Source organism: Lepisosteus oculatus, unplaced genomic scaffold, assembly GCF_040954835.1.
Source record: "Lepisosteus oculatus isolate fLepOcu1 unplaced genomic scaffold, fLepOcu1.hap2 HAP2_SCAFFOLD_63, whole genome shotgun sequence".
NCBI lineage: Eukaryota > Metazoa > Chordata > Actinopteri > Semionotiformes > Lepisosteidae > Lepisosteus > Lepisosteus oculatus.
The window spans coordinates 1,042,761-1,114,012 of NW_027168182.1; the positions used below are offsets into that span (position 1 = coordinate 1,042,761).

The window sequence follows — 71,252 nt, forward strand, 5'->3', positions numbered from 1 at the left end:
CTTCAGGTGATTCATCATGTCCTCCCTCGCCTGTTGAGAGGCCATCCTGATCTCTTCTGCCGTGGCGTGCTTCATACATGCCCTCTTCAAGTGAGCAGGAAGCTGATCAAAAGTATTCAGGCACATCTTGCACACCAGGGGAATCCTCGCGGGTTTCCTTTGAAAATAAATAATACCATCTTTGTATAGAAACAAGCTTAGACTGATTTCTTAAATTATCCTTAAAATTCTCTCTCATAGTTTGAGCATAATGATTTTATTGCATTTATATAAGAATTGCTCATTGCTCCAAAATAAATAATGGTTTCATAAAAAAGTGAACACTTACTTGGTCTCAGTCACAGACTTTCCAATAGAAGCCATTGTGGAGTTCAGCAACTGCATGTCCTAGAAGTGGGGAAGGAATTTTAAAAGAGAAATTGAATTACAATACAGAAGCAATGGCTGAGGGATCACTGAAATATATATATATACAAATTCCAAAGACTGAGTCCATATAGAAACAACTACCTTTCATTTTCAGCATAAGAAAAAAAAACATTATCTTCCAAACCATCATAAAATTGTCCCTTCTTCCAGACTCTACTTCTCTCTTGTAGTAGTACAGCACACCTTTCCAGGTGAGCAGATCACAGAGTCCGAAATGAGCTTCCTCCATCAAGCAAAGTACCTGAACATGACTCTGTCTTCATAAAAGCGCCCCTGTAATAAAGAAATTCAATCCGAAATAAAGAGGGCAGTTGCCTACTGAAATACAAGAAGTCATCAATTTTAACCTAGCAACACATTAAAGGCTGCATCTATACAAGTACGATTCTAGAAATGCTCACCAGATTATGTTTTAAGAAGGAACTGCGCCTCAGGTTCCGCCGAGATCTTAACTCGGATGGCAGGATTCAGAGTCCGGAGTGTGGACTGATGGCGCACGGAGGGTCCACATACTGTGGATCCCTCAGTGATCTTCCGCGTATTCAAAACGCCAGCGTGTGACTCCCCTGTCCCCGTGACCTCATTGCTCTGCTCTCTCCTCTGTGCAGCAGAGCCCGACTCATGGTAAAGTGAAACAAAATATGCCCTCAACGTAAGATTTACTCTGGAGCGAGGATAGATGTTACCTTTTTATCATTGAACAGGATGTATGTGATGTGGCGACTAGGTTCAATTTTGTATCCTCTTTAAAAGATTAAGGACTGGGGTGAGCGTGATTTACCAACCTTTCAGCTAAGAACCCGACGTGCGCACCGTTTAAGCTGCATAGACTCGGTCGTTTAACTCTTCTCCATTAGCAGGGTTAAGGTTAAAGAAAAAAAACATTGCTGACTTCTTTTTTTTTTGCCTGCCGCTAGCGCTGATTAGCAAGGTTTGTATTTCATGTTTTGCAAGTTGCATCCATTTTAAGAAAAACAAGTCGCTTTAAAGACAGGAAATGAATACTTGTATTTAATTAAGTCCAGCCATAGGCGGTTGTCCGTAAGGACCAGTTCTGTTCGAGAAGACAGAACAAAGAAGGCACCGCTGGGATTCGGACCCAGGATCTCCTGTTTACTAGACAGGAGCGCATTACCCATCAAGTTTCGACGAGGTGGCCGAGTGGCCAAGTCGATGGACTACTAATCCATTGTGCTCTGCACGCATGGGTTCGAATCCCGTCCTCGTCGCTTTCCATGTCTGATATGTGTGCCTGTTCGACGTTGGTCCTCCTGTTGTTTGCTCCGGTACTAGAGCCGTACATTTTCTAGCGGTGGCTGAACATGGTATAGTAGGCTAACGTCGGTATCGAGCAGTGGCAGTAACAGTATTTACGTGCCGCTGCTGCCAAGTGGCTCTGGGTTGAGACCGCGTTTTCACTTACTTGCACGGAGAAACGGAGAAAGCGATTTTTGACAGTCTCTCGAGAGACTGCGCTAGGTGTTTAGGGATAGACTTTGTCAGTTCCCCCTGGGATGATGGCCTCTCAAATAGTTTGTGATTCCTCTAGACGTTTATACACCAGAAGCCTGCTTCGTGGCTTAAATCCAAGCTAAGGAAACGAGTTAGAGGTCTGATGCAGAACTGCGAATTCAATGAACGGGAACACTACAGTACATTGCACTGTATGTGTGAGGAAAGCTGCCCCCTTCTGTCCCTTGTCGACCGAACAGAGGACTGTAAAGGGTACCGCCAAGAAACTTTAGGATGCTGGTTGGAATCCAGCTCCAAAGAAGCCCCTTTGGGTGTTATGTCATCAAAAAGTAAGAACAGCGAATCTCCCTTTGATCAAAAGCGCAACAGAACTGTTTTCCGTGGAGCAGGTTTCAGACCCGTAGACCTGTTTTATTTGTAGGGCAGGGAGCATTCCCAAACGCGAATCTCCTGTGTTAGAAATGCTTTGGGCGGCGTGAAGTGAAAATAAGAAATGGGCTCCTGATGCACATGGAAGCAATCAAGTGTTTCATCCGAGCTGTTTCAAAGACTGCTCAACAGCTTTCCTTTCACAGAGGCGCAACGATTAATGATGGGGGTGCACCCTTCAATGCGCCTTACGACTCTAGGGAGTGATTGAGACGATTCGTAGCGTGTGCTCATTTCCCTCTATTCCCCGTGTTGCAGTGGTGGGATGACGTAAATTACTGCTTCGACACGTAACGGCATTAGAATCAAGTGCAGGAGCTGAGGGCTTTAGTTTTGTTTCGTTTTCCATGGCGTTCGTAAGCGCGCAAATCAAAGGCAATTCCTGCGTCTAACACGATTGTAAATGCTTTTGAAAGTGCAGTGTGGTGCAGCTTGTAAAATCCTTGTCCACATTTGTGGTTTGTTGATGTTTTTCTGTCTGCCAAAGTTGCATTTTGACATCCGGACGGGGAGACTTTATCATTTGAACGTGAAGCCAGCCTTAAACCCTCTGAGGCGTGTCTGTCTGCCGGCACGTATTTTGTGAAAGGTATTTTTTTTTTAACGGAGAGCGACTTAGAAAAAGTTTCCGCAGCCACCTCGCACTCCGTGTTAGATTAAAGGAGGAATGCGGCAGCGGCGAGCTCTCTGTAGTCATCAGAAGAATCAGTTCTTCAGATAACCACACACTTTGTGTTCGCACCTCTGGTGCTCTACTTATGCCTTTGAAAACCTAATGAATAAAGCTGAAAGAACCGACACGATATGTAGGTGCTGGTAAAGCACGCAGTAAAGAACTGTTAACAGCAAGGGTTTCAGTGGGTTAACTGAGGAGAAGGCGTGATCGCTAATTGTTGACTTTGTATTTGGTGTTAGAAACACTCTTACTGTGCATGACGTGCAACAAATGTAGCCACAGAAATTGCATCACGCTTTCATGTATGCTATTGCAGACACCAACGTTGCCTAGATAGAAAACCGAAATAGCCGTGGGTTTGCTTGCTGGTCTGAAGGATCTCTCTTCGAATATCTATCATTTGTCAATGGAAGTAAAAGGCGCTGCAATCTCATACGTTCAGAATCAAACTCGCAGCTGTTGTTCGACTTTATTTCTTGACTAATTACAACTGAGTGTTGCATGAGCAGTTACGTAAACTTGTCTGGTATATTTGAACACAGATGCCGTTCTTCAATTAAAACTAACAGTACATTGTCAGGGACATTCAGTTCTATAAAAACAAGAGACAGACAAGAGAATATTTCTACCGTTCATGTGGACTACGTGTTGACTTACTGATCGGAATAATTGAAAGGTTCGGGCTCATAGCCGATGCAGTGCGTGCTAATTAGAACAACAGCAACGCTGAGCTCTCAGCACCGTACTGAGCCCAGGTGTTTTTCTAAAGCTGTCAGGTGCAGTTCATTTACAGTACGCCCCGTGTCTCAACGGTAGGACGAAGTCAAATACTGCCTCGACACGCAACAGCATTATAATAAACCGCAGGACTTGAGGGCTGTTCTCTTTGAATGTTCCAAGGCATTCGTAAGAGCGTAGGTCAAGGGCCATTCGTGCATCTCCTGTAACTCGAGTAAAAATGCTATTCAAAGTGCAGTGACTGAAATCGTCGTCCACATGTCTCCGTTGTTGATTTCTTTCTGTCTAAGAAAGTTCTATTTTCATGTCCGAACGGGGAGACTTTATCATTCCAACTTGAAGCCACCCTTAAGTCCTCTGAGGTGTGTGTGTCTGCTTACACGTATGGCGTAAAAGGTTTCTTAAACGGAGAGCGAACTTGAAAAAAGTTGCCGCCGCCGCCGCCTCGCACTCCCTGTTCGATTGTAGCAAGACGCCAACAGCTGCAGTATTCGCTGTAATCGTGGCCGAGTGGTTAAGGCAACAAACTTGAAATCTGTTTGGGTCTCCCTGCGCAGGTTCAAATCCTGCCGACTACGGTGTCCTTTGCATTTGCGTGCGTGTAAAAGGACCAGCGCTGTTTTGTTTTCGCTGGGACCTTTAACACTCTAAATCGCCTGGACCCGCAGCCTGTGAAATCGATTCTTCAGCACCCACTAGTGACGCTTTGCAGCTGGACGCAGATAACGATGCTTTTCTGCAACGAGCTTTCCAGCTGAATTTTCTCGGCAGCTCCATACTGAACCTGTTCTCCATTGCAACATAGCGGAGGCTCGTCACGTCTATAGCAAGGCTGTGTAGGACCGCATACGCCACAGTGACTTGTACACAGACCACATGAAAGGCAAGCAAAATACACTTTTAAAATTCCAAAGACTCACAAGGTCAGAGGAACAGCGATGACCTGAACAGATCTGTTACAGAAGTCTAGGTTGACCTTTTTAGAGCTGTAATTGCATTTTTGTTTAATAGAAGATCAAATCTACTCGCATGTACCAGCACCTTACAGTTTATTGATGTTAATTCTGTTTAAGTAATAAGATTGCTAACGATGTTGGACTTTAGCCGGTGTTTTTTAGAACAAATTGCTTACACTTCTGTGAGGAATACGCAGTACGTGCCATTGTCAGTCATTGCTCACCATACCTGTAACTTCCTCAAATGGTGAAGGTCCACAAACATAAATGAAAAAAACCCTTGTTGTAGATGAGGTGCACAAAAAAGCAGCCCCTGATAGTGTATAACACATTTATACTATTGCAGAGACACATGTAACATATATATATATACTGTATATATATATGAAACAGAAATAGAAACAGAAACAGGAATCGCTTACTCACCTGGAGAATCTCTGTAGGAATATCTAGCATTTATCAATGGAAATAAAAGCTGCTTTAATACAGTGCATGTTCAAACTCAAACCCTCAGCTGCTTTTCTTGTTTGTTTTGGGACAAATTGCAACTGAGCATGGCATGAGCCGTTACGTACCCTTATCTGTTAGGGAATTTCAAGGGAGGAGTTAGGTCAGAATGGGTAGGCTGCAAAACAACAAGTAAAGATTTATTCCAAGATGAAACGTTGTGGCGATTTTCTTATCTTTTCAGCATGGACTAAACGTTTATGTGTTCCTTATATGCTATATATGTATATATTAGCACCAATGTCGTTCTTAAAAACTAACATGAAATTGTCAGGGACATTCAGCTATATACAAAGACGAGACAGACAAAGTAATAATTCTGTATTAACGTGGCCTACATATTGACGCAATGATCGAACTAACTGACATGTTCTGATTCAGATCCCCTGCAGTTCATGCCAATTAGAACAATAGCAATGCTGAGTCCTCCCCACCCTACTGAGCACAAATTCAGCTGCTCTCCAGTTCTGTTCTGCATGTTTTTTCATTGCAATTGAGCTCGGAGCTGGAGATGATCTCCATACAGTTCTGTGTTAACTAGCCCGCACTTGCGTGCTAATTTATGGGTTGTGGCAAATGCTTTTCTATAGTTCATATACATGACGGCAACCTGTTACCGAGGAACCTGAGAGGTTTAAAAGCCTTACGAGCCAGGCAGGACTCAGACCTACAATCTTCTGATCCAAAGTCAGGCGCGTTATTCATTACGCCACTGGCCCATAGAACATGCGCTTGGACTCCACCACAGAGAGCTCTACACTGCTACTAGTAGTACACTTCCCCATCTAAATTTTCACAGCAAGAAACTTGTGTTTCCTACTATTTTTATCAGGTTTAAAATATCATCTCCTTAAAACAGAAAAAGTGTTGTGTCGTGCTGAAATTCCGATTGATTTTGAATTCAAAGAAAAAAGGTTTTCTTCCAAAACACCATGAAATTGTCACATCTTGCAGACAATAGGTGTATTCCATGTTGAAAAGAGAAGAAAGAAAACCATGGAGCCTTTTACAGGTGTGAGGCTTCTTCAGGTGTGAGAAGACCTCACAGCTGAAACGCTGTGTTTCCGTTCTTCTCTTTTCAGCATGCAATAAACCTATTACTTGTTCCTTTGCAGCCGAGGCATGCTGACATAGCTACCCAGCTGAACATCTTGCAGACTCTACAGTACTTCTCTCCTGTAGAAGTAAAGCAGGGCTTGCTGGGTGAGCTTTTGCTCCGGTAAATTAGGTCACGTGTCATGTTAAATCACTTCTTCTAAACACAACATTTTCTGGTGCTAGCTTTCCCCATGAAAAGAGACATTTACCTTACAGTACATGACATATCGTTTTTATTCTACCAATAAGTATAGAAATTAAACAAAAGAAAAAATGGTGTCGCCAAAGAATGCACAGCTCCGTCGCCTTGGGGAGGTGTCAAGGGCATTGAGCTCCTTGGACATGAAAAGTGCCCGATAAATGCCATTTCTCATCATTTCTCTTGGCGTCAGTTCTGCTATTAAACGGGAAAGAGGCAACGGGCTCAGAGATTATGTTAAGTGCACACCGAGCGCAGATGTGTCCAAGTGTCTGTAAAAGTGCGGTGCTCCCTAGTGGCTTAAAGTGCCTGCCTAGTAAGCAGGCGATCCTGGGTCTGAATACCAGCGGTGCCTCTCTCCGTGTCTTGTTGTGCCAAATGTATCATTTCAGACAAACATGTACAGCTTTGTTCAGTTTAATGCAAGAATTCATTTCCTTTCTGGAATAACTTGTTTTTGAAGAAATCCATACATTTTGTGAAAGATGAAATCAATTTCTTGGTTGTCAGTGAAAAAATATTGCTGGCTACAAGAAGCGCAAACGATTGTTTTCTTTGACCATAAACCTGCAAATGTAGGGAGCACAAAAGTCCGTCAGACTCTGTGGTGCAATCGGTTAGTACATTTGGCTGTTAACTGAAAAGTTGGTGGTTCAAGCCCCTCCAGTATGCGTGTCTCAGTTTTTCCAATGTAAACATCATCACCATCGCTAAAGAAGATGGAGCAGAAGGCTCCACAGCCGAAACGTTGTGCTTCTTTTCTTCTCTTTTCAGCATGGAGTAAACCTTTGCTTTATCCTTTGCAGCCTAAGCATGCTGACGCAGCTACCTTTCTCTTAACGCGCCTCAATCATTATTCACCAAAACGATCAGCAGAATAAGTCGCCTTTGTGGTGATGTCACTCCTCTGCTTCACAAATGTCCTTAGTGACGGACCATTTCTTTCTGCCATTTTTCCGGAGCGGTTATTGATTGCTCCATCATTTCCCTCTTACTTTCCATCACTAGATTGAAAAAAAAAACAGAAACAGGCTGACAGGACGACAATCAAATTGCAAAAACTCATCAAAGCACTCGATAGAGTATTTGAATCCACAAGTAGCTACGAGCAACTTTGTCCTGGCTTGCATGAAAGTCGGAAAATGTCAAAAAGAAAAAGATGGTGGCTTTTTCATATTCGTTCTTTTATTTTTAGTTCGTTGCTGCTTCTGTCCATTGTCCTCCTGCCTGGCTCTTGACCTGTTTGAACGCACACAGTAGACTTTCATGCAGGGGATTTGTCCTGAGCCTCTGTGAAAGACCCACCCACCCCCATAAATAACTGCTCTAGAAACACATGAATGCAAAACTAAACCACAGCTTAAAGAGGAGCTTGTCATGACCGCCAGGCAGTTAAGACCAACTCTTAAGCGATCTAATCAGCACCAGCAGTGGGTGATTATTAACAAACGCCGCCGCACGAGTTAACCCACCTGCACACACTCCACCGTGCGGTACGCAGTGCTATTTTTACCATCTTTACCTGCTTCCCGCTGGTATTGAGTCTACTCCTTGAGAGCTCTACCTGGCGTTTTTTCCATTACCTCGTTTATTCTGGATATTGGACTCCCCTTCTGCCTTTTCGACTTTGGACCTCGCCTCTCACCTCGGACTGTTTGCCACCAGTGTTCTCCCTGGATTACGACTTACCTTACGCCTCTTGACCATGAAACAAAGCAAAGCAGAGCAAAACAAAACGAACAAACGAAAACCCTCACGTCCCGCACTTGCATATAACGCCGTTACGTGCCCAAGCGGTATTGTACGTCATCCTAGCACTGCACCCCGGGGCGTATGGTATATGGGAACGAGCACACGCCACGAATCGTCTCGAATCACTCCCTACAGCTGTAAGGCACCTTGAAGCGTGCACCCCCAACATTCTTCTTTGCGCATCTGTGAAAGGTAAACTCTTGAGCAAACTCTGAACCAGCTCTAAGGAAACTAATCCGATTAGACGTTACTTTGACTCATCCTTTAAGGGACCCTTGTTAATTGGAGAATCCAATGATTTCGAATGAATTCTGTATGCGTTAAAAGACAGCTATACACAGAAAACATGCAGGACACTTCTCATGATGTTTCCCGAGCCGAAACACAGTGCGTTTTTCCAAGCCATCTGACAAAGCCCTCCCACTGAAAACTGCAGCAGATCATGTAAAGACGTTCAACTTTGTAACTACTGCACGCACGCACAGGAAGCAGAATAAATTCCTCTTTTCAAACTTTCAAAGGTTTGCTTTGCGAACACTGCAGGACATCGCACAATCGCTTTTGAACGGGGACAAACGATTTCTTATGGGGCGCAGTAAGTACAGACGTTTAAAAAGCTCCACTCATGCCGACGATGCAGCATGAAGAAGCGCAACCTAACGTTTGCATTCCTAGCAAATTCCTTTTATTTTTTTATAAATAAAGACAGTCTTGTTTAACAAACAACACACACAACATTTTACATTGTCAATTCAGTTCAAATCAATGTATTTCTATATAGCGCCTTTCACAACAAGGGCTTCCCAAGGCACTTAACAATGCAAGTTGTTAAGAACCTTGTGTCTAATATGCCGCCTAGGTAACGTGCTGTCTCTTTGAGGCAAATGTTTAAATCCTCTGAGTTAAGTGCTGAAGTTATAGTAGTCCTATCAGTATTGTTGCCTCCGATCAACAGATCCTCAGTTTTCTCAGAGTTGAGTAACAAAAAGTTTTCACACATCCAAGTATTTCCTTCATTAATGCATTTAACTAAAGTGATAATAGAAGAGCTGTCGTTTGGTGTAAACAAAATGTTTATTTGAGTGCAATCAGCATATGAATGAAAGTTCATATTATTTTTTCGGATTATCCTACCTAGCAGCAGCATGTAGAGAGAGAGAGCAATATTGGTCCCAGCACTGATCTTCTGGTACCCCAAATTGAACTGGTGACATTGATGAAGCAGTACAATTATTAGATATTTGAACATAATGAAAACGATGAGTAAAATGTGAAGTAAACCACTGAAGGACGGTTCCAGATAAGCCAACCTCAAACTCAAGCCTGTGTAACAAAACAGAGAGGTCAACCGTGTCAAAGGCAGCTCTAAGATCTAGAAGCACAAGCACTGTTGCATTCCCCGCATCAGTAGCTAAGAGAATATCATTTACGACTCTTGTTAATGCAGTTTCAGAAACCAGACTGAAATTTCTCAAGTATATTATTTGAATCCAGATACGATTGACGTTGGGCAACAACTATTCTCCCAAGACTTTTAGATTGAAATGGGACCTTTGAGACAGGCCTGTAGTTGTTAAGAACTTGTGGATCCAAATTTGACTTCTTAAGGAGCGGTCTAACAACCGCTACCTTAAATTGATCAGGTACAACGCCTGACGCAAGCGATGCATTCATCATACTAATTATAGGTCCTGCCAGTCCTTCGAGGGAATCTTTGACTAGCTGAGTGGGGATGGGATCTAGCGAACAGGTGGTTGACTTTGTCTTACGTCTGTGTTTATGAGTCCACCATAAGAAGAAATCTGAACAGGAGTGGTGATCATGCGAGGTCACCATGGAGGAAACCACTGCTCTCCCCCCCAAAAAAACCACCACTGCCCCTCTCAAGTTTGCTAAAGACCACATGGATGTTCCACAGCAACTCCTGGAACAATGTTCTGTGGACAGACGTGACAAAAGTTGAACTTGTTGGTAAATGTGCACAGCGTTATGTTTGGAGATAACAAAACACTGCATACCAACTCCAAAACCTCATCCCACCTGGGAAGCATGGCGGAGGCTGTACGGCTTGCAATCATCGAGGGACCGATGAATTCCAAGATGTATCAGGAAAATCTACAGCAGAATGTCAGGGTGTCTGCCTGTGATCTAAAACTCGAAAGACGCTGGGTCATGCAGCATGACAAAAACAAAGGAGTACATCAACAACAGAGTGGCTGAAACAGAAGAAATTCCGTATTTTGGGATGGCCAAGTAAGAGTCCTGACCCCAATCCCATTGAAGTACTGTGGCGTGATCTGAAGCAGGCCGTTCAGCGCAAGACATCCCAAAAATATACATGACTGAAACAGTTTTTCATAGAGGAATAGGCCAAAATACCTCCTAACCGCTGCTCAGGTCTGACCAGCCGCTACAGAAAGTAGGGGTTGAGGTTTTTGTCATAAAGGAGGTTCCACTAGCTCCTTAATATAAGGGTTCACGTACTTTTTCCATCAATGACCTTGATTGTTTAAACCATTTGGTCAATAAAGAAACAGCAATGTCAAATGTTGGGCGTGTGTTGTTTGTTAAATCAGACTCTCTTTATTAATTATTATGACTTAGATAAAGATAAGATCACATGTTAGGAGCCATTCATGCAGAAATCCACATCATTCCGAAGGGCTGTTTACAAAAGTTTTTCTCCCAACTGTATGTGAGAGAAAAGCAGAGACGCTCACTGAGTAAGGTGGGGTTGCAGCTTTGCAAATCACAAGGACATTTGTACGCTCAAAATGGGACAGGAGCACCCCAGATGGGACTCGAACCCACAATTCCTGGCTTAGGAAGCCAGTGCCTTATCCATTAGGCCACTGGGGCACACTGGGGAAAGTTAGGCAGCAGAAGGTTTACTGTGACCTGAGAAGGACCGGCATCCAATCACGGTGGTACACACACACACACGCTCTCACTCATCTGAGCTACACAGCTACCAAGATGATCTCAGGTGCGCCGAGTTGGTACGGAACATATTGAACTGATCGACGGCGAATTGTCTCTCAGACAGGCTTTTCACCTCTGAGCTCCCTGACTGACAGTAATCAGCTAGGTAGTGAAACAGTCAGCTGCTTCTAAGCCTTAAACAGCTGCATCGCGGCGCTTCCACAGAGAGATGATTTGAAAGCCAAACATCGCCCATTGGGAACACCTTACTATCACTAGTTTAAGAGACTCTTAAGGTCTTGCAGAGGTGCCTGTCTAATAGCATGCGCTTTGCAAGCTATAGGTGTTTAGGCTGAGGCAGAATGCCTGTTAACAAAATGTTTTTCTAAAGGGGCCTCGCACTCTTTTCCAAGCAATGGTCACCATCCCCACCGAGTGTCACAATGTAGTCATGTCCTAGGACATCACCTGTTAGTCTCCATTTGTCTGCCACCAACACTTTAGGTTACGGGGTCACAACCGCACCCCGGAGACCAGAGGAGCCGTTGGCGTTCTGGCGGCGCAGATTGGGCTGAAGGTGGGGCGCTTGAATCTCGCTGTTGGAGGCCGTCTGAAACTGACCCAAGCCTTTCCCTTGAATTAAATGTAAATAAGAAATGAACCCCAGATGCACATGGAATCAATCACGTGTTTCCTTTGAGCCGTTTCAGAGACTGCTCCAGAGTTTACCTTGCACAGATGCGCAAAGATTAATGATGGGGGTGCACGCTTCCAGGCGTCTTACAACTGTAGGGACTGATTAGAGACAATTCGTAGCTTGTGCTCATTTCCCTCTATTCCCCGTGTTGCAGTGGTAGGATGACGTAAATTCCTGCTTCGACACGTAACGGGATTATAATCAAGTGCAGGAGCTGAGGGCTTTAGTTTTGTTTCGTTTTCCATGGCGTTCGTAAGCGCGCAAATCAAAGGCAATTCCTGCGTCTAACACGAATGTAAATGCTTTTGAAAGTGCAGTGTGGTGCAGCTTGTAAAATCCTTGTCCACATTTTTGGTTTGTTGATGTTTTTTCTGTCTGCCAAAGTTGCATTTTGACATCCGGACTGGGGGACTTTACCATTTGAACGTGAAGCCAGCCTTAAACCCTCTGAGGCGTGTCTGTCTGCCGGCACGAATCTTGGAAAGGTATTTTTTTTAACGAAGACCAACTTTAAAAAGGTTTCCGCAGCCACCTCGCAGTCCGTGTTTGATTATAGGAGGAATGCGGCGGCATTGAGCTCGCATTTGTCGTGCTCGAGTGGTTAAGGTGATGGGCTCGAAATGCGTTGGGGCTTCCCCGCGCAGGTTTGAAACCTGCCGACTCCGGCGTCTGCCGCACGTCGCCTTGTGCCTGCGCGGCAGAGGCGAAGTGCCGCTTCTCCTTTCCTGGTACTATAAAAACGCGAAATCGTTTGGACCCGCTGCCGTGAAAATCAATTCTTCAGATAACCACGCATTTTGCGTTCGCACCTCTGGTGCTCTACTTATGCCTTTGAAAACCTAATGAATAAAGCTGAAAGAACCGACACGATATGTAGGTGCTGGTAAAGCACGCAGTAAAGAACTGTTAACAGCAAGGGTTTCAGTGGGTTAACTGAGGAGAAGGCGTGATCGCTAATTGTTGACTTTTTATTTGGTGTTAGAAACACTCTTACTGTGCATGACGTGCAACAAATGTAGCCACAGAAATTGCATCACGCTTTCATGTATGCTATTGCAGACACCAACGTTGCCTAGATAGAAAACCGAGATAGCCGTGGGTTTGCTTGCTGGTCTGAAGGATCTCCCTTCGAATCTTTATCATTTGTCAATGAAAGTAAAAGGCGCTGCAATCTCATACGTTCAGAATCAAACCCGCAGCTGTTGTTCGACTTTATTTCTTGACTAATTACAACTGAGTGTCGCATGAGCAGTTACGTAAACTTGTCTGGTATATTTGAACACAAATGCCGTTCTTCAATTAAAACTAACAGTACATTGTCAGGGACATTCAGTTCTATACAAACAAGAGACAGACAAGAGAATATTTCTACCGTTCATGTGGACTACGTGTTGACTTACTGATCGGAATAATTGAAAGTTTCGGGCTCATAGCCGATGCAGTGCGTGCTAATTAGAACAGCAACGCTGAGCTCTCAGCACCGTACTGAGCCCAGGTGTTTTTCTAAAGCTGTCAGGTGCAGTTCATTTACATGAAGGAAATCTCTTACTGGGTACGATTACAATGCAGTAAGTAGCACAGACTACTTAGGGAGTAGCCCGATGCGTTTAAAAACGACCCGAGCCAGGCAGGAGTCGAACCTGCAATCTCCTGATCCGTAGTCAGACGCGTTATCCATTGCGCCACTGGCCCTGGTGTAACACTGCAGGACTGTAACCCAGTGAGATCAGCACTGCAACTAGTAAAATATTACCCCCGGTCCATTCTTTTCCAAAAGTGAGAAACACCTGTTTTCTACATCTTGTCTGTTTTAAAACCATATCTCTTTAAACCAAACCAAGAGTTTGTCTTTTGCACTGATATTCTGATTCATTTCGATTTCAAAGAAAAAAAAAACATTATCTTCCAAAGCATCATAAAATTGTCCATTCTTCCAGACTCTACTTCTCTCTTGTAGTAGTACAGCAGACCTTTCCAGGTGAGCAGATCACAGAGTCCGAAATATGCTTCCTCCATCAAGCAAAGTACCTGAACATGACTCTGTCTTCATAAAAGCGCCCCTGTAATAAAGAAATTAAATCCGAAATCAAGAGGGCAGTTGCCTACTAAAGTTCAAGAAGTCATCAATTTTAACCTAGCAACACATTAAAGGCTGCATCTATACAAGTACGATTCTAGAAATGCTCACCAGATTACGTTTTAAGAAGGAACTGCGCCTCAGGTTCCGCCGAGATCTTAACTTGGATGGCAGGATTCAGAGTCCAGAGTGTGGACTGATGGCGCACGGAGGGTCCACATACTGTGGATCCCTCAGTTTTCTTCCGCGTGTTTAAACCGCCAGCGTGTGACTCCCCTGTCCCCGTGACCTCATTGCTCTGCTCTCTCCTCTGTGCAGCCGAGCCCGATTCACGGTAAAGTGAAAAAAAAGATGCCCTCAACGTGGGATTTCCTCTGGATCGAGGATAGATGTCACCTTTTTATCGTTGAACAGGATGTATGTGATGTGGCGACTAGGTTCAATTTTGTATCCTCTTTAAAAGATTAAGGACTGGGGTGAGCGTGATTTACCACCCTTTCAGCTAAGAACCCGACATGAGCACCGTTTAAGCTGCATAGACTCGGTCGTTTAACTCTTCTCCATTAGCAGGGTTAAGGTTAAAGAAAAAAAACATTGCTGACTTCTTTTTTTTTGCCAGCCGCTAGCGCTGATTAGCAATGTTTGTATTTCATGTTTTGCAAATTCCATCAATTTTAAGAAAAACAAGTCGCGTTAAAGACAGGAAATGAATACTTGCATTTAATTAAGTCTAGCCGTAGGCGGTTATCCACTGGGATTCAGACCCAGGGCCTCCTGTTTACTAGACAGGCGCTTTAACCAACTAAGCCACAGCGCCCCGGGAGTGCTGTCCTTTTGCAGCCACTTGGACACACCACTCAGACACATCTGCATTCGGTGTGTGCTCCGCCTGCTCGCTGAGCAAGTTGCCACCTTTACATACAATAGCAACATCGACACCAAGAGAAAGGATGACAAATGGCTTTTATCTGGAACTTTTCATGTCCAAGGAGCTCAATGTGCTTTCTGTGTACAACAGGGCCACTGAACTCCACGCTGGCCACTGAACCACAGCAGTGGCTTGCTGGCTTGACATCTCCCAAGGAAAATGTTGAAATCGCGTGTGGAACAGGAAATTGACCCTCGAGTACGAGGGAAAAAAAAGAAAAAGATCATCTGGAGCATCAAAGGTGCATCATTTGGACACTTTGTGGGCTTGAAATACAAAGAAAATCATGTTCTATGGTACAAGATAAATACAAAACTTAAGCTTTTATTATAATTAGATTTGTTTATAAAGCATAAGCAATCATTTATTACATTAATATATGTAAAAATAACATTTTAGCATCATACGTTTAGTATATTTAGTCCCTAATGCTGAAAGAAATGATCATAGAACATGACTTCTAACCTTACCTGCGGTGTTTTTGATCCCTATTGCTCAATGCACAGTGAAAGCATTGCATACATGTGTCTGACAATGAGAAATGGGCCCCTGAGACAGTCATTTGCCTGTTTCACAAATGATCGTATTTTACTAGAGATTCTGTTTGGGATTCAGATGTGCATTCGGACAGCAATCCTTTTCAAGAAATGATACGTTCTGGATGAGGTCAAAGGTGCAGGAACACTGTATTTAGGATGTGTTTGCACTTATTCTGTGTCTCTAGCTTCAACACAGCGATATATGTATATGCTCACTGATTTTTTGGTACATGCCCAGGGCAATAATCATTATGAGGATTTATTTCCATATGTGCTAGAGGTAGTGTTGTGAAATTCTTCAACACACTGGATCGCAGGTTTAAACCTGCACTCTTACTCCTTAAATACCAACAAATGCAGATATGTAGCAATCATATTGTAGCTGACACTCATTTGCCTGTTTCACAAATGATCATATTTTACTAGAGATTCTGTTTGGGATACGGATGTGCATTCTGACAACAATCTCTTTCAAAAAATGATTTTACCTTATCGCAGCTTTGCCCCTCTTGCCTCTTTGGAAAATATCTCCATCTTGTGGTCGTTGTTGGTAATGTCTTCTTATGCCCTTTTTTATTTCAATTCTTTATTAGTTGATTCTAGAATCTCTACAATAGAGCTGAAAATATCAGTTTTGTAGCAGACAATATGACATTAGTTATAGTCCAATTAAGACTTTATTACCCTGTTTGTAACATAACAAATTAAAATTGATTAAAACTAAGTTTGGAACACCAGGGAACATAAAAAATGATTTTTAGGAAAACCATGAGGTTCTCTGTGTCCGATGCCTGCAAGGGGAGAAAGCTAGAATCCTTTGCTTTTTCAAAATTTGAAAATAAACATCATATAACAACAGCTTTCATTCCTAGGAGTGAAAAATAACAATTTTTGAAGACATATTAGTTTCTAAAACACTACAATAAAGTTAAAAACATCCGTTTTATATTACTTTTAGTATTTTTAGTGAAATTAGTCATTTATTGCACTATTTTTAATATAATCTCTAATTAAAAGTGAATAGAATTAAGTTTGGAGCAACAAGGAACACAAAAAAAAAAGATTTTAAGGAAAAAAATGATGTCTTCTGTGCCAGGTGCCTGCAAGGGGAGAAAGCTAGAATCCTACCCAGGCTCCTGGAGCTCTGTCCTGGCTAAAGGAGGGTGAATCCATCCCCTTCAAAGCTCCATGAAAAAATGATCATTTAAAATTTGAAAAAAAAAACATCATATAACAACAGTTTTCATTCATAGGAGTGAAAAACAACCATTTTTGAAGACATATTAGTTTCTAAAACACTACATTAAAGTTGAAAACATCCGTTTTATATTACATTACTTTTTGTGAAATTAGTCATTTATTGCACTATTTTTAATAAAATCTCTAATTAAAAGTGATTAAAATTAAGTTTGGAACAACAAGGAACACAAAAAAAAAGATTTTAAGGAAAAAAATATTGTCTTCTGTGCCAGGTGCCTGCAAGGGGAGAAAGCTAGAATCCTACCCAGGCTCCTGGAGCTCTGTCCTAGCTAAAGGAGGGTGAATCCATCCCATTCAAAGCTCCATGAAAAAATGATATTTTTAAATTTGAAAAAAAAAAAAACATTATAGAACAACATCTCTTGGTCCACAGAGTGCAAAAATCCAACTTTGAAGAAAATCCATTGACTGATCCCCGAATCCTGAAGTTTCTTCGCATGATATCGGGCTTGCAACCACTTTCTGGAAAATGATGAAAAATGCCAACAATGAAAAAAAAGTTATCAATTCTAGAGCCTAAGAGGAAACTAAGACAAATGTATATCTCCAAATAATTTTATGTGCTTCAGAAGAGCCCAGGAAAGTTTTTTGCATACATGAAACCACGCCCGTTTGCATGTAAGCAGACATGGTTGCACACACGACTGCATGAAAGCACGCGTGCATGCAAAATCATCCTGTTAAGCATTTGAAAAGCCGCACCACGGCGCACTTGAAATAGCTCTTACATTAGTGGTCGACACAGGAATCGCCTTTTTATTTACGCTCTTACCAACGCGATGGAAAGCAAAACAAAGCAAAGCAGAGCAAAACAAAACGAACAAACGCAAAACCCTCACGTCCCGCACTTGCATATAACGCCGTTACGTGCCCAAGCGGTATTGTACGTCATCCTAGCACTGCACCCCGGGGCGTACGGTATATGGGAATGAGCACACGCCACGAATCGTCTGAAATCACTCCCTACAGCTGTAAGGCGCCTTGAAGCGTGCACCCCCAACATTTTTCTTTGCGCATCTGTGAAAGGTAAACTCTTGAGCAAACTCTGAACCAGCTCTAAGGAAACTAATCCGATTAGACGTTACTTTGACTCATCCTTTAACAGTTTTCAGTCTCTGTCTTTAAACACCTTGCTCAGTCACATTCAAGCCACAAGTACTCTTCTCGGATGTTGCAAAAACAAATCCTAATGTCTTGAAAGCATTGCAGCATGTTTGTGTCCCACTTCCCGTGGCTGCAGGACGACTGACACGATCGGACAAACACAATCTGTGGCGTTTAGCGTGACATAGTCTTGCAGGCATCGTGCTGTCTTACTGCAATACTATACCACTTGAGGAAACAGTTCATCTGGCCATGAAACTCATTTGAACGTCTAGCTACAGCAACTAACAATAACATGATTTATTCAGGATGTGTGGAACCAGCACGTCCCGGAGACAGCTTCTGAAATCGTGAGCATTCTCTGGTGGTGTCCTGGAGGGCTCCCCCGGGCATGTGTTGGTGGTATAGTGGTGAGCATAGCTACCTTCCAAGCAATTGACCCGGGTTCGATTCCCGGCCAACGCAGTGGCAAGTGTTTTCAAATGCTGTCACAAGCCTTGGATTGTGACTAGCAAAGCAAAGCCTTTTGAAAGAGCTAAAGCACTGCAAAACGGAATTGAAGGAGAATCTTACAGGGGATTCTGAGCGGTGTCTAAATAAATAAATTCACAGCGTCCGCGGATGGCATTTTGCAGCTGGAAGTAGATGTCGACGCTTTTTGCACACAGCACCAAAAAAGCGTCTTTTTTGAAGGTACAGGCATTGAGCATTGGTGGTTCATTGTTAGAACTCTCGCCTGCCACGCAGGAGGCTTGGTTTCGATTCCTGGCCAATGCAGTGGCTTTTGCAGCGAACGGCTCCATCACTTGCATCCCAACTTTTGCAACTCGCAACTGAAAACCCACTGAAGCTAAGCAGGTGTGAGCCAGGTCAGTACCTGGATGAGGGTGAGCTACAGGGAAAAACAAAGCTTCCAGCTGGAAGTGGTGTTAATGGGGCCAGCGGGGAGGCGCTCACCCTGAGGTCTGTGCGGGTCCCAATCTCCCAATATAGTGACGGAGAAGCTGTGTTGTAAAAGGGCGCTGTCTTTTGGATGAGATGTAAAACCGAGGTCATAGTGCTCTGTGGTCATTAAAAATGACCACCAAAACCTTTGACAAAAGCTCTTGGTAATTGATGGTCTTCAATAATGTTTCTCCTTTAGGTACATTTAAAATCAGCTGAATAATGCTGTGAAACCATGAAACTGCATGAGAAAGCCCGTACACTGAATTACACGGCTTTCTATTCAAAGGAGGACAAAAGAAATTCCCTGAGTTCGATTTTTTGCAGCACAGAGAGGGGCACTGTCACGAGGCCGGTTAGCTCAGTTGGTTAGAGCGTGGTGCTAATAACGCCAAGGTCGCGGGTTCGAGCCCCGTACGGGCCATGTCCTTTTCTCCTCTCTTACCAAAGCTGTTAGGTTCCTTTCCGTGGTGAGATGGGTTGTCCTGCAACGCTGCCACACAGTGCCGACAGACAAGAGTGTTGCGGGAGAAGAGAACAGTGTTTGAAGATTTAAGAGTGTCTTAGGTGGAGCCAAAATCAAGTGTCACAAATGCAAGTGGGAAGATTTCCAATGTTTAATATGGTCAAAATAAGCGGAACTTACCAGCTGGTCCGGCACAGTCTGCCATGCTTTTGTCATATACTGTAAAGTGGTGTCGAACTGGGTGTCGAACTGGAGCCTCACCATTTGCATATGTGAGGCTCCAGTTATACATCGATTGTCACATTAAATGACAAAAATGAAGAGAGTTAAAGCAGCTGGAGAGGTTTTCTTACAACTTTTGAGCTGACACAGTTTTGGAAAATGTTTCCTTCACGCTGCACTGTACAACATAGGCAGCCAAGAGTCTCCAAAACAAAACAGAATGGACAGATAGGAGAAAATTCCCACTCGTCCTGAAGTTCCCAAAATCCAGCACTGAGCGTAAACAAAGTGTCTAAGTAGCGTGGGAATGTTAAACCTAACCCTAGCTGGAGTTTGAGCAATCCAGCACTGAGAGTAAAAAGATGAGTCAAAGTAACGTCTAATCAGATTAGTTTCCTTAGAGCTGGTTCAGAGTTTGCTCAAGAGTTTACCTTTCACAGATGCGCAAAGAAGAATGTTGGGGGTGCACGCTTCAAGGCGCCTTACAGCTGTAGGGAGTGATTCGAGACGATTCGTGGCGTGTGCTCGTTCCCATATACCTTACGCCCCGGGGTGCAGTGCTAGGATGACGTACAATACCGCTTGGGCACGTAACGGCGTTATATGCAAGTGCAGGACGTGAGGGTTTTCGTTTGTTCGTTTTGTTTTGCTCTGCTTTGCTTTGTTTTGCTTTCCATCGCGTTGGTAAGAGCGTAAATAAAAAGGCGATTCCTGCGTCTACCACTAATGTAAGAGCTATTTCAAGTGCGGCGTGGTGCGGCTTTTCAAATGCTCAACAGGATGACTTCGCATGCACGTGTGCTTTCATGCAGTCGTGTGTGCAACCATGTCTGCTTATGTGCAAACGGGCGTGGTTTCATGTATGCAAAAAACTTTCCTGGGCTCTTCTGAAGCACATAAAATTATTTGGAGATATACATTTGTCTTGTTTTCCTCTTAGGCTCTAGAATTGATAACTTTTTTTTAGGATTCTAGCTTTCTCCCCTTGCAGGCATCGGGCACAGAGGACCTCATGGTTTTCCTAAAAATCTTTTTTTTTGTGTTCCTTGTTGTTCCAAACTTAATTTTAATCACTTTTAATTAGATATTTTATTAAAAATAGTGCAAAAAATGACTAATTTCACTAAAAATAATGTAATATAAAACTGATGTTTTTAACTTTATTGTAGTGTTTTAGAAACTACTATGTCTTCAAAAATGGTTATTTTTCACTCCTAGGAATGAAAGCTGTTGTTATATGATGTTTATTTTCAAATTTTGAAAAAATCTAAGGATTCTAGCTTTCTCCCCTTGCAGGCATTGGACACAGAGAACTTCATGGTTTTCCTAAAAATCATTTGTTATGTTCCCTGGTGTTCCAAACTTAGTTTTAATCAATTTTAATTTGTTATTATGTTAAAAACAGGGTAATAAGTTTCTAATTGGACTATAAATAATGTCATATTGTCTGCTATAAAACTGATGTTTTCATCTCCATTGTAGAGATTCTAGAATCAACTAATAGAGAATTAAAATAAAAAAGGGCATAAGAAGACATTACCAACAACGACCACAAGATGGAGATGTTGTCTAGACATTACCAATAACGACCACAAGATGGAGATATTGTCCAAAGAGGCAAGAAGGGCAAAGCCGCGATAAGGAGATTGCTGTCAGAATGCACATCCGGATCCCAAACAGAATCTCTAGTAAAATATGATCATTTGTGAAACAGGCAAATGAGTGTCAGCTACAATATGATTGCTACATATCTGCATTTGTTGGTTTTTAAGGAGTAAGAGTGCAGGCGGTTTAAACCTGCGATCCAGTGTGTTGAAGTATTTCACAACACTACCCCTAGCACATCAGGAAATAAATCCTCATAATGATTATTGCCCTGGGCATGTACCAAAAAATCAGTGAGCATATACATATATCGCTGTGTTGAAGCTAGAGACACAGAATAAGTGCAAACACATCCTAAATACAGTGTTCCTGCACCTTGACCTCATCCAGAATGTATCGTTTTTTGAAAGCGATTGCTGTCAGAATGCACAACTGAATCCCAAACAGAATCTCTAGTCAAATATGATCATTTGTGAAACAGGCAAATGAGTCTCTCAGGTGCCCATTGCTCATTTTCAGACACATTTATGCAATACTTTCACCATGCGTTGAGCAATAGGGATTAAAGGTTTAAAAGTGATTCTGAGGTGCAACACATCAGCGAAACAGCTAGGCATCTGAAATGCGGGGTTTGAGAGCCCTTCAGGGAACACCGTACCCTAAAGGTACCAGAAGTCCACTAGTATAAGCATTAAGTCACTGTCAGCCCTGTTGCAATGTGATTGCTACATATCTTCATTTCTTTGGTTTTTAAGGAGTAAGAGTGCAGGGGGTCTAAATCTGCGATCCAGTGTGTTGAAGTATTTCACAACACTACCTGTAGCCCGTCTGGAAATAAATCCTCATTCTGATTATTGACCTGGGCATGTACCAATAAATCACTGAGTATATATATATATCACTGTGTTGAAGCTAGAGACCTGTATGTAATAATATGATGCTAAAATGTTATTTTCACATGTAAGAAAACCGGCTCAGGGACGCCAAATATGTAATGTTGCCATAGCAAAATTAAATGTATTGGCTCTCTGAAGGCACCAGTTCTGTAGGGTTTGGGCATTTACTGAGACAATTATTAATTGTAGCAGTAAATCACAAAGTTGATTCTTTTGATGGCTTTAGAATCCAACCATGTGACATAACTCAAACAACGCGCACACACAGGTACTAATACACGAGGATACATTTATTAATACATAAAATATGCATGTAAACCTAACAGATCTTATCGAGAGGGTTATCAGAATACAAAAGATATATATTCAGTCAGTTACGAAGTGTTACACATATCAAGAGGACATACGTTCAGTATATCATTCATTAAGACCGTTTCGTTAATGAACTTGGTTATAACTTCTACATTAGATACTCAAACAAGTACATAACTCTTAGGAATTAAATTGATATCAACTGGTTGGGATAACAATTGAATTCTCGAGCTGTAATGCATTGAAGTTGAATACTCATCCAATCTTTGGGGATTCAGATCTTCCTGCGGGCACAAAGAAACAGTTGCAGGCTGTTGCTGTCCAATCCGCGCTCTCTGGCTCCGTGCCAGGCTGTGCTGTGCGGCTTGCGACGCTGCGCTGCTGATGCTCACTGTGGGCTTTAACTAGCAAAGTTTGTGCACAGGAGAAAAGATGACTGTGGGTCCCAGCAAGTCAGGAAGAGGACCGGTTCGTTTCTGATGAAGAGCTAGTTCTGAATAGTGATTCAGCTGTCCACAGTTCCGACCTGTTCACGAGGCCTGCTGCTGGTGCTAACCTCGGGTGGATCCTCTGGTTATTCTCTGGCAACCTCCGCTCTAGACTCTTAGAACAAAGGAAAGTTCTGGCACTCGGACACACTGGCCGTTCCATGGTTGTCCGGGCTGAGTCTCAGGATGGTCAGGAGGCGCGCTGCGAGAATGTCCTGCCCTTGGGAGCCTTCTGCTCCTGGGCCACCCTGCCCTGGAATTCTCCTTTGAATTCCCTTTAGAATTGTCCACAGAATCCTCTGAATCCTCCCTTCTGAATCTTACTGAATCTCACAGGCTCTCTGTGTTGCCTGTTTTTACCTGGAGGAACTTCAGCTCATTGATTGGCTGAAAGTTCCATGGGCATCAGAGTCCCACGTGGGTTACTCGGCCCTACCAGTCCCTGATTGATTGATCAAGGTGAGATATGAGTCACTTAGTCCTGACACTTAGTAATGCAGTCCAGATGTCCAACTGGCACTCCCTAGACAGATAGGCGCCAATGGATGACCATTGATCATGATAGCCAGGCTTAGCTAAGTGCATCCCCCTTTGGGATCTGTCCTAGGACCTTAAATCACCCTGCATGAATAGTCTCTCTATGGCTGCACCACAGAGATGAACAGAGAAATGGGGCCTCATTTGGGAAGGCTCAGAACACTTAATTCTGCCTTATTAATAAGCCTCGCCGCTACACACATATATTAATATAATAAATGATTGCTTATGCTTTATAAACAAATCTAATTAAAATAAAAGCTTAAGTTTTGTATTTATCTTGTACCATAGAACATGATTTTCTTTGTATTTCAATCCCACAAAGTGTCCAAATGACGCACTACATGATATAAGGAAGATTATCACATGCATATCGGTATTATCTTTCTTACGAAAATGCATTCCTTTCATTACCTTTTACTTTTTAAAATGAACTCAAATTGTGTATAATGTAATAATTTAAGTAGAATAGATTCTAATAATATAATGATCCAGTGTGTTGCACTACTTCACTGCTTCACTGCTCTATGCCGTCTGGAAATAAATCCTCAGACTGCTTACTGCCCTGGGCATGTACCAATGAATTACAGGAGCACATCTATTTCTCACTGCGTTGAAGCAGGAGACACACAGTCTCTGCAAACACATCCTAAATACAGTGTTCCAGCACCTTTGACCTCATCCAGAACGTATCATTTCTTGAAAGGGATTGCTGTCCGAATGCACATCTGAATCCCAAACAGAATCTCTAGTAAAATACGATCATTTGTGAAACAGGCAAATGACTGTCTCAGGGGCCCATTCCTCATTGTCAGACATATGTATGCAATGCTTTCACCGTGCATTGAGCAATAGGGATTAAAAACACAGCAGGTAAGGTTAGATGTCATGTTCTATGATCATTTCTTTCAGCATTAGGGACTAAATATACTAAACGTATGATACTAAAATGTTATTTTCACATATATTAATGTAATAAATGATTGCTTATGCTTTATAAATAAATCTAATTAAAATAAAAGCTTAAGTTTTGTATTTATCTTGTCCCATAGAACATGATTTTCTTTGTATTTCAAGCCCACAAAGTGTCCTTTGATCTCTATTCTGTGGTAATCCACGATGACCCCGTTCTTCAGGTGATTCATCATGTCCTCCCTCGCCTGTTGAGAGGCCACCTGATCTCTTCTGCCGTGGCGTGCTTCATACACGCCCTCTTGAAGTGAGCAGGAAGCTGATCAAAAGTATTCAGGCACATCTTGCACACCAGGGGAATAAGACTGATTTCTTAAATTATCCTTAAAATTCTCTCTCATAGTTTGAGCATAATTATTTTATTGCATTTATATAAGAATTGCTCATTGCTCCTAAATAAATAATGGTCTCAGTCACAGACTTTCCAATAGAAGCCATTGTGGAGTTCAGCAACTGCAGGTCCTAGAAGTGGGGAAGGAATTTTAGAAGAGAAATTGAATTACAATACAGAAGGAATGGCTGAGGGTTCACTGAAATGTATAAATATACAAATTCCAAAGACTGAGTCCATATAAAAACAACTACTTTTCATTTTCAGTATAAGAAAAAAAAAACTATCTTCCAAAGCATCATAAAATTGTCCCTTCTTCCAGACCCTACTTCTCTCTTGTAGTAGTACAGCAGACCTTTCCAGGTGAGCAGATCACAGAGTCCGAAATGAGCTTCCTCCATCAAGCAAAGTACCTGAACATGACTCTGTCTTCATAAAAGCGCCCCTGTAATAAAGAAATTAAATCCAAAATCAAGAGGGCAGTTGCCTACTGAAATACAAGAAGTCATCAATTTTAACCTAGCAACACATTAAAGGCTGCATCTATACAAGTGCGATTCTAGAAATGCTCACCAGATTACGTTTTAAGAAGGAACTGCGCCTCAGGTTCCGCCGAGATCTTAACTCGGATGGCAGGATTCAGAGTCCGGAGTGTGGACTGATGGTGAACGGAGGGTCCACATACTGTGGATCCCTCAGTGATCTTCCGCGTATTCAAACCGCCAGCGTGTGACTCCCCTGTCCCTGTGACCTCATTGCTCTGCTCTCTCCTCTGTGCAGCCGAGCCCGACTCACGGTAAAGTGAAAAAAAAGATGCCCTCAACGTGAGATTTACTCTGGAGCGAGGATAGATGTTACCTTTTTATCATTTAACAGGATGTATGTGATGTGGCGACTAGGTTCAATTTTGTATCCTCTTTAAAAGATTAAGGACTGGGGTGAGCGTGATTTACCACCCTTTCAGCTAAGAACCCGACTTGCGCACCGTTTAAGCTGCATAGACTCGGTCGTTTAACTCTTCTCCGTTAGCAGGGTTAAGGTTAAAGAAAAAAAAATAGCTGACTCCTTTTTTTTACCAGCCGCTAGCGCTGATTAGCAAGGCTTGTATTTCATGTTTTGCAAGTTGCATCCATTTTAAGAAAAACAAGTCGCGTTAAAGACAGGAAATGAATACTTGCATTTAATTAAGTCTAGCCGTAGGCTGGGATCTCCTGTTTACTAGACAGGCGCTTTAACCAACTAAGCCACGGCGCCCCGGGAGTGTTGTCCTTTTGCAGCCACTTGGACACACCACTCAGACACATCTGCATTCGGTGTGTGCTCCGCCTGCTCGCTGAGCAAGTTGCCACCTTTACATACAATAGCAACATCGACACCAAGAGAAAGGATGACAAATGGCTTTTATCTGGAACTTTTCATGTCCAAGGAGCTCAATGTGCTTTCTGTGTACAACAGGGCCACTGAACTCCACACTGGCCACTGAACCACAGCAGTGGCTTGCTGGCTTGACATCTCCCAAGGAAAATGTTGAAATCACATGTGGAACAGGAAAATGACCCTCGAGTACGTGGGGAAAAAAAGAAAAAGATCATCTGGAGCGCGCCAACCCATGTCCGGACAGCCCAGTTTCATCGACAAGGTGGCTGAGTGGTTAAGGTGATGGACTGCTAATCAATTGTGCTCTGCAGGCATGGGTTCGAATCCCATTCTCATTGCTCTCCATGTCTGACACGTGTGCCTGTTCGACATCGGCCCTCCTGTTGTTTGCTCCGGTGCTAGAGCCGTACATTTTCTAGCAGTGGCTGAACATGGTATAGTAGGCCAACGTCGGTATCGAGCAGTGACAGTAACAGTACTTACTGCGCCCCATAAGAAATCGTTTGTCCCTGTTCAAAAGAGATTGTGCAATGTCCTGCGGCGTTCGTAAAGCAAACCTTTGACAGTTTGAAAAGAGGAATTTATTCTGCTTCCTGTGCGTGCAGTAGTTACAAAGTTGAACGTCTTTACACGATCTGCTGCAGTTTTCAGTGGGCGGGCTTTGTCAGATGGCTTGAAAAAACGCACTGTGTTTCGGCTCGGGAAACATCATGAGCAGTGTCCTGCATGTTTTCTGTGTATAGCTGTCTTTTAACGCATACAGAATTCATTCGAAATCATTGATTTCTCCAATTAACAAGGGTCCCTTTTTGAACCTGCCAGAAGCATTCTTTCAATGTAACAGATTTACTCCGGGGAAAGGCAGCATGACATTGAGAGTAGCTCAAGCTTTCAGCACCCGTATCGGACTGCGTGTATGCAGACACCGCTCAGAATCCCCTGTAAGATTCTCCCTCAATTCCGTTTTTCAGTGCTTTAGCTCTTTCAAAAGGCTTCGCTTTGCTAGTCACAATCCAAGGCTCATGACAGCATTTGAAAACATTCGCCACTGCGTTGGCCGGGAATCGAACCCGGGTTAACTGCTTGGAAGGCAGCTATGCTCACCACTGTACCACCAACGCACACCCACAGGAAGCCTGCAGGACACCACCAGAGAATGCTTTTTTTAATTTTTTTTTTATTAAACAGAATTTACAAATACAAATACAACAAGAGGATCAGAGTCATGTACAAGAGAAAAAAAACGCAGCAGAAAAAAGCATTTAACTACCAGAGGTAATTAAGTAATTATGTGATCAAATTGTATATTTTACACGTATCATATTTTCCTTGCTTTAATATTTCTCAATTATTTATAAACTTTAGTTTCAACATGCATGCGTTTCCTGTAAAAAATAAAACTCAGCACACAGTTTTTCTTTTAACAACATTTCGAGTACCTCTGGCATTCATGAAAAAGACATACACAAAAGCAAATAACTAACTCTAAGACTGTCTAAACTATTGAGTTTTTCAAAGAACCAGAACTATAACAGTCCTTAACACTTAACTACACCATTCCAAACTAACACTAAAGAAACACTAGTATATACTGGTATAACAAATATAACCAAACATAATCATTAACTGAGCAGTCACTGGGAGCAAATCTCCTTCCCGTCCACAAAGGCCCTCGCTCCCACAAAGTAGGCTCTCCTCCCCTCTCTTCTGGCAGCTTCAACCTGGGGCCACAGCTGGTTCCTGGTGCTCCTGTCCGCGGCAGACAGGTCCTCTGCAAACCTCAGTTTGTTCCCATTCAAATACTCATTCCCCCTCGCCGCTCGCCACAGCATGTCCCTCGCCGTCCTCTTGGTGAACTGTATTATAATCGATCTGGGGCGCACTTGCCCAGACATGTTCGCTCTCCCGAGCCTGTGAACAAAGTCAATGGCCGATATTACGTCCTCCTGGTCCGGCAGGGTCCTTTTACAGATACCCTTCACTGTTGCAACAAGGTCCTTATCACGTTCCTCTTTAACTCCAAATAATTTTAAATTCCATCATCGACGGTATCTATCTACATCGTTCACTTTCAATTCAAGTTCTTTAATATGCTTTTCTTGTTTGGTATTTACTTGTTTAAGAACTTTTACTTCACTCTTTAAGTCTTCAACCTCTTTAAACACACAGTCCATGGACTTTTTAAGACTTTCGATTGCGACTGTATTAGATCGAATCATTTCCTTCAGCTCACCCAAGCTCTGTGCCATCATGTTGAAGATGTTGGTCTGGAGCTCCTCCAGCGTCAGGTCGCCCCTTCCTCTCTTGGCTGCCGGGGTTTTCACAGGTGTGCTGGGCAGGGACTCCGGCTCTTCCTCTGGCAGCTGAGTCTCACTTGGGCTGCGAACGCTCGCGTACGAGCGCATCTCCAGCACTCTTTCCACGTCCCCTCCAGCTGCTTCACTTTTCCCTTTAGTTGCCATCAATTTTCTTGTAGTGCTATACATATACGATTGAGGTTTCTTAGACTTCTCCTTCGAAGACCCAGCACTCTCTTTTCTTTTCCCAGTGTTACTCATATCGAAATTCTTAAACCTAAAAAAAATCGTTTTTTTTTCTTTCAATTATAACTGAAGTTTAAACAAGTAGTGTTAAGTCCTTATTTTTCTGTAGTCAAAAAAAGCAAAAATTAACATTCAGGTCATGAAAAACTCAAAAAAAAATCCTCAACCACTAAACTTTACCTCCCACCTGAGCGCCATCTTGAACGCCCCTACCACCAGAGAATGCTCACGATTTCGGAAGCTGTCTCCGGGACGTGCTGATTCCACACATCCTGAATAAATCATGATATTGTTAGTTGCTGTAGCTAGACGTTCAAATGAGTTTCATGGCCAGATGGACTGTTTCCTCCAGCGGTATAGTATTGCAGTGAGACAGCACGATGCCTGCAAGACTATGTCACGCTAAACGCCACAGATTGTGTTTGTCCGTTCATGTCAGTCATCCTGCAGCCACGGGAAGTGGGACACAAACATGCCGCAATGCTTTCAAGACGTTAGGATTTGTTTGTGCAACATCCGAGAAGAGTACTTGTGGCTTGAATGTGAACTGTACGTGCCCGCCCCCTTTCCTCTGTAGTGCATGAGTTCCTCCCAGCATGCCCTTCGTCATTGTTCTGTCATCTTGTATTTAAAGGGTTGTATTTCTGCTGCTGAAAAGAATCAACGGCTTTCTTTGTTCCCAACGGAGCCCTTGTCTGTCATGAAATTCTTCAAAACCTCAAGCTAGAAGAAGACGACAAATATGAAGCGTTACAGCAACGACATGCCATGAGACAATTGATAACGATTTCCATAGGATCCCCGCGGTTGCCTGGCAACCGTCAGCTTTGCGCAGTGGCAGTATCGTAGCCTGTGAGGTTTAGCCGAGGCGGGATTATTGCTAGTTGAAAACTTTTCCCAATACCCCGCTTCCGCCGGTTTGCAATACAATCGGCGAAAGCAATTTTTGACAGTCTCGTTAGAGACTGAGCAAGGTGTTTAAAGACAGATTTGGTCATGGTGACATCATGGTAGAAAGAAGCGAGCTTGTTCCCAGTGGGCATTGATTCGTCGAATATACGTATATTTACGGTGAAATTACGGCTATACGTATATATACGTCGCCTCGAAGTATAATCAACGTCGAATTGCAACCGTAAAATTGACGACATTAACAAACGCATATATAACGTCGAAAACACATCTAACACAGTGCCTGAGGCTTTTTACTGTATGTATCGTGTGTGCCGCAACTAGGAGTATACGGCACTCTGCACAGTGTACGAAGTAAATTATTTTCGCAGCAATTAATTTACACGTGTATAATAAATATAGTAAATATAATAAATTAATTACTGCGAAAATAATTTACTTCGTACACTGTGCAGAGTGCCGTATACTCCTAGTTGCGGCACACACGATACATACAGTAAAAAGCCTCAGGCACTGTGTTAGATGTTTTTTCGACGTTATATATGCGTTTATTCATGTCGTCGATTTTACGGTTGCAATTCGACGTTGATTATACGTCGAGGCGACGTATATATACGTATAGCCGTAATTTCGCCGTAAATATACGTATATTCGACGAATCAATGCCCACAGCTTGGCATACAAGGGTTTTGCTGAGGGGGTCTTGCCACCTGCCTGAAAAAAAACAGTAAAATGTTTGAGTGCCTATAGAGTTTCTATTTTTATTTTCTTGACAAAAGTCCCCCATCAGTGCGCGGTGCCCGAGGAAAAATCTGTAGGGGGGCGTCTGAAATTCTGAGGGGGGAGTGATATTTCGGTTGAAACGGAGCTGTACGGTGCAGCTACCCAAATGAAATCTCGCAGCTATGCCATTGATTAGTGCTTCATGATAGAAGATAACGACTAGCAATCTGGTATTTGCGATGAAGTTCAGTTTCACATTTTTCGTCACTCTCAAGGTTTGTATTGCCTGGAGCGAAAAGTACCATAAGCGTTCATTTTTGCAGCTACATGGACGTTCTGAATCGTTAAGAAAAAAATGTTGTAAAACCAACAGAAAGCACAGACTGCTATAACTAGTCCTAGTTATATAACGATTTTAAGTATAATGATAAACTACTGCAAGGAATCGGTCCACCTGAGCAAACAGGATCGTAATGTTGACACTCAATAATATGTGCAGTTCCTGGACGGATAGCCCTCCTGCCCATCAAACAGACTGAGTGACTGTTCGTGTCATTTAGTGTTGTCTGACCATTGACAAAGTACAACTATTTTTTTAGGGTGCAAATTAAGTTAGGTAAAACTTTTTGCCCAAAACTGAAGGGGCGACATTCCCCCCTCCCCCCGTGATGCCAGGCCTGTCCCCATCCTATTCCATAATGTCATTATATATAATACCATACAACAGTGACCGATCCTTACTTATTGCATGCGTTAAAATTGCACATCAGCTCATAGCAGCGATGTATTATCAATGTTAAATTTCAACCATAATATCGACAACATTAATAAACGCATACATTGAGAAAATATCGAACCCAGCATATTTTCCGGTTATATACCACAATGCATTGCTAGTATTCGTTGGTCACCATTTTGGACACGTTTTTCAAACGTAGAAGTATATCCGAAAATATCTCAGCAATCCTCTTTTGACGAGTAAGTATGAACAATAATAATACTATCTGAATACATACAGATCTTTCTTAATATTATTTTGATTAAAATAGTATGTGAATAAGCAAAAAAATGGCACATAAAATAGTGTGAATGGGGAAGATGACACAAAATCGTTTTGCCGTTTCTCTTATTCTTATTCTATGTTGTACTTTCAAACTTTGGGTACTCTTTAATTAGGACAGACTTTATTGCTCAACTGCTATGATGCAAGCCAAATTTTATACATTTATTTCAGCTTTGAGCTTAGTAAACCGTTCATTTTTTAGATTATACTAAAGAAGATATTAATCATTAATTATTTGGGAAGTAATATTATATAATTTTCTCCTAGCTGCGGTGCTGAAGTCCCACCCTACATCAACAGAAAAAGAAATAAAGGAGCACGCAATGTGTTACTTGAAGAATGCATATGCAAGGCAGGGGGCCAAGAGATCTGGACTCTGAAAATAATAGGTTTTTGGTTCTAACTGTTAGGACAATTAGACAGGGTTTGCAAATAGTGGACAAAAATCGTCTTAACTTCCATTGTAATATTTTATATTTTATGTAATATTTTTTTCTTGGAAATATAGAAGTTGTACATTTTAAAATGTATATTTGAATCAAAATGTGGTTTTGAGTTAGTGTGTTAATGTAATTAGTTTTGTGTTTGTCATTACTATACTGTATATTGCCATGTTACCAGAATTTGAAGCTGAAGTTTAAGACTAGTTGTGTTTTTTATGATTATTGCCCATATGTTGATTGTTGATTGATTGTATACAATGTATAATTTGAAATACATATGTTTCAGGTGTGAATGTGTATTTTCAGAATACATTTCTAAACCTAATCATTGGCTTGTTTTACTTGTTTCTACACCTATAAAATCTATCTTTGATGTATAATAGACCTCTACCCATATACGTATAATAGACCTCTAATGTTATCCCTATAATAGACCTCTAACCATATACGTATAATAGACCTCTAAAGTTATCCGGAACTCCAACCATATATGTATAATAGTCCTCTAAATTTATCCGTATAATAGAACTCCAACCATTTATGTATAATGAACGTCTAAATATAGACGTATAATTGACGTTTAACTTTAGACGTATATTAGAATTTCATTCTAGACGAATTGTAGACCACATTTAGACGTCTAAGATATGCGTTTAATAGACGTATATTATACGTCTTTTGCCCAATGGGTTACGTCTCAACAGAAACGCTCTTTAGCTCTTTCAGCGTTATGCAGAGAACATCGTCTGTCGAGATCATTTTTAGTCAGCGCGAAACGCCGTGTGCTGTCAGTTTGATTTCATATTGCTCGTAGCGGCGCCTGGCTTTTGTCTGTCAAACGTTAGGTTGCGCTTCTTCATGCTGCAATGAGTGGAGCTTTATAAACGTCTGTACTTACTGCGCCCCATAAGAAATCGTTTGTCCCCGTTCAAAAGAGATTGTGCGATGTCCTGCAGCAAACCTTTGACAGTTTGAAAAGAGGAATTTATTCTGCTTCCTGTGCGTGCAGTAGTTACAAAGTTGAACGCCTTTACACGATCTGCTGCAGTTTTCAGTGGGCGGGCTTTGTCAAATGGTTTGGAAAAACGCACTGTGTTTCGGCTCGGGAAACATCATGAGCAGTGTCCTGCATGTTTTCTGTGTATAGCTGTCTTTTAACGCATACAGAATTAATTCGAAATCATTGATTTCTCCAATTAACAAGGGTCCCTTAAAGGATGAGTCAAAGTAACGTCTAATCGGATTAGTTTCCTTAGAGCTGGTTCAGAGTTTGCTCAAGAGTTTACCTTTCACAGATGCGCAAAGAAGAATGTTGGGGGTGCACGCTTCAAGGCGCCTTACAGCTGTAGGGATTGATTCGAGACGATTCGTGGCGTGTGCTCGTTCCCATATACCGTACGACCTGGGGTGCAGTGCTAGGATGACGTACAATACCGCTTGGGCACGTAACAGCGTTATATGCAAGTGCGGGACGTGAGGGTTTTCGTTTGTTCGTTTTGTTTTGCTCTGCTTTGCTTTGTTTTGCTTTCCATCGCGTTGGTAAGAGCGTAAATAAAAAGACGATTCCTGTGTCTACCACTAATGTAAGAGCTATTTCAAGTGCGACGTGGTGCGGCTTTTCAAATGCTTGTGGGCATTTCTCTGTTGTTGATTCTTTTTTTGTGTGTAACAAAGTGGCATGTCCGGACGGGGAGACTTTATCATTCCGACATGAAGCCACCCTTAAGTCCTCTGAGGCGTGTCTGTCTGCAAGGCTTGTATTTTGGAAATGTTTTTTTGAAACGGAGAACGACTTTGAAATAGGCTTCCGCCGGCGCCTCGCGATCCAGGTAAGATTGTAGCAAGAACGCAGCGGCGGTGGGGCTTGCTGTAGTCGTGGCTGAGTGGTTAAGGCAATGGACTAGAAATCCATTGGGGTCTCCCCGCACAGGTTCCAATCCTGTCGACTACGTTGTCCGCCTTCAGTCGGTGTGTTTCGGCACAAGCAAAGAAGCGCGCCTCCTTGCTGTTCCTGGTGGTTTTAAAACGCCCAATCGCTTGTACCTGCTGCCTTGGAAATAAGTTCTTCAGCGTCCGCAAATGGCATTTTGCAGCTGGAAGCAGATGTCGACGCGTTTTGCACAGAGCACCAAAAAAGCGTCTTTTTTGAAGGCCCAGGCACTGAGCATTGGTGGTTCAGTGGTAGAATTCTCGCCTGCCACGCGGGAGGCTTGGGTTCAATTCCCGGCCAATGCAGTGGCTTTTGCAGCGAGCGGCTCCATCACTTGCATCCCCTTGCAACTTGCAACTAAAAACCCACTGAAGCTAAGCAGGTGTGAGCCAGGTCAGTACCTGGATAAGGATGAGCTACAGGGAAAAACAAAGCTTCCAGCTGGAAGCGGTGTTAATGGTGCCGGCGGGGGGGCGCTCACCCTGAGGTCTGTGCGGGTCCCAATGCCCCAGTATAGTGACGGAGATGCTGTGTTGTAAAAGGGCGCTGACTTTTGGATGAGATGTAAAACCGAGGTCACAGCGCTCTGTGGTCATTCAAAATGACCACCAAAACCTTTGACAAAAGCTCTTGGTAATTGATGGTCTTCAATAATGCTTCTCCTTTAGGTACATTTTAAATCAGCTGAAAAATGCTGTGAAATGGGGGGGCACTTCAGGCCAGTGTAGGATTTGGGTTACAAGAACCATGAAACTGCACGAGAAAGCCCGTACACTGAATTACACGGCTTTCTATTCAAAGGAGGACAAAAGAAATTCCCTGAGTTTGATTTTTTGCAGCACAGAGAGGAGCACTGTCGTGAGGCCGGTTAGCTCAGTTGGTTAGAGCGTGGTGCTAATAACGCCAAGGTCTAGGTCTAGGTCCAGGTCCCTGTTTGTGAAACAGGCAAATGACTGTCTCAGGGGCCCATTCCTCATTCTCAAGACACATGTATGCAGTATGTACACCATGCATTGAGCAATAGGGACTGAATACACCACAGGTAAGGTTAGAAGTCATTCTGAGGTGCCACATGTGAGGGATACAGCTAGGCATCCGAAATGTAGGGTTTGAGACCCTTCAGGAGTATTGCATCCTTTGAGACAGACCCGTGCATGTTAAACAAATAAAAATAAAAGCTTAAGTTTTGTATTTATCTTGTACCATAGAACATGATTTTCTTTGTATTTCAAGCCCACAAAGCGTCCAAATGACGCACTACATGATATAAGGAAGATTATCACATGCATATCGGTATTATCTTTCTTATGAAAATGCATTCCTTTCATTACCTTTTACTTTTTAAAATGAACTCAAATTGAGTATAATGTAATAATTTAAGTAGAATAGATTCTAATAATATAATGATCCAGTGTTTTGCACTACTTCACTGCTTCACTGCTCTATGCCATCTGGAAATAAATCCTCAGACTGCTTACTGCCCTGGGCATGTACCAATAAATTAAAGGAGCACATCTGTTTATCACTGCGTTGAAGCAGGAGACACACAGTCTCTGCAAACACATCCTAAATACAGTGTTCCAGCACCTTTGACCTCATCCAGAACGTATCAATCCTTGAAAGGGATTGCTGTCCGAATGCACATCTGAATCCCAAACAGAATCTCTAGTAAAATACGATCATTTGTGAAACAGGCAAATGACTGTCTCAGGGGCCCATTCCTCATTGTCAGACACATGTATGGAATGCTTTCACCGTGCATTGAGCAATAGGGATTAAAAACACCGCAGGTAAGGTTAGATGTCATGTTCTATGATCATTTCTTTCAGCATTAGGGACTAAATATACTAAACGTATGATGCTAAAATGTTATTTTCACATATATTAATGTAATAAATGATTGCTTATGCTTTATAAACAAATCTAATTAAAATAAAAGCTTAAGTTTTGTATTTATCTTGTACCATAGAACATGATTTGCTTTGTATTTCAAGCCCACAAAGTGTCCAAATGTTCTATGATCATTTCTTTCAGCATTAGGGACTAAATATACCAAACGTATGATGCTAAAATCCTGAAAAAAGGATGTGCTCCATCTCGTCAGTAGATTGGATTCCAAAACTGATTTGGGTCAATATACATTACCTTTGAAATTAAAGTACAGTCTACTGTTGGGAACCATCAACTTAGAAAGCATTGGCCTTCCCTGGGGGTCAGGTAGGTGCAAAAGATAAACCTTTATCCTATCTTTATCTTAAGATAAGTGGCCAAGCAGTATTTTTCCAAGTTTCACCAAGCACATCATGTTGCCATAGTAGACAAAGTTTTATAAAATGTTAAATAACTTTTAAAAAAAGTATCTTGGTCTTACAGTACTGTACAAGGTGAATTAAACTGTCCCTGGTAATAAAAAGTAATTAGAAGCATCTCAGAAACTTTATCTCTAGAAACATTAGCTGTTTTATATCATGTAATTTAGTGTGATGTTGTCAGAATTCAAGGACATTATCACACACAGAAATTGGTTCAGTTAAATCTAAAAAACACAGCTAAACATGGGTTTAAATGTAACAGAAGTCTTACCTCTTGTCAAAAGATTTAATTCAAGAAGCGATGTAATAAATGATTGCTTATGCTTTATAAAGAAGCTTAAGTTTTGTATTTATCTTGTACCATAGAACATGATTTTCTTTGTATTTGAAGCCCACAAAGCGTCCAAATGATGCACTACATGATATAAGGAAGATTATCACATGCATATCGGTATTATCTTTCTTATGAAAATGCATTCCTTTCATTACCTTTTACTTTTTAAAATGAACTCAAATTGTGTATAATGTAATAATTTAAGTAGAATAGATTCAGGTAGGAAATATAGAGTCATGATGTTTATGGCTGACATCATTTCACATGTGTGAATTTTAAGCTAAGAAATAAAAACATTTACAATGAAGATACCATTGCTTAATTTTAAATGCCTTTAAAAAATAAATACCTCCTGAGAATAATTTGCCACTCCCAGATCCTTGGTAAGGTACTGTTTGAATCCAATCAGGAGAGGAGCATCCAGGGAGTGCTTTCTATAGAGTCCAGCTTGGGCCACTCTCTTCCGGCCTGCTGATACTTTTTAACTACTCAGGGCCTGTAAGGATATAAAACACCGGTTTAAACATTTTATACCTATAAGACAAATTAGAATTTTAGTAAAAAATAGATACATCTGAAAAATAAAAAAGTCTTACTGCTGATAGAGTTCTTCAGAGCTCACATCTTCCCCTTCCTTATCCGCTTCTGTTTCAGTTTCTAGAGCAGCCTCTGGCATCTCTTCCTCCTGGACAGCGGCCTCTTGCTCAGGGCCGCTGGAATGCAGGTAGATTCTTTTCAACATGCTTTTACATAATATGTTGTAACAATGATTTCAAAAAGAAACTACAGAAGCCTTACAGATTAAAAATATCTCACCTTGCCAATGTGTCTTCAGGCTTCCCATGTACAAAAAGGCCCAAGGACTCTAGCAGTCTTACAACCACTATCCTGTTTGCCTCACCAGACACGATCTCTATTCTGTGGTAATCCACGATGACCCCGTTCTTCAGGTGATTCATCATGTCCTCCCTCGCCTGTTGAGAGGCCATCATGATCTTTTCTGCCGTGGCGTGCTTCATACACGCCCTCTTCAAGTGAGCAGGAAGCTGATCAAGAGTATTCAGGTACATCTTGCACACCAGGGGAATCCGCGCGGGTTTCCTTTGAAAATAAATAATACCATCTGTGTATAGAAACAAGCTAAGACTGATTTCTTAAATTATCCTTAAAATTCTCTCTCATAGTTTGAGCATAATGATTTTATTGCATTTATATAAGAATTGCTCATTGCTCCTAAATAAATAATGGTCTCAGTCACAGACTTTCCAATAGAAGCCATTGTGGAGTTCAGCAACTGCAGGTCCTAGAAGTGGGGAAGGAATTTTAAAAGAGAAATTGAATTACAATACAGAAGGAATGGCTGAGGGTTCACTGAAATATATAAATATACAAATTCCAAAGACTGAGTCCATATAGAAACAACTACCTTTCATTTTCAGTATAAGAAAAAAAAACATTATCTTCCAAAGCATCATAAAATTGTCCCTTCTTCCAGACTCTACTTCTCTCTTGTAGTAGTATAGCAGACCTTTCCAGGTGAGCAGATCACAGAGTCCGAAATGAGCTTCCTCCATCAAGCAAAGTACCTGAACATGACTCTGTCTTCATAAAAGCGCCCCTGTAATAAAGAAATTAAATCCGAAATCAAGAGGGCAGTTGCCTACCGAAATACAAGAAGTCATCAATTTTAACCTAGCAACACATTAAAGGCTGCATCTATACAAGTACGATTCTAGAAATGCTCACCAGATTACGTTTTAAGAAGGAACTGCGCCTCAGGTTCCGCCGAGATCTTAACTCGGATGGCAGGATTCAGAGTCCGGAGTGCGGACTGATGGCGCACGGAGGGTCCATATACTGTGGATCCCTCAGTGATCTTCCGCATATTCAAACCGCCAGCGTGTGACTCCCCTGTCCCCGTGACCTCATTGCTCTGCTCTCTCCTCTGTGCAGCTGAGCCCGACTCACGGTAAAATGGAAAAAAATATGCCCTCGACGCGAGATTTATTCTGGAGCGAGCCAGTGTTGCGCATAGCTGCCTTCAAAGCAGTTAACCCAGGTTCGATTCCCGGCCAACGCAGTTGCGAATGTTTTCAAATGCTGTCATGAGCCTTGGATTGTGACTAGCAAAGCGAAGCCTTTTGAAAGAGCTAAAGCACTGCAAAACGGAATTGAAGGAGAATCTTACAGGGGATTCTGAGCAGTGTCTGCATACATGCAGTCAGATAAAGGTGCTGAAAGCTTGAGCTACTCTCAATGTCATGCTGCCCTTCCCCGGAGTAAATCTGTTACATTGAAAGGATGCTTCTGGCAGGTTCAAAAAGGGACCCTTGTTAATTGGAGAAATCAATGATTTCGAATGAATTCTGTATGCGTTAAAAGACAGCTATACACAGAAAACATGCAGGACACTGCTCATGATGTTTCCCGAGCCGAAACACAGTGCGTTTTTCCAAGCCATTTGACAAAGCCCACCCACTGAAAACTGCAGCAGATCGTGTAAAGACGTTCAACTTTGTAACTACTGCACGCACAGGAAGCAGAATAAATTCCTCTTTTCAAACTGTCAAAGGTTTGCTTTGCGAACGCTGCAGGACATCGCACAATCTCTTTTGAATGGGGACAAACGATTTCTTATGGGGCGCAGTAAGTACAGACGTTTAAAATGCTCCACTCATGCCGACGATGCAGCATGAAGAAGCGCAACCTAACGTTTGACAGACAAAAGCCAGGCGCCGCTATGAGCAATATGAAATCATACTGACAGCACACGGCGTTTCGCGCTGACACAAAAGTAATCTCGACAGACGCTGTTCTCTGCATAAAGCTGAAAGAGCTAAAGAGCGTTCCTGTTGACACGTAACAAGCTCGTTTCTTTCTACCATGATATCACCGTGACCAAATCTGTCTTTAAACACCTTGCTCAGTCTCCGACAAGACTGTCAAAAATTGCTTTCGCCGATTGTATTGCAAACCGGCGGAAGCGGGGTATTGGGAAAAGTTTTCAACTAGCAATAATCGCGCCTCGGCTAAACCTCACAGGCTACGATACTGCCACTGCGCAAAGCTGACGGTTGCCAGGCAACCGCGGGGATCCTATGGAAATCGTTATCGATCGTCTCATGGCATGTCGTTGCGGTAACGCTTCATATTTGTCGTCTTCTTCTTCTTCTAGCTTGAGGTTTTGAAGAATTTCATGACAGACAAGGGCTCCGTTGGGAACAAAGGGCGTTGTGAGAAAACCGTTGCTTATTTTCAGCAGCAGAAATACAACCCTTTAAATACAAGATGACAGAACAATGACGAAGGGCATGCCGGGAGGAACTCATGCACTACAGAGGAAAGGGGGCGGGCACGTACAGTTCACATTCAAGCCACAAGTACTCTTCTTGGATGTTGCACAAACAAATCCTAACGTCTTGAAAGCATTGCAGCATGTTTGTGTCCCACTTCCCGTGGCTGCGGGACGACTGACACGAACGGACAAACACAATCTGTGGCGTTTAGCATGACATAGTCTTGCAGGCATCGTGCTGTCTCACTGCAATATTATACCGCTGGAGGAAACAGTCCATCTGGCCATGAAACTCATTTGAACGTCTAGCTACAGCAACTAACAATATCATGATTTATTCAGGATGTGTGGAATCAGCACGTCCCGGAGACAGCTTCCGAAATCGTGAGCATTCTCTGGTGGTAGGGGCGTTCAAGATGGCGCTCAGGTGGGAGGTAAAGTTTAGTGGTTGGGGAGTTTTTTTTGAGTTTTTCATGACCTGAATGTTAATTTTTGCTTTTTTTGACTACAGAAAAATAAGGACTTAACACTAGTTGTTTAAACTTCAGTTTTAATTGAAAGAAAAAAAAACGATTTTTTTTAGGTTTAAAAAGTCCGATATGAGTAACACTGGGAAAAGAAAAGAGAGTGCTGGGTCTTCGAAGGAGAACTCTAAGATACCTCAATCGTATATGTATAGCACTACAAAAAAATCGATGGCAACTAAAGGGAAAAGTGAAGCAGCTGCAGGGGCAGCAACAGGGCGGAGGCGCCGCGCGCCCGGCCGACGTGTTGGACCGGTGCGCTTTACGTGCTGAAATAAACACGCGACAGCCCCGAAATGTTTCCAGAGTGCTGTGCACTGAAGACTTGCCTGGTGCTCCTCCGTGCAGATTGTTTGTCCTCCTCCAGTGCGGGACAAGCCAACACAAGGGAGCGCATTCGCCAACATCCAGGCACGCAATGCGATTTGGAAAGCAGCTCCTTTCCAAAGAGTTGCACACGAACGATCCTTCAGTCCCGCTCGGGGAGCACGGAACCCCCGCCACACACAGCTTCAAGTAGCGAGTCAGGCGCTGGGGCTTTCGCTTACGGCCACACCACCCTGAACACGCCCAATCTCGTCTGATATCGGAAGCTAAGCAGCGTCGGGCCTGGTTAGTACTTGGATGGGAGACTGCCTGGGAATACCAGGTGCTGTAAGCTTTTGCTCTCCCGGCCAGCAGGGGTCGCCGTTGGTGCCGTAGGCTTTGGGAGGAAAACCTTCAGGATGGAAAGGTGATCTATAGCCTCATCTCTAGAGATGTTTTGTTGCTGTGGCATGTGTGTGACCCATATTCAAAAAAAAAAACCCGTCTGTAAAACGAATATCGAAGCTGCCTCTAAATCTGCAAATGAAGATGAGTCGATAAACCACTCGTTTTTCGTATAACTAGACATATATTCATTTGTTACCGATTTCATTCATTGAGCACGGATACAATAGAGGTACAGCCATTCACTGTTTGACATGTCTGCACTGGTACAGAACCGAGCAATCAGAAAACGGGTGAAACTGTCTTTAGACTCAGCATACAGTACCGAGGCCCCCCATGACCATCAGCCTAAAGAACGCAGACTACAGCAAAACGACTGACTTTGAAAAGGGAATGAACGTCCGGAAGGAGTAGTGGAACTAGCTTGAGATGCTTCTCCGGACCCCTAACTAAAAGCCAGCGAGAACCAGCAGCGGCGTCCCCTCCTGTCGAACCGGGATCCTTCCGCAGCCACGCAGCTCGTGGTGTCCTAACCCTCTCGTATCTGATTTTGGATCAAGCACATCAGGGGAGAGCGCGAACGCAGTCCCCCACTATCAGAAATTATGCAGTCGAGATTCCCACATTTGGGGAATTCGCAGGGGTCAGCACAGCCGGAGTGCAATGGCCGAGCCTCGCCCTGGGTGAACCTCCTTCTTGATCAAGGTACCTACCCTGCCAGGTAAGTAGGAGTTAAACAGGCCCCTGCAAGCGGCCCGCACCCACAGCACAAGTCGCGCAGCCTAGGCCACCTCCTCGCCCCGCACGCCACCGCCTTCTGCTGGGCCCACTCTTTCACACACTCACACGCCACACTAACACTCAAAAGTGTGGGCAAAACGAGAAAACGAGCGCGCCGTTTCCTACACATCTGCAGTCGCCGTTGCGCATTCGCAGCATGTCCCGGGATGCAATTTGGCCTCATTTGCATAACTCCAGACCGGCAGATCGCCACGCAAGCTTGCGACGTGCGCCTGCCACACACCGAACAAACCTTTTCAGCAATTTCCAAAAAACGGGCCTGCTCGCCTGCCCACAAGGCTCCGTCTCTAACCTGCTCTCCAGAGCCTGCTGCCTTCTGTGCTTTTCTCTCGGCACCGCTGCAGTGCACACAACTCCTGCAGCGGGAGGGGGGGAGAAAGTTCCCGCGCTCCGCCGCAGGGAAGGCTCGCTCCGTGCGCACACGTCCTTTCGATGCCAGTCCAACAAGTGCTCCGCATTAGCTGCGTCGGGGCTCCGGCGTGTCGCACCTCACCTCACCTCGCACTGCCCCCTCCTTGAATGTCTGCCGCTGGGCATGCCCCGCTCTCCTCCGCCTTATCTTATCGCGTGTGAGCACCGACAATGGCCACAATGCCGGGGAATGGCACCTGTAAAGTGTTAATTGGGGCACAGGAACAGCCCGTCTCGTCTCGGGGGGGCCGGCTTCAGAGACAATACAGCAAACACAGCGGGGCGGGGGAAGAAGACGACACCACACATGCGGTTACATTCAGCTCCGGCGGGAACGAGACATTTGTCGGTCTTTTCAAGTGCCGAGAGCCGAGCAATCCTTCACTTGTATCGTTTCTCCCCGGTGACTAGATCTGGCCCTGCGACTCTCGACTGGGCTCACCCCCGGGGCAGCCCAGCAGGTGTGAGCCTGGCCGGCACCCGGATGGGAGATTCCACCCCGGAAAAGCTCCGGTTGCTGCTGCTCCTGCAAGAGGTGTGACTGGGACCAGTAGGGAGCGCTCACCCTGCGGGCTGTGTGGCTCTCTTACGCCCCAGCCTCCTGATGGCGACACTCTGCTGCACAAACAGGCGCCGTCCTTCGGGGGAGGCGTCAAACCGAGGTCCCGACCCTCCTTGGCCATTAGGAAACCCCAGGGCGTCTCTCAAAAAGAGACGCCGGGGGTGTCCCTCTGGTGTTAGTGCTCCCCTTTACCCATCAGTCGGGGTCTCCTCCTAATCCCCGTCTCACCTGTAACAATCAATGACGAGGCCCCCCTGTCCGTGAGATTTAGTACTCGCGCAAGAGACCGGGGGCAGAGCGCGAACGCGGTCCCCCGCCCCCCACAAAGTGAGCGCTCCGGGTTCCCTCTCGGGGCCCTGCAACACAGCGGAAGGGCAGCGAGAAGGAGCCTCTTGCTCTGACGCCGCAAGCCCACAAGAGGGCGGAGGCGCCGCGCGCCCGGCCGACGTGTTGGACCGGTGCGCTTTACGTGCTGAAATAAACACGCGAAAGCCCCGAAATGTTTCCAGAGTGCTGTGCACTGGAGGTTTTTGTCTGGTGAAGACTTGCCTGGTGCTCCTCCGTGCAGATTGTTTGTCCTCCTCCAGTGCGGGACGAGCCAACACAAGGGAGCGCATTCGCCAACATCCAGGCACGCAATGCGATTTGGAAAGCAGCTCCTTTCCAAAGAGTTGCACACGAACGATCCTTCAGTGCCGCTCGGGGGGCACGGAACCCCCGCCACACACAGCTTCAAGTAGCGAGTCAGGCGCCAGGGCTTTCGCTTACGGCCACACCACCCTGAACATGCCCGATCTCGTCTGATCTTGGAAGCTAAGCAGCGTCGGGCCTGGTTAGTACTTGGATGGGAGACTGCCTGGGAATACCAGGTGCTGTAAGCTTTTGCTCTCCCGGCCAGCAGGGGTCGCCGTTGGTGCCGTAGGCTTTGAGAGGAAAACCTGCAGGATGGAAAGGTGATCTATAGCCTCATCTCTAGAGATGTTTTGTTGCTGTGGCATGTGTGTGACCCATATTCAAAAAAAAAAAAACATCTGTAAAACGAATATCGAAGCTGCCTCTAAATCTGCAAATGAAGATGAGTCGATAAACCACTCGTTTTTCGTATAACTAGACATATATTCATTTGTTACCGATTTCATTCATTGAGCACGGATACAATAGAGGTACAGCCATTCACTGTTTGACATGTCTGCACTGGTACAGAACCGAGCAATCAGAAAACGGGTGAAACTGTCTTTAGACTCAGCATACAGTAACCACTCGGCCACCTCGTCTAGGAAACTGGGCTGTCCTGACATGGGTTGGCGCACTCCAGTTGATCTTTTTCTTTTTTTTCCCTCATACTCGAGGGTCATTTTCCTGTTCCACATGCGATTTCAACATTTTCCTTGGGAGATGTCAAGCCAGCAAGCCACTGCTGTGGTTCAGTGGCCAGTGTGGAGTTCAGTGGCCCTGTTGTACACAGAAAGCACATTGAGCTCCTTGGACATGAAAAGTTCCAGATAAAAGCCATTTGTCATCCTTTCTCTTGGTGTCGATGTTGCTATTGTATGTAAAGGTGGCAACTTGCTCAGCGAGCAGGCGGAGCACACACCGAATGCAGATGTGTCTGAGTGGTGTGTCCAAGTGGCTGCAAAAGGACAGCACTCCCGGGGCGCCGTGGCTTAGTTGGTTAAAGCGCCTGTCTAGTAAACAGAAAATCCTGGGTCCGAATCCCAGCGGTGCCTTTTTTTGTTCTGTGTTCTCGAACAGAACTGGTCATTATGGACAACCGCATACGTCTAGACTTAATTAAATGCAAGTATTCATTTCCTGTCTTGAACGACTTGTTTGTCTTAAAATGGATGCAACTTGCAAAACATGAAATACAAACCTCGCTAATCAGCGCTCGCGGCTGGCAAAAAAAAAATAAGTCAGCAATGACTTCTTTAACCTTAAGCCTGCTAATGGAGAAGAACCTAGTCGCCACATCACATACATCCGTTTCAACGATAAGAAGGTAACAACTATCCTCACTCCAGAGTAAATCTCACGTTGAGGGCATATTTTTTTCACTTTACCATGAGTCGGGCTCAGCTGCACAGAGGCGAGAGCAGAGCAATGAGGTCAGGGGGATAGGGGAGTCACACGCTGGCGGTTTGAACACGCGGAAGATCACTGAGGGATCCACAGTATGTGGACCCTCCGTGCGCCATCATTCCACACTCCAGCCTCTGAATCCTGCCATCCGAGTTAAGATCTCGGCGGAACCTGAGGCGCAGTTCTTTCTTAAAACGTAATCTGGTGAGCATTTCTAGAATCGTAATTGTATAGATGCAGCCTTTAATATGTTGCTAGGTTAAAATTTATGACTTCTTGAACTTCAGTAGGCAACTGCCCTCTTGATTTCGGATTTAATTTCTTTATTACAGGGGCGCTTTTATGATGACAGAGTCAAGTTCAGGTACTTTGCTTGATGGAGGAAGCTCATTTCGGACTCTGTGATCTTCTCACCTGGAAAGGTCTGCTGTACTACTACAAGAGAGAAGTAGAGTCTGGAGGAAGGGACAATTTTATGATGCTTTGGAAGGTAATGTTTTTTTTTTCTTTGAAATCGAAATGAATCAGAATATCAGTGCAAAAGACAAACTCTTGGTTTGGTTTAAAGAGATATGGTTTTAAAACAGACAAAATGTAGAAAACAGGTGTTTCTCACTTTTGGAAAAGAATGGACCGGGGGTAATATTTTACTAGTTGCAGTGCTAAGCTCACTGGGTTACAGCCCTGCAGTGTCACACGAGGGCCAGTGGTGCAATGGATAATGTGTCTGACTATGGATTAGGAGTTTGGAGGTTCGACTCCTGTCTGGCGCTGGTTGTTTTTAAACACATCAGCCTACTCCCTAAGTAGTCTGTGCTACTTACTGCATTGTAATCGTACCCAGTAAGAGATTTCCTTCATGTAAATGAACTGCACCTGACAGCTTTAGAAAAACACCTGGGCTCAGTACGGTGCTGAGAGCTCAAGTTGTGTAGAATGTAATAATTTAAGTAGAATAGATTCTAATAATATAATGATCCAGTGTGTTGCACTACTTCACTGCTTACATACATCCTAAATACAGTGTTCCAGCACCTTTGACCTCATCCAGAACGTATCATTTCTTGAAAGGGATTGCTGTCCGAATGCACATCTGAATCCCAAACAGAATCTCTAGTAAAATACGATCATTTGTGAAACAGGTAAATGTCTCAGGGGCCCATTCCTCATTCTCAAGACACATGTATGCAGTACGTACATCATGCATTTAGCAATAGGGATTAAAGACACCACAGGTAAGGTTAGAAGACATTCTGACTATATTCTAAAATATTGGACTCATATTCTTATGATGGCAGACATGATGCTGTGTTTAAAACCGGGGTTAATGGACATTATATGACTGTCAATTCTGTTTTGTTTTGGAGACTCTTGGCTGCCTATGTGGTACAGTGCAGCGTGAAGAAAACATTTTCCAAAACTGTGTCAGCTCAAAAGTTGTAAGAAAATCTTTCCAGCTGCTTTAACTCTCTTCATTTTTGTCATTTAATTGTCTGTCGGCACTATGTAGCAGCGTTGCATGACAACCCATCTCACCACGGAAAGGAACCTAACAGCTTTTGTAAGAGAGGAGAAAAGGACCTGGCCCGTACGGGACTCGAACCCACAACCTTGGTGTTATTAGCTCTAACCAACTGAGCTAACCAGCCTCACGACAGCAATCCTCTCTGTGCTGCAAAAAATCAAACTCAGGGAATTTCTTTTGCCCTCCTTTGAATTGAAAGCCGTGTAATTCAGTGTACGGGCTTTCTCGTGCAGTTTTATAGTTCTTGTAACCCAAATCCTACACTGGCGTGAAGTGACCCCCCATTTCACAGCATTTTTCAGCTGATTTAAAATGTACCTAAAGGAGAAGCATTATTGAAGACCATCAATTACCAAGAGCTTTTGTCAAAGGTTTTGGTGGTCATTTTTAATGACCACAGAGCGCTGTGACCTCGGTTTTACATCTCATCCAAGAGACAGCACCCTTTTACAACACAGCGTCTCCGTCACTATGCTGGGGCATTGGGACCCGCACAGACCTCAGGGTGAGCGCCCCCCCGCCGGCACCATTAACACCGCTTCCAGCTGGAAACTTTGTTTTTCCCTGTAGCTCACCCCCATCCGGGTACTGACCTGGCTCACACCTGCTTAGCTTCAGTGGGTTTTCAGTTGCGAGTTGCAAAGGGATGCAAGTGATGGAGCCGCTCGCTGCAAAAGCCACTGCTTTGGCTGGGAATCGAACCAGAGCCTCCCGCGTGAGAAGCGAGAATTCTACCACTGAACCAACAATGCTCAGTGCCCAGGCCTTCAAAAAAGACGCTTTTTTGGTACTCTGTTAAAAAAGCGTTGACATTACCTCTTTCAAAAGGCTTCACTTTCCTAGTCACATTCCAAGGCTCATTGAACCCGGGCTTTTTCCTCCAGCGGTATAGTATTGCAGTTAGACAGCACGATGCCTGCAAGACTATGTCACGCACTGACGAGACTGTCAAAAATTGCTTTCGACGATTGTATTGCAAACCGGCGGAAGCGGGGTATTGGGAAAAGTTTTCAACTAGCAATAATCGCGCCTCGGCTATACCTCACAGGCTACGATACTGCCACTGCGCAAAGCTGACGGTTGCCAGGCAACCGCGGGGATCCTATGGAAATCGTTATCAATCGTCTCATGGCATGTCGTTGCTGTAACGCTTCATATTTGCGGCCGGACACTTCCCGCCCCCCAAAGAAAAGAGCGCCAATCAGACAGGCGGAGACCGAGGACTCACAGAGCAGACGGCCACAGTCGCCATAATAAGAGCGATTGTGAGCGATTTTGTTTTCTCTCTTTGACCAGCCCAGCTGCGCCCCACCCGAAGGCAGGGAAGCACAAAAATTGTATGGAACTCATTCATGCTCCTCTCCATGGAAATCTTTAGTAAAAGGCAAAAGATTTGTACGAGATGAAGAGAAACCAGAGTGCGTGGCAGCACAGCTGCAGGAGCCCAGGCCGCCTTCAAAGCCTCTGCCCTGCCGGTCGTGGTTGGCAATGCACCTGGCCTTACAAATGAGCCAGTGGGGCCCGTTCAGCTCCGGGCTCATCGCCTGCGGCTCTCGGCTTACCTGGCAGGGGAGATACCTTGATCAGCCTGTAGTTGGAGTAGTTGGATTGTTTTCTTGTTTTGTGGAAGCAGTGTTTGTTTTGCAGTTTGAGATGGCAACCTTTGGATCCCGCAACAATGCTGTACGTTTTGAGCTTTTGGATGACCTCTTCATGGATCGTATGCAGTTCAGCAGAAAAGTGTTACAGAAGGAACTTGGCTTTGAACCTCGGCACTTGGATTTCATCTTCGCTCTCCCAGGTCAGAAAGCATTTGAGGTTGTTTTTGCTACCTATTCTCTGTTTGAACAATGTGTGGATGTGTTTGAGGCAAAAAAAGGGAAAGTTCCTGCCCTTGAGAAGATCAACTTGCAGCCTCTGACACAGAGAGAGAGGAAAACGGTGCATGTTGTTATGTTCTCGGAACTGGCAAAGACGGAGGACATTCACACCTGGCTTAAGCAGTACTGCACCGTCCACCATGGAACTGAGGTTAGAGATGTTGACGGTATAAAAACAGGAGCAAGGAAATTCGAGGTTCGCTTGCTACCGGACAATGTAAATGGAGGCTTAAGGCACCTGCCCTCTACGATCCGGCTGGGCGCCTGCAATGGCTATGTTTTTTATGTGGGACAACCAAAGGTGTGTCGGCGCTGTGGTGCTGTGGGACACCTGGCATCGTCCTGCACTGTGAAATGCTGCAAGACCTGTGGAAAACAGGGACATTTAGCCTCTGACTGTTCAATGCTGCCAAAGTGCAATTTATGTGGTTCGGAAGGACACGTTTTTAAGAACTGCCCTCACGCCTACGCCAATAAACTCAAAATGAGAAAGGATGAGGCAGTGCTTGTTTCAGCCAAACCGGCCCGAAAAGCCAAAGCAAACAACAAGTCAAACAAAGAACCCTTGTTGGACAAAGACTCTCAGCCTCCAGCCAGGATCAGTCCTGCTGTGGCTCCGGGGCCGGTGGAAGAGAAATCCACTACGCTCCCACAACCGCAGACTGCACCAGACAAGCACGAGGGTTTGAAAACCCCCGAGAACAGCGAGGACCCCTCCCCCACTCCTGCTCCTCAGAACAAGGGCCAGTGTGGGGCCCCCCGGTGGAGCGGGTCCAGCGACGATACCCAGGATTCAGCGGAGCTGCTTTTCTTAGACTCTGCAAGTGCTACAGATGCCCTCCTCTCCTCCATCCAGTCCATCACGGAGGATCTGCAACAGCTGGTGGGTGAGGGGGAAGAGGAGACTGGTGCATCGGCTGCACCCCTTTCCCCTCAGTGCTCCCAGGAGCTGGACTTGAGGAAAAGGAAAAATGACTCTGTTTTCTCCCCGAGCGAGGAGGAAGGAGAGCATGGCGATGGGGACAGCTGGAACCCCTCCACCCCTCCCTCTACCCCCTTCCTTGAAATGGACTCCGTGAATGCTTTTACTGCTGCCACCCTGATGAAGGCTCATTCAGAGGATGGCTGGCAGGAAATTGGTAAGAAGAAAAAGAAAAAGAAGAAGGTAACAGGTGAGACCGAAGAGAAATGTGTTTTGTAAAGACTGGTTCCACTTTCTTATGTAATATGGATCTAAACATAATTTCTCTTAACACCAGAGGTATCAATGACAGAGTTAAATGCCAGTCTGTCTTTGATTACCTCCAGCAGAGAGAGGGAGATGTGTTGATGTTGCAGGAGTGTGCTTTAGCCTATCAAGAGAGGTATAAAACCTTTGAAGATAGGTGGGATAAAGGGCCTTCTGTTTGGTCAGGGGACAATAACAACAGAGCCTCTGGTGTGGCCATTCTTTTCAAAGGATGGGCTTTCAAATTGAAAAGTATTCAGAGGGTCATAGATGGCAGGTTGCTGTGTGTGGATGTGGAATGGGGGACCGTTAACCTGCGGCTAATCAATGTGTATTGTCCTACTGACGTGGGAGGAAGGGTGGAGCTACTCAAGGCACTCTCTCCCCTATTGTTAAGTAGCACAGACGTGATAGTGGGAGGGGATTTTAATTGTATCTTAGAGCACACAGACAGGCAGTCTAGCTCTCCGATAAAATTGGATTCCAGCTCACTGGCCCTGCAAAACTTAGTTCAAGACTTTAAACTCTCAGACACATATAGATGTATATATCCCACAACAGCAGGATATACATGGTCAAGGAGGAATAGCAGCTCCAGAATTGACTATTGCTTTGTCTCAGAGAGAGTGAAAGTTGTTGGGGTCACTCTTCAGCCTGTCTTCTTCTCAGATCATCAGGCTTTAGGGTGTAGAGTGGAACTCCAGGGCGGGACTGTCTTTGGCCCAGGCCTCTGGAAACTCAACACTAAGCTGCTAGAGAACGAGGGGGTAGTATCCCGCTACAAGGAGAAACTATCACAGTGGCTGTCCTTGCAGTGTCTGTACGGGTCAGTAGGAGAGTGGTGGGAGGAGGTGAAGATGAGGACAAAGGCCTTTTTCATGGCTGAGGGAAGGAAGGCTGCTGCCAGACGGAGAGGAGTGCTAGCCAGGAAACAGAGGCAGCTGCAGCGTCTCTACACGATGCTGCACAGTGGCTTCGCTGTGCTCGAGGATATCACCCTTTTAAAAAAGGACATCCGGAGCATAGCCGAAGAAAGTAGTCGAGGATTGCTGTTAAGAAGCAGAGTGCAGTTCTTGGAAGAAAATGAGAAGTGTACTCGCTTCTTTTTCAGGAAAGTGGTAGGCTCCAAGTCTGTCATGGAAAGTGTAGTTGATGAGGAGGGACGAGAGAGAACAGAGCCGAGTGCTATCCTCTCCTGCACCAAGGCCTTCTACTCAAGACTGTACAGCTCTACAGAGGTAAAGGATGAAGAAATTCATTTTTTTACCTCAAAGCTAGAAAACGTTTTGAGTGAAGAAGATAGGGAAGTACTTGAGAGGGATTTGACAATAGAAGAGCTGAGACAGGCTATGGAGAGCTTACAGAAGAGGAAAACTCCGGGTGCTGACGGGCTCCCTAAAGAATTTTATTGCACCTTTTGGGATCTGCTTCAGGATCCGCTACTGCTCCTATTCGAGGGAAGCTATAAGACAGAATTGCTGCCTGACTCCTTAAGAGAAGGCACTATCTCTCTCTTGTTTAAGAAAGGAGCAAAGAATGACATAAAGAACTGGAGACCCCTCAGCCTGTTAGGCGTGGACACTAAGATCCTGTCCAAAGCCCTTTTCCTGCGCCTACAAAATGTAGTGGCCTCACTGGTAGGGAAAGAACAGACTTGTGGGATAGCAGGACGCCTGATGAGCGACAACCTGGCCTTGTTGAGGGATGTCTGTCTGTACTCAGAGGATCGCTCCCTCCCTCTGTGCATTTTAGGTGTAGACCTAGAAAAGGCCTTTGACCGCCTAAACCGGCAGTACTTAACATTGGTACTTGAGCACATGAATTTTGGCCCCATCATGAGAAAGTGGATTAACCTGCTGTACACAGGTAGCAACAGCAGAGTAATGGTTAATGGCAATAGATCACACCCCTTTGAAGTCTGTTCAGAGGTGAGGCAGGCCTGCCCATTATCCCCCTTGTTATTCGTTTTGGCTATGGAGCCCTTAGCCTGTGCCTTGCGCCAGGATCAGGCCATTAATGGGATACCAGTGCCTGGAAGTGGGGGAGGAGAGGTAAAGACATCTCTATACATGGATGACGTCACCCTGCTCCTCTCTCACAATGCCTCAATTAGCAAGAGTGAGATTTTTTATCAGAACTGGAGGGAGCCAAAAGAAGGACATGATCTCAGGCTGCAAGAGAAGAGAATTAATTTACAGGTGCCATTCCCCGGCATTGTGGCCATTGTCGGTGCTCACACGCGATAAGATAAGGCGGAGGAGAGTGGGGCATGCCCAGCGGCAGACATTCAAGGAGGGGGCAGTGCGAGGTGAGGTGAGGTGAGGTGCGACACCCCGGAGCCCCGACGCAGCTAATGCGGAGCACTTGTTGAACTGGCATCGAAAGGACGTGTGCGCACGGAGCGAGCCTTCCCTGCGGCGGAGCGCGGGAACTTTCTCCCCCCCTCCCGCTGCAGGAGTTGTGTGCGCTGCAGCGGTGCCGAGAGAAAAGCACAGAAGGCAGCAGGCTCTGGAGAGCAGGTAAGAGACGGAGCCTTGTGGGCAGGCGAGCAGGTCCGTTTTTTGGAAATTGCTGAAAAGGTTTGTTCGGTGTGTGGCAGGCACACGTCGCGAGCTTGCGTGGCGATCTGCCGGTCTGGAGTTATGCAAATGAGGCCGAATTGCATCCCGGGACATGCTGCGAATGCGCAACGGTGACTGCAGATGTGTAGGAAACGGTGCGCTCGTTTTCTTGTTTTGCCCACACTTTTGAGTGTTAGTGTGGCGTGTGAGTGTGCGAAAGAGTGGGCCCAGCAGGAGGCGGTGGCGTGCAGGGCGAGGAGGTGGCCTAGGCTGCGCAATTTGTGCTGTGGGTGCGGGCCTCTTGCAACTTGGTTTATTTGGTTTATTTATGGTTCGCATAAATAAAACCGGAAAAGAGGAATTTATTCTGCTTCCTGTGCGTGCAGTAGTTACAAAGTTGAACGTCTTTACACGATCTGCTGCAGTTTTCAGTGGGCGGGCTTTGTCAGATGGCTTGGAAAAACGCACTGTGTTTCGGCTCGGGAAACATCATGAGCAGTGTCCTGCATGTTTTCTGTGTATAGCTGTCTTTTAACGCATACAGAATTCATTCGAAATCATTGATTTCTCCAATTAACAAGGGTCCCTTTTTGAACCTGCCAGAAGCATTCTTTCAATGTAACAGATTTACTCTGGGGCAAGGCAGCATGACATTGAGAGTAGCTCAAGCTTTCAGCACCCGTATCGGACTGCGTGTATGCAGACACCGCTCAGAATCCCCTGTAAGATTCTCCTTCAATTCCGTTTTGCAGTGCTTTAGCTCTTTCAAAAGGCTGCGCTTTGCTAGTCACAATCCAAGGCTCATGACAGCATTTGAAACCAATCGCCACTGCGTTGGCCGGGAATCGAACCTGGGTCAACTGCTTGGAAGGCAGCTATGCTCACCACTATACCACCAACGCACGCCCACAGGTGCCCTGCAGGACACCACCAGAGAATGCTCACGATTTCGGAAGCTGTCTCTGGGACGTGCTGATTCCACACATCCTGAATAAATCATGATATTGTTAGTTGCTGTAGCTAGACGTTCAAATGAGTTTCATGGCCAGATGGACTGTTTCCTCCAGCGGTATAGTATTGCAGTGAGACAGCACGATGCCTGCAAGACTATGTCACGCTTAACGCCACAGATTGTGTTTGTGTTGGACAGTTGGACCCTACAGTTGGACCCTCGTCGACAACCTGAATAGCTTATTCAGAAGCAGTGCTGGACCGGGAACGAACCAGCTTCTTCCCAGGCACAAGAGTGACTTGTGAGGACTCGCGGTCACACTCTGTGCATAGAGACTTTCTACCAGCCAGCCGGACTGCTGGTAGATCCCCTCGGAGCAACGACTGCCCTGCGCGCCTCAGTCAGATTCCTCCGCCCGTCCTACTCCGAGCTGCACCTTGACTGGTTGGCCGGTAGCCAGAGGACGCCGGGACAACGCCCATTGGACAACCGCTGGAACAGAGGCTGCAACAGAGCCTGTCAGCTGGTTTGGTGTTCGTGCCGGGAAATTCCAAATCCATACACAGTGGATAAGTAAACCCCATGTTCTACATTGCGTCTCGAGAATTTAATTGTACCTCAACACAAGTTGTTATCAATTTAATTCATGAGTAATGTATTTACTTCCGAGTTTAGAGTAACAGTGGGTAATAACACTGATTAGCGATTTGGTAACCGAACGATATATATTGACATATATTCTCTGTTGTGTATCTCTTTGTGTTTGCATCTCTTCGGGATTATATACCTTGTATATTGATAACCCTCACAGTAAGGTCTGCCACTCGTATCCAGGCAGACTAGTATATGTTTGGTGCACAATTTATATTAATAAATGTATCTAGTGTATTGAACCCCTGTGTGTGCGTTGTTAGTTGTTCTGACGATTGATTTTCTAAAAGCCCCAACGAACAACCTTGTGATTACTGCTACAATTAATAATTGTCTCAGTAAACCCATCAAACCATTACATTTAATGGCGTCCCTGGGTGGGCGAGTTTAGAATGAAATGAGAATCAGTCGCACAGAATAACTGAAGTTCAGCACAGCACCGCGGCTTCTATACGCGAATACCGGGTGTGCTGATAACTGCGTAAAGAAATCCCCCTGTTTTCTAGCGTTTAGTGTAACGTGTGCTGATTGGAAATCCATCTGCTCGGGTGTCTAGATTCCATACTGTATTTTGGAAAAAGAAAAAAAAAAGTAATACTCTTAAAGTTTCTCTGACGTGTAGCGGTGAGGCTTATTAATAGAAAGAATTAAGTGTTCTGAGCCTTCCCAAATGAGGCCCCATTTCTCTGTGGTGCAGCCATAGAGAAACAATTCATGCAAGATGTTTTCTTTTGATAAGGACAGCTCCCAAAGGGGGATGCACTTAGCTAAGCCTGGCTATCATGATCAATGGTCATCCATTGGCGCCTATCTGTCTAGGGAGTGCCAGTTGGACATCTGGACTGCATTACTAAGTGTCAGGAGTAAGTGACTCATATCTCACCTTGATCAACCAATCAGGGACTGGTAGGGCCGAGTAACCCACATGGGACTCTGATGCCCATGGAACTTTCAGCCAATCAATGAGCTGAAGTTCCTCCAGGTAAAAACAGGCAACACAGAGAGCCTGGAGATTCAGATTCAGAAGGGAAGATTCAACAAGATTCAGATTCAGATTCAGATTCAACAATTCTAAAGGGAATTCAAAGGAGAATCCCAAGGGCAGGACATTCTCGCAGCGCGCCTCCTGACCATCCTGAGACTCAGCCCGGACAACCATGGAACGGCCAGTATGTCCGAGTGCCAGAACCTTCCTTTGTTCTAAGAGTCTAGAGTGGAGGTTGCCAGAGAGTAACCAGCAGCAGGCCTTGTGAACAGGTCGGAACTGTGGACAGCTGAATCACTATTCAGAACTAGCTCTTCATCAGGAACGAACCGGTCCTCTTCCTGATTTGCTGGGACCCACAGTCATCTTTTCTCCTGTGCACAAACTTTGCTAGTTAAAGCCAACAGTGAGCATCAGCAGCGCACCGTCGCAAGCCGCACAGCACAGCCTGGCACGGAGCCAGAGAGCGCGGATTGGACAGCAACAGCCTGCAACTGTTTCTTTGAGTCCGCAGGAGATCTGAATCCCCAAAGATTGGATGAGTATTCAACTTCAATGCATTACAGCTCGAGAATTCAATTGTTATCCCAACCAGTTGATATCAATTTAATTCCTAAGAGTTATGTACTTGTTTTGAGTATCTAATGTAGAAGTTGTAACCAAGTTCATTTATGAAACGGTCTTAATGAATGATATACTGAACGTATGTCCTCTTGATATGTGTAACACTTTGTAACTGATTGAATATATACCTTTTGTATTCTGATAACCCTCTCGATAAGATCTGTTAGGTTTATATGCATATTCTATGTATTAATAAATGTATCCTCGTGTATTAGTACCTGTGTGTGTGCGTTGTTTGAGTTATATCGCATGGTTGGATTCTAAAGCCATCAAAAGAATCAACTTTGTGATTTACTGCTACAATTAATAATTGTCTCAGTAAATGCCCAAACCCTACAGAACTGGTGCCTTCAGAGAGCCACTATGATTACATATTTGGCGTCCCTGAACCGGTTTTCCCTACAGACGTAATGACAATGGCTGCTAAAATGTCTGAAGTGGAGTCGCTTATAAGTACTATTTCTAGCGACGACAATCCTGGTTACTGGAGTGGTATCGAAAAGTTGAACTTTGATGATATTGAGAAGCTGCAAGTAGATTTAGTAGCTAAGGTAGCGAACCAGCTTAACACAGGAGGGTCTGTGAAAGCAGTTCTGGTCCTATCGAGTTTCACCTTAAATCTAGCTAAACAGCTGGAACTGTCTTTGTCCGAGCTGACAAAGTTTCAAAAGCTTCAGGGAACGCTAGAAAGATATAAGGCGGAGCGAGTTGAGTTGTTGGATATAATCAGAGAAAAGAGAGTGAAAAATGAGGAAAGTGAAGACTGACTCAGGGAAGTTTTAGGTAAATTAGATGACTTGTCTGCTAGAGAAACTGCGGCTGAGGTAGCTAGGAGAGACCTGGAAGCGAGCTTGAAAGAAAAAGAAAAAGAAATTGAGAGTTTAAATGAGCTCAGACAGGAAAGGCAAAAGGAGTCAGATGCTGCCGTACTGGAAGCAAAATAGACTAGATCCCACTTGCATGCCAGCCCACCTAGCAGCCCGGAGCGCTCACCCAGCGCGCCGGGAGGAGGTTTCTCCCGGCCAGGGTCTGTGGTCGGATCGGCATGGGGGAGATCGCCGAGTCCTGCGCGAAACGCAAGGGCGAGTCAGTTCAGGGATAGACCCCCTGCTCCTGATCACGGCCGTCTCCCTGCCCGCTGAGAAACCGTAAAAATTAACCTCCACTCCCTGAGGCAGTTAGCCAAAGATGTAGAAAGGTTTGACCCGTCAGTGTCAGGGAATAATGTGGAGACCTACATCGATGAGCTGAGATATACTTTGCAGTTTATGCCCGAAGCGTCCGAACAGGAAAAGGCTATGTTAGTAAGGAAAACTACCAGCCGAGCGGTCCACGAGTGGATGTCTAGACAAGGACCGGAGGTCTGTAATAGCTTTGAGGAGCTGTGTCAGGCAATGATCGGAGAATTTTCGGCTTTTATCGATCCCATAGCTGCCGTGGCCGCTGTGCACCATATTAAGCACGAAAAAGCTGAAGCCCCTCGCGACTATTATCAGAGGCTTAGGCGCACTTATTTTGCAGGGCGGAATGAAGAGGGTTGCGAAGAGAACGTGAATTTCAAAGGTTTATTCATTGCTAATCTGCATCCCTCAGTCAGGAAAATGATTGTGATGCACACTGATGCAAAAGCGATGAAAATGTCTGACATTAGAAGGTTGGCTCAAAAAGCCTGGGGAGCTGAAGTCTCTGCTTCCTCAGAGCAAAAACCTGCTAAAACGGCCGTGTTCGCCACTAAAGCCAGCAGGGTTGACGACTCGCCTCAGCTCGAGGCAGCTGAGGTTCCTGAGCTCGCTAAGCCCCGGCGCAAAATAGGCAGGCAGGACCGCACTAAGCGTCAGAGCCGCCGTGAGCGCTACGGGGAAGGCAAGGGCTCAGGCAGAGCCTATCATAAGACTGGACGAAGGGAGTCAACTGCAGCCCGCCTGGCCAGGCTTGAACAAGCCCTGCCTGAGAGATCGGGACAGGGTAAACCTTCCGCACCGAATGCCGGAAGTGTGAATGAGCTTAGGGGGACCACGCCCCTTCTCACTGGAGGAGGCGGGGATCCGTCCCAAGCCCCTCCCTCAGTCTATCTGATTGGGTGGGAGGGTTCCTGCCTGGAAGAAGGCTGTGACTCTGAGTTGGGCGCTGACCCCGCCCCTGAAGTCAAAGAAAAGGCAGGCTTCCTACAATTCTTAGGGAATCTCAGCCAGAAAGGCAAAGCAAGGCGTATTTATATCAAGGTTTCTCTTGAAAACGTCTTAGATAGAGAAGCACTGATTGACACTGGGGCTGAAATTAGTTTGATGTCAGCCGATCTACTCAGCGAGCTCAAACGAGTAGCGAAAGGAAAAGGCATCAGACTTAAGGTAGAACCGTGTAAGATAGATATTTCCAGCTATACCCAGGATCATGCCAGGATCACACACCGAGTTTGGGTGGCACTTAGGTTCGGGCCAATGAACGTGGTGCATCCTGTTTACATCTCTAGGTTTAAAACAGAGCCACTACTCATTGGCCAAGACCTGCTTGACAGGCTGGAGCCTCTGGTGGACTGCCAGCGTGGAAAATTGTGGGCTCAGGTCAAAAACCCTAAGCCTGTTGCACAGCAAAAAGGGGGATTCAGTGGTTATGCTGTGATCACACAGTGCCCACTGAACACTATAGCTGAGTTGGAGGTTCCTCCTGGTTCCTCTGGATGAGAATAAATGTCTCTTCTTGCTTTCCAAAACTACAGGGAAGTCCTGCCCAGGCCAGCACTCCCACGGTCTCCCAACTACAGGAGCAGTGCTCCAAGCAGCTGCTTGACCCGCCAGGTAAAGCACACCCCCTTTTCATCCCTGAAGAAGAGTGGATCTCCCTGTCCGGTAATGAATGGGAGTCCTTTCTGTGCACCCTGGTACCTCAGGGGGTCCAGGACTACCACCCCATGGTGGTGGGAGGGGGTCCAGGTGGCAGAAGTGCAGGTTGATGATGTAATTCTTAGCCTCAGCTCTGAGAAGTCCATAATCAGTGAAGGTCTGTTCGAGGACCTGTCGCGAAGCTGTCAGGTGACCCTGGTGACGCAGTCACAGGTTCTGTGGTGGGCACCCCCATCTCATAGGTCCATTTGGAGCAAAGGAAGCTGTGTAGCTTCCATCTCCATCGGAAAAAGGAAGTTTGCTCACTACTTCCTATTGGAAGTACCTATTGGTTCGACTGGGCGCCCAGCTGGACACAGTAAACAGTGTGCTGTGGACACGGGTGGACCCAGATGCCCACTCTCTAAGCGGTGACCCCGAGAACATTCGGTCAGGTCAGACGATTCCTCAGGCCTGCCAGGTAGGAAACGAATCGGACCTGATCGTTCCTGCGTCAACAGCAGGGTTTCCAGTACGCCTTGTCCTAAAGAAGGGACAGAGAATGGACGCTGAGATGGTTTTCTTCCAACCATCAGCTCAGTTTATCAGACTGAACCTAGCAGTCTGTTGTACCCCCAGACTGGAACGGAATGGCCGAGCCACCTGCCTGTTGGTGCAGAACATAGCAAAACAAGATGTCAAAATCCCTGCTCGCACTGACATGGGACTGGTAATTGACAATGGTTTCTATGATTTCGAACTAGCCATCCCAGTACTGGGGCAGCTCCCTGGTCCCTTGGCCAGGGAGGGGGGAACCGAGCAGGTGTACTACACCTACCCCCGGCGGATGATTGCAATTATGCCAATAGAGGGATTCTGCAACCAGGAGGTGTGCAGGGTGGACCTTAGCGATAAGGATGAGATGGTTGTGTACACAGTACACGCAGGTGTTCCGATGGACCACTCAGCCGAGAGTACGACCCGGGATACCGCCATGCCGTCAAAAGCGGGGTTCCTAGAGCAGGTACAGGAACAGGTTGGCAAGGCAGATGCCCTGGAAACGGAAAGCCAGCGTCAGCAGCTGCGTCAGAATTTCCAGGATTTCCGGGAAGTGTTTGCACGGGACGCCTATGACTGCGGGGTGACGGATTTGAACACAGTGCGCATTCCAACGGCCCCTGGCGCCCGCCCAACCTATGTCAGGCAGTATCGCATTCCCCTCACGGCATACGAGTCCATAAAGCAGACGTTGGATGCTCTACTAGAGCGTCAGATCATAAGGGAGTGTAACTCCACTTATAACTCCCCACTGTGGCCGGTGCTGAAACCCAATGGTAAATGGCGTCTGACCATTGACTACCGGCAGCTGAATAAACAGGTTCCTTTGTCACGATGGCCAATGATCTACCTAGATCAGGAGTTATTCAAGGTGACAACAGCGAAATATTTCACCACAGTGGATGTGGCCAATGGGTTCTGGACCCTTAAGGTAGAACCAACAGACCAGTACAAACTGGCCTTTTCCTTTGGAAACAGGCAGTTCACCTGGAATCGATGCCCCTTTGGGTATTCCAACTCCCCAGCGGAGTTCAACATATTTCTGCACAAAGCCATGAGTGATGCAGCCGCCAGGGGCAACCTGGTCTATGTGGACGATATTCTGATGAGGAGTCAGACCTGGGAAGAACACATGGCCGAGATCAGGCATGTGTTGACCCAGCTCTCCTGTGCAGGGGCCAAACTGTCCCTGGCTAAGGGACAGTGGTGTAGGACCCAAGTGGAGTACGTGGGACTGTTGGTTGGAGCCCAAGGCATACAGCCACAGTCCAGCAGAGTCCAAGCTATCCAGAATATGAAGTCGCCCACTAACCTGTCTGAACTGCGCAGCTTTCTGGGAGTATGTAATTATTCCCAGCAGTTCATTGAGGATTACGCTGAAATAGCAAGGCCCCTCCACAAGCTGTTGCAGAAAGACGTGCCCTTTGAGTGGGGGCCTTCCCCAGAACAGGCTGTGATGGAGCTGAAGCGCAGACTCGGTAGTGCGCCGAGCTTGGCCTACCCTGACAAAAATAAGGTCTTCTACCTTGAAGCAGGGTTCTCAGAGCACTGCCTTGGGGCTGCTCTGAGTCAGGAATATAACCAAGAGCGAAGGGTGGTGGCATATGCCAGTCGAGCCCTGAGCCCAGTGGAGCAAAAGTTCTTGGACTGCGAGAAGGCCCTGTTGTCTACGGTCTGGTCGGTAGAACACTTCCGTAGTTATGTTGGGGGACAAAAGATCATCATCGAAACCTGCCACCAACCTGTGACATTCCTGCATAGCCAGAGACTGAAAGCGGGCAGGGTGTCAAATAGCAGGATTGTGGCATGAATGATGGCCCTACAAGGCTATGAGATAGAGGTACGTTATGCACAGAGCAAGAAAATGTACCTGGGACAGGGCCTGGCTTTGGGCCAAGTGTGTCACGGCTGTGACACTGACATGGAAGCTCCAGAAACAATTCCCGCTGCTGAGCTACCGAACAATCATCGGTACTACGATGAGAACATGGGCCAGGGCTTACCCATGGCCTATGTTGACGGTTGCTCTTTTCGCCACGAACAGCAGGTGCTAGCAGGGGTAGGAGTAGTCTGGCAAGACAATACTCCCTGTGGGCCGACCCGCTATAAGCTAGGACCAAAGACTAGTCAGTATGCGGAAGTAGCTGGGGTGCTGATCACCCTCCAGCAGGCCCTGACACATGGCCTTAAACAGTTTGTCATCTGTAGTGACTCGAACTACGCCCGACATAGCTTCGTGTCTCACGTTCCGTATTGGAAGGGTAACGGCATGAAAAATGCCCGGGGCAAGGAAGTAAAGAACAAAGAGTTGTTCCTGGCCAGTGACAAGCTCACGACCGAGGCTGGAATGATGGTTTACTGGAGGAAGGTGAAGGGACACTCCCAGGTGAAGGGACCCGACAAAGACGGGAATGATGAGGCCGACCGGTTGGCCAAATCTGGCGCCTTAGAGGGTGAACCCTGGCAGTTCCAGCAGGAATGGCTACCCCCAGAATTCGTGGCTGAGGTCAAGGCGGTCACCCGAAGCAGGGCTAGACAGGATGTCGGAGCTGACCCTCAATCTGTAGTGCTTGGGTCACAGGGTTTTAACACCGATCTTGCGGAAATGCAGAAACAGGACCCAGCAATTGGGCAAATGTATCAGCATATCGCTGACCCAGTGCGTCAACCTCTTTCGGAGCAGGTGCTGAGCCAGTCTCTGGAGCTGAAGGAGCTGGCAGAGGTGAAAGACAACCTAAAAATTATAAAGGGGTTGTTGGTTTGTGTACCAGTTACACAAGGTGTCCCAAAGTGGGTAGTTCCCCACTGTCATCGGGGGGTCATGATCCAACACGCTCATGACGAACCCTGTGGGGGTCACCGGGGAATCAAGGCTACATACGACACTATCCAGCAGGTGGCATTCTGGCCTCACATGGGCCAAGACATCGCCGCGTATGTAAAGGGGTGTCTGACGTGTAGCCAGTTCCAACCATCACGGCCCTTGCACCGTGCACCACTCCAGAAAAAGGGCATGACATTCACCTGGTCCAATCTTCAAATGGATTGGGTGGGGCCGCTGGTGAGGTCATCCAGAGGGAACAAATATTTCCTCACTGTTACGTGTGCATTCACAAAATGGATTGAGTGCCTCCCAGCACCCAACGACACGGCAGAGACAACTGCAGTGCTGTTGGTGAACCATGTGTTCAGTCGATGGGGATTCCCCCTGACCGTGGTCTCGGATCGGGGAACCCATTTCACAGCTACAGTAATGGCAACCCTGTGGAATATGCTTGGGGTCAAGACCCAGTTGCATATCTCCTACCACCCTCAATCCTCGGGCCAGGCAGAAAGGGCAAACCGAACGGTGGTTAGTATGCTCAAAAAGTTTGTCTCCAACAGCAGTAGGGACTGAGACATTAAGCTGCCCCTGGTTCTGATGGCCATCCGAGCTACGCCCCATTGCTCTACGGGGGTCCCACCTTTTGAGATGATGACAAGTCGGAAGATGACTCTTCCCCTACACTGTCTTTATGGGGTGGAGGACCTGAGCACGACGGGGGCTGCTACGGCCCATCAGTATGTGTCAGACCTGCGAGCACATCTGCAGGCAACCTTTGCTTTTGCCCAGAACAATCTGGGAAGGAGTGCAGAGGGTAGGAAAGCATACTATGACTGAAAGGCAGTTAACCAGGAACTCCAAGTAGGAGACAAGGTCCTGTACTTCCAATTTGCCAAACCCACAGGGGTGGCCCGGAAGTACTTACCCAGTTGGACAGGACCCCACGAGATTGTCGATAAGGTATCACCGGTAGCTTATCGAATTCAGATTGAGAAGGGAAGGCAATCTCTGGTCTACAAGTGGGTGCATCGCAACCACCTCCGGTTGTATCGCCCACCTCAAATGGCGCCGGAGAACACAGAATAGGGTTAAACGTCCAAACCCGATCAAAGAGGGGGGTGCCCCTTTGTAGCTGCAGGCAGTTAGGTACTGTACTGTAGGTCCTGCTAGGAAAATATATTCAAAATTATAGTGGAACTGTACCATGTGCCTCATCTATGTTCCAGAATGGGAATCCTAAAACTGCCACGGCTGGTCCTGACAGTACTGTGGATCGCCTCGACACAGCCCCTTGAAGTTGTGGAACCTGGTCCTCCTACCGGCATAGTCCTGCAGGAAACCATAGTCCTCTCCATGGAAATCTTTATGGTACAATCTTTTTTTTTTCTTATAAAATATACTTTATTCCGAAAAAAAACACATCTCAAAAGGAAACATCTCACACGATAACACTCCACAAAATTAAAACATCGGTGGAACGGCGGTGATTGTCCGTTATCAATCCTTGCAAGGGTGGGCGTATTTGCGCTATTATGAGAGTCCCTCCAAACCCTACCGCTTGCTGTAAACCATTAATCCCTGTACAGGGTCCATAGGCCTTTCCAGCGCTCCTTTGCCGTGGGGAAACCCCATTTAGCAACATCGCGCTTCATCCTCCTCCTGAGGTCCGCCAGGATCCTCTCTTCCAGCTCCCTCGCTCCCCACTTGTTGTTGTGCCGGATGAGATTGTTCCTCGCGTCCCACAGGCCTTTCTTTGTGAGGGACAGCAGCAGCCACATCAGGAACTGCGTCCCCCTGTCCAGTCCGGTAGGTGCCAGCCCCAGCAGAATGTACTGGTAGCTGAGCACCGCATTCGTTTCCAGGAGTTGCATTATGTTGTCCATTCTGCCCCACGCCGCCTTGGCGAAGGGGCAGCTCCTTCACTTTATTAAGATACTGAAGAAAGATGTGGAGACGGGGGTTTGAATTTAATCCTTTCTGTAGGGGGTTTAGACTTTCAAGTCACAAGCTGGGGTTTATGGCAGGAAAGGGGGGTTAACTGATAAGGATTGCAGATGCAAGCTAGGAACCCCCCTGGGTGTAATGTTAAACTGACCATTTGTCCAGAACATCGTAAACTGGCCAAATACCATGAACCCCCCTCTTTACCATCAGACCGAGTGACGTCAGAAACGGAGAAGAAAACACTATATAACCCAAAAGTTTGTAACAGTACGGGGAACAATACTTCGGTTTTGTTGTTTCTTGCGGGAAACAAGACTTCGGCTTTATTGTTCCTTGCATGCAATAAACTCATCTGTTTTACTTCATCTCGGGATCAAGAACCTTATTTCTTCTGTTACAACAAATTTGGCGTAGTCGGCGGATGCTCCAGAAGGCGCAGAACTTCCCATCGGCAGGAGAGATGGTCAGCGCGCACATAACTAAGAGGTAAGGACTCCTCTTTTATTTAAAAGTCCTGACTCTCTCTGACCGATTGGGAAATCTCTGCTCCCTGCGAGAATCGCCCGAGATGACGGAGTAAACGTGAGTTTCTGAATTCCTCTGGCCCGGGGAAGACACCGGTGTATGTAATGGGTTGTTTGCTGTAAGCCCAGAATTTGGTCTGGCAGGGGTTCCGCGGTATTGTGTACAGGCGTTCGAAGCTGGTATATGCCTTAATTGCGCGTGGAGTTTTTGAACGGGTTTTGGACCCTTACCGTGAAGTTCAGGACTGGTGTGGGCCTTAATTGCGCCCGGAGTTCTGAAGGTCAGAACTGGTTTGGGCCTTAATTGCGCCCGGAGTTCTGAGGCTCAGGATCGGTGTGGGCCTTAATTGCGCCCGGAGTTCTGTGGCTCGGGATCGGTGTGGGCCTTAATTGCGCCCGGGGTTCTGGAGTGGTGCATTAAATGCACGTATAATCCAGGATTGGTGTGGGCCTTAATTGCGCCCGGGGTCCTGAGATTAGCTACGCCTTGATTGTGCACAGATTGGCGTGGCGTGGTTTTTTTGTTTTAAAGGAAACAGGAGTAGAAGAGATATATATATATGTATGTATGTTTTTGGTGTTTTCCTTGTTTGTGAAATACATATACACACGCACGACACTAACATAAACACACCTCATAATAAAAGAGCAAAGCATTAAGTAGCAGGATTTAAAGGACGTTGAGACCCGAGAATCGCCCTGATTGAGCTCAGTGCGTAAGTCCACCCCGGGGCAAAAGCAGCGATGCTGGCGTTCTGGGGATGGTGAATTACTGATCAAGAAAGGGGGTTTTCGAGGTCTCGTTTCTTACCTGTGAACAGTGCGGTGTAAGCCCTCTCTAAAGTCTCGGAGAGGCATTTAGATCTGGAGGTAACAGACGCCCTTAGCTGAATGAGTGCAGTAATGCACAGGTTTTTCCAAGTGAAAACATCCCCCTACTGAATGAGCTGTTACCTCACACACGACAAAAGTAAATCTTAAAGAAACCAAACATGTGTGCTAATTGGGTGTTTGAGAAAGTGGTGGAAGTATCTGATTACATATCGGAAAAGTGTAAATTGACTGAAAGGGAAGAGAAATATAGGATGAAGCTGAGTCTGTCAGAAGGAGTTTGGGGCGAAGATGCCTGTAAAAAAGCGTATGAACATTGGAACAAAAACAAAGATTTAGCTGCAGCCCTGGTGATCGGCCGACACCTGAGGTGGCAGATTAGCATGAAGGAGAAATCAGAATGGGATAAAAAAGAGAAGGAGTTCACAGAAAAAATAAAAGCGTTAAATGAGAGGAAAGATAATTTATTCGCGGCAAAAGAGGTACTAGAAAAAAAGCGAAAAGAGGGAGTACAGGAGAATGAGAAACTAAAGAAGGAATTAACTCCTGGTCACGCTGCACTGGTTAATGTGCTACAGCCGGCGACTAAGTTATATCCTGCTCTCCCACAGGGGAACAAACAGGCAGGAAACGAAAATAATTGGGATCAATTCCCACAGTGGCCATATGGAGATGGGGGGTCGGATTGGGATAACACTTGGTATGAGTGTGATAAAGACGGATCAGAGTCTCCCCTGTTAGAGGGAGGGCGCCCGTAGGTCTGTACTCTCACTCGAAGTGGGAAAGGACTTGATGTAGCAGGGGCTGGCGCCGTTGATGACAGCGCCACTCTAGCTCCGTCTCGCACCCCGCCGAGGGGGTCCGTTCTCGCACCTACCTTCCCTGAATCCCCAATACGATCAAATCCAAAACCGGAGGATATTGACCGGTGGGCTAGAGAAGTACCGCACCCAAAATTAGGGATGCAGCGAACCTGGAGTGCGCTTCAGGAATTAAAAGATACTTATGGTATCTCCCCCCTGACTGCCGCTATGATCCTCAGAAGGACAGGGGAAAAGCGTGTCGGAGAACTTAAACAATTGTGTGAGGATAACGGCAGGGGAGGGCGATGGGAATGGGTTTGGCGATGGCTTAAACAAAATTATCCACCAAAGACAGATTGGAAAAAGATATCTGCGCGTCAGCAAAAAGAAAGCGAGGATGTGGCTGACTTCACTGACCGCTTCGTCACACTCTGGCTGGAATGCTCAGGACTAAGTGACGAAGATGATGTGAATAGCGACGCCTCTGCTGTGATTAAACAAATTTATTTGGGCGGTGTTAAGCCTGATATAGCCAAAGCCCTTCAGTTAAAAGAGCCCGAAATAGGGCAAGATACGACTAAACAATTTGAGGAAATAGTTAAAATGGCACGGCAAATCGAGAGAAATATGTATGCTAAGGTGCGGGCAATACAAACAGGGTGGACACCCCCCATACTGAAGGGTGGAGCTGGCCCTGACACCCGACTAAATCCAAAAGGCGAAATTACAACTCGGTGCCATTATTGTAAAAATTTCGGACATTGGCAAAAGAATTGCAAAAAGCGATTAGCCAGTGAGGGCAGGATTGGAAGATACCGAGATCCCCCTTTCAATCCCTCGAATCGAGAGGGGCAAAAAAACCTGTTGTCACAATTACAGGATTTGAGCGAAGCAGACAAACGCGCTATCAGGGAGCTTTTAAACTAGGACTCCCCCTAGTGGCCTCCCTACGCCTATCTCAGGAACTGAGTGAAAAAGAGCTCAAATTACAATGCACGATTAATGGGATTCAAATGTCACTTTTATGGGACACTGGGGCTCAATTATCGTGTTTATCTGAACAGTCAGCCAAACGGTGTGGTGTCATGTTCACAGGGAGGGAGCTGGAGGCCACTGGTGTAGGGGGTAATCGAATAACACTCAGAGAAACTCAAAAACTCAAGATTAGACTAGGAGATGGGGAGGTAACATTTAATGCTGTCATGTGGGTAGGATCTACCCCAGATCTGTTGGGATGGGATGCTCTGAAATACCTACAAGGGGTTACATTAACCATACATGAGGAGAGGGTGGAGGTAAACATCTGGTCCCTCCAAAAAGACGAACTAAAAGGGCATTCAATTTGGACTATGGATAAGGACGAATGCGGGCTTCTGGATATGGAACCCGCCACATTTACTGGGAAATCCCCGCCATACACAAAGCCATATAAAATCAACAAAGAGGCGGAGGAAGGGGTTCGACCAGTAATACAAAAACTATTGACTCAAGGCATTGTACGAAAAACACATAGTACAAGCAACAGTCCAATATGGCCCGTAAAGAAAGCCAGCGGAGCATGGCGATTCACAGTTGATTACTCAAAAGCTAATCAACACATCAACCGTCTCACCCCCTTGGTAGCAGACCCCTCTGCTATTTTTCAACTACTGACCCCTGAGCACCAGGTGTTTTCAGTAATTGACATGGCTAATGGGTTCTGGTCTTTTCCTCTACACCCAGAGTTACAAGATTGGTTCGCTTTTGTTGTAGATGGAGAACAATATACTTGGACCAGGTTACCACAGGGGTTTCATAACAGCCCCACCGTGTATCACATGGCACTTCGGAGGCATCTCCGGGAGCTGCCTCAAGTGTCCTCCGTCGTTATCCAATATGTGGATGATATTTTAATCGCGTCTCCTGATGAGGAAACCCACAAGAAGGACCTCCAAATTATTCTCAACCAACTGGTTAAAAAAGGACACAAGGCTAGTTATAGCAAAGCACAGTTATGCCTAGACACCGTAATTTACTTGGGACAAAAGATTAGTCAGGGAAAAAGGGAATTGACAGAAGATCGGGCCTAGGCAATCCGAACACACCCTAGTCCCAATACGGTGAGAGAGCTCCGATCATTTCTGGGTCTGTGCAATTTCAATAGAAATTGGGTTGATGCTTTTTCTGAAAGGGCCAAACCACTTACAGACCTATTAAAGGGGGGAGGGAGGTCCCTTGATCCTATTGCTTGGAGTCCTGAAGCTGAACATGCTTTTAATGATTTAAAACAAGCTCTGTTACAGGCTCCTGCATTGGGGTTTCCTCAGACAGATCAACCATTCTACCTCTACGTAAGTGAAAAGAATGGATTTTGGACAGCTGTACTAACACAGGAACATGGGGGTAGGTACCGCCCGGTAGGGTATTACTCTGGATCCTTGGACGAGGTAGCCAGGGGCTGGGGTCCATGTCTACGAGCCGTTCAGGCCGTCTGTCTAGCAGTACAGGCAGTCAATAACATAGTACTAGATCAACAACTGATTGTTCGATGCCCACATGCGGTACACACCCTCATGTCCCTGAATCGGGTCAGTCAGGTTAATGCGATACGATGGAGCAAGTGGCAGGTCTTGTTAGAGGCTCCAAATATTACCATTGAACGTGAAGGAGCTCTAAATCCAGCCACATTGTTACCTGACCCATCAGAAGCCTACATGTTAGAACACAGCTGTGATGTTTGGGCAATGGGAGAAGATGAGGGCATCAAAATAGCCGAGCAACCACTAAGGAATGAAGACCTCATCCTCTTCACTGATGGAACTTCATTCATAAATTCTAGTGGGGAGAGGAAAGCGGGTTGGGCTGTGACTACAGAACATGATATCCAATGTGGGGGAAGATTTGAGGTACCCACGTCAGCACAGTGAGCTGAACTGAAAGCTTTGGTGGAAGCCTGTAAATTAGCAAAAGGCAAGACCACCATAATATACACAGACTCATGATACGCATTTGGAGTATACCATGACTTTGGAAGGTTATGGAGTAATAGGGATTTTTTAACCTCTGCTGGCACTCCGGTAAAGAATGCAGATCTGGTGTCTGAGCTGCTTGCGGCTCTCCAACTCCCAAAGCAGGTAGCTGTAGTCAAATGTAAGGGCCACAGCAGAGAGGACACTCCCGAGGCCAGGGGCAATAAGCTGGCAGACTGGACAGCACGTCAAGCTGCCCTGGGGCAATGGGAGGAGTGGGCTATAGAAAAACCTCTTCAGATTATTTCAGTTTGCACAGTGAACATACAGGCACTCCGGACGGAACAGCTCAGCGAGCTCCAGGCCCAGGCCCTAAGGATTGAGAAATGGACCTGGATGGAACGCAATGTGGGGCTGCAGAAGGATGGGACCTGGAGGTGCCAGCGTACAGGCAGACCCGCCTGTCCCAAGCAACTAATGCCCTACCTGGCACAGCAAATACACTCCAGAGGGCACCCAGGTGTTAGCCGAATGACTCGACGCTTTGCTCAGAGCTGGGTGGGCACAGGCTTCACACCCTTCGCAGCTGATGTGGTACAACGCTGTGGCGAGTGCCAAAAAGCCTCTGGAGCACCGCCGGTTCGGGCTCCTAATCTTCGACGTCCTGCACCCGAGGGGCCCTTTAGACACTGGCAAATAGACTATTGTTCACTGCCACCCTGTAAAGGGAAAACAGGTCTCCTAGTGATGGTGGACCAGTTTTCTAGATGGGTGGAGGCTGTCCCTGTCAAACGAGAGACTGCGCAGACAACTGCCAAATATCTCGTGACAGAAGTAATTCCCCGATGGGGACTCCCGTGTCGCATAGACTCAGACCAGGGCACACATTTTACTGGAAAAGTGTGTCAGGTGGTGGCAGACCTACTAGGGATCAAATGGGACCTGCATTGCCCTCATCACCCGCAGTCCTCCGGCATGGTGGAACGGGTGAACCGGACTTTGAAAGCTAAATTGACAAAGTACCACCTGGGAGGGATCCCCTGGGTGGATGCATTGCCCGCCGTACTGTGCAGCATCCGGGCTGGGACAAATCGAATAGTGGGGCTGAGCCCGTTTGAGGTGATCACGGGGCGTCCCATGAGACTGAGTGACTCTCCAGGACATGACAGAGTAGGCTTGAGTATACTAACTGATTCTCTGTTACAGTATTGCAAGTTGCTGACAGAGGCCACCCAAGGAGCCCGCGAGCAGGTCCTGGAGGCGTGGGGACCACCACCTGAAGGAGGGCACGACCTCATCCCAGGAGAGTGGGTGTGGATCAGGAAATTTCCTTCACAGGTTCTCCAGCCCAGGTGGGACGGACCCTACCAGATCCTGTTGACAACTGAGTCTGCGGTTTGAGTGGAAGGAAAAGATCGCTGGATCCACGCGTCACACTGCCGACGAGCCTCATCCCCATTTACAGACTCAGAATGAAATCATTTCTGTCAATAACGATAATTGTTGCTGTAGGACTATGTTCCGCAGGGATTAATGATCATCTCTCCCACAAAGGAGAACATGGAATTAATTCCTTTTTAGGCCTCTCCTATCTGACAGCTAAGAAAACCAACCAAAGTGCCTGCTGGGTGTGTGCCGCATTACCCAAATATGTACAGGAAGGACTTCCTATGGGGGCCATTCCTTGGCGTCTCGAGGAAGTCATAGGCATGATCATTTGGAGGGATAATTTAGGAGATTTTAATATGACAAACTATGGGGGTTGCCATAACACGACTTTAACCTACACAACATTACAATATCTACAGGAGCGAGGCTTAGAGCCCACGAGTTTCACAGGCTCTTACGCTCCTAAATATAACAGAAGCCATACACCACCATACCTGACTCTAAATAAGGAACGTGAGGGAAACATATGTTTTCAGCACACTAATGGTCTGCACTTGGTTGGATGGAGTCGTTGCAACCTTACCATCGCTGCAAATATATCCACCTCTACCTTCCAAATTCCAGGATGGGATCGGCACACCCCACAATTTGGTATAAGCTTCTTATTTTCAGAGGCATGGGGAGCGCCAAACGGAACATATTTCAGTTGTGGAAAACGAGCCTACCCATGGTTGCCAGCCCAGTGGTCTGGCTCATGTTATTTAGGATATGTGGTTCCTCATATCCGTGTTCAAACCCACAGCCCCTTCGGACCTAACCACAGACCACAAAGAAAATTGGCTGATTGGGAATATTATTTAGGTATAATATTTCCACAAGCCGGCATGAACTTTCTGAGTCGAGAGTTAATTCAAATGGCCTCGACTTTAGAAGAATTAGCAAATTCTACCTCATCTAGTCTGAAGGCTGTTAATGATGAGATGGTAGCCCTCAGAACAGTGGCCATGCAGAACCGACTAGCTTTAGATTATGTACTGGCGGCCCAAGGAGGAACTTGTGCAGTAATTGGCACTGAATGCTGCACATATATCCCTGATAATTCTGAGCACATCTCAGATCTGGCCCAACACATTTACAATGAGGGACAGAAATATCAGGACTATTATACTGAAAATTGGGGAATTGGGTCTTGGGTAAAGTCTGTGTTTGGGGCCTGGGGTGGAACCTTTTTACAGTGTTTATTTGTAGGAATAGTATTGTTTATATGTATAATTGTAATCATCACGTGCACAAAAACATGTATCACATCTTGCTATAACTGTGGAACGTACAATGTCATGGCAATACATACCTGTTCGCCAAGAAAGGAAAGATCTGCCCTGACATTGTATGTATAAAAATAGGCTACACTGACGTATGCCATATTTTATAAGGGGGGAATGAAGAAAGATGTGAAGACGGGGGTTTGAATTTAATCCTTTCTGTAGGGGGTTTAGATTTTCAAGTCACAAGCTGGGGTTTATGGCAGGAAAGGGGGGTTAACTGATAAGGATTGCAGATGCAAGCTAGGAACCCCCCTGGGTGTAATGTTAAACTGACCATTTGTCCAGAACATCGTAAACTGGCCA

General features: G+C 45.5%; 13 non-coding genes and 1 pseudogene across 13 annotated transcripts; 6 read left to right on the forward strand and 8 right to left on the reverse strand.

The window, feature by feature from the left end:
- The first annotated feature begins 1,576 nt into the window (after positions 1 to 1,576).
- trnas-acu (transfer RNA serine (anticodon ACU)) lies at positions 1,577 to 1,658 on the forward strand. Its single transcript has one exon. It is a non-coding gene; the product is annotated as a tRNA-Ser (tRNA).
- A 9,385-nt stretch (positions 1,659 to 11,043) lies between these two features.
- Positions 11,044 to 11,116, reverse strand: trnar-ccu (transfer RNA arginine (anticodon CCU)). The gene has a single exon. It is a non-coding gene; the product is annotated as a tRNA-Arg (tRNA).
- A 2,379-nt stretch (positions 11,117 to 13,495) lies between these two features.
- On the reverse strand, positions 13,496 to 13,568 carry trnar-acg (transfer RNA arginine (anticodon ACG)). The gene has a single exon. It is a non-coding gene; the product is annotated as a tRNA-Arg (tRNA).
- Positions 13,569 to 19,079: 5,511 nt separating this feature from the next.
- Positions 19,080 to 19,153, forward strand: trnai-aau (transfer RNA isoleucine (anticodon AAU)). Its single transcript has one exon. It is a non-coding gene; the product is annotated as a tRNA-Ile (tRNA).
- A 7,831-nt stretch (positions 19,154 to 26,984) lies between these two features.
- trnag-ucc (transfer RNA glycine (anticodon UCC)) lies at positions 26,985 to 27,056 on the reverse strand. The gene has a single exon. It is a non-coding gene; the product is annotated as a tRNA-Gly (tRNA).
- Positions 27,057 to 29,301: 2,245 nt separating this feature from the next.
- LOC138232384 (U4 spliceosomal RNA) lies at positions 29,302 to 29,443 on the forward strand. Its single transcript, XR_011187115.1, has one exon. It is a non-coding gene; the product is annotated as a U4 spliceosomal RNA (small nuclear RNA).
- A 4,340-nt stretch (positions 29,444 to 33,783) lies between these two features.
- trnag-gcc (transfer RNA glycine (anticodon GCC)) lies at positions 33,784 to 33,854 on the forward strand. Its single transcript has one exon. It is a non-coding gene; the product is annotated as a tRNA-Gly (tRNA).
- A 5,268-nt stretch (positions 33,855 to 39,122) lies between these two features.
- On the reverse strand, positions 39,123 to 39,264 carry LOC138232374 (U4 spliceosomal RNA). Its single transcript, XR_011187106.1, has one exon. It is a non-coding gene; the product is annotated as a U4 spliceosomal RNA (small nuclear RNA).
- Positions 39,265 to 40,556: 1,292 nt separating this feature from the next.
- On the forward strand, positions 40,557 to 40,675 carry LOC138232474 (5S ribosomal RNA; annotated as a pseudogene).
- Positions 40,676 to 41,290: 615 nt separating this feature from the next.
- Positions 41,291 to 41,454, reverse strand: LOC138232318 (U1 spliceosomal RNA). Its single transcript, XR_011187053.1, has one exon. It is a non-coding gene; the product is annotated as a U1 spliceosomal RNA (small nuclear RNA).
- A 1,807-nt stretch (positions 41,455 to 43,261) lies between these two features.
- Positions 43,262 to 43,380, forward strand: LOC138232464 (5S ribosomal RNA). Its single transcript, XR_011187192.1, has one exon. It is a non-coding gene; the product is annotated as a 5S ribosomal RNA (ribosomal RNA).
- Positions 43,381 to 47,036: 3,656 nt separating this feature from the next.
- Positions 47,037 to 47,178, reverse strand: LOC138232407 (U4 spliceosomal RNA). The gene has a single exon (XR_011187138.1). It is a non-coding gene; the product is annotated as a U4 spliceosomal RNA (small nuclear RNA).
- Positions 47,179 to 47,408: 230 nt separating this feature from the next.
- Positions 47,409 to 47,525, reverse strand: LOC138232430 (U5 spliceosomal RNA). The gene has a single exon (XR_011187159.1). It is a non-coding gene; the product is annotated as a U5 spliceosomal RNA (small nuclear RNA).
- Positions 47,526 to 52,602: 5,077 nt separating this feature from the next.
- trnag-ucc (transfer RNA glycine (anticodon UCC)) lies at positions 52,603 to 52,674 on the reverse strand. Its single transcript has one exon. It is a non-coding gene; the product is annotated as a tRNA-Gly (tRNA).
- Between the last annotated feature and the right edge of the window lie 18,578 nt (positions 52,675 to 71,252).